The sequence below is a fragment of the Panthera uncia genome (genome assembly GCF_023721935.1).
Source record: "Panthera uncia isolate 11264 chromosome C1 unlocalized genomic scaffold, Puncia_PCG_1.0 HiC_scaffold_3, whole genome shotgun sequence".
In the NCBI taxonomy this organism is placed as follows: Eukaryota; Metazoa; Chordata; class Mammalia; order Carnivora; family Felidae; genus Panthera; species Panthera uncia.
In genome coordinates, this window is record NW_026057584.1 from 91,085,850 (window position 1) to 91,157,938 (window position 72,089).

The following is a 72,089-nucleotide window of genomic DNA, read 5'->3' on the forward strand; positions in this document are numbered from 1 at the left end:
AAGCTGGCCTCAACTTCACAAGTAAACACAGCTGGTTTCTTGGTCACCCATATCTTCCAAACAGGCCATGTGGTAACATGCCTTAATACCATCCAAGATGGGGGAGGGAAGCAATCCCAGGCAGTATTAACTCCCCTAAACTTCCAAGGTGTGTTGCTCAATTTCCAAAAAATCCAGAAGTCAGTGTAAGAGCTGGAGTTTTCATGACTCCTGCTCATGTGGTGGGAGAGGTGGAGAGAGAAAAAGCTAGAGAGAGAGCTCCCACCTCTGCACCTCTGTTACTGCAGTCAGGGATACCACATGCTATAATCCACTAACCCGTTATTAGGTGACAATGTGAAAACTGCTTTGCACTGGGAAACTGGGGTTCATGTTCTTTTTATGCCCTGCCCCCTGCAGGGGCCAGAAACGGCCTTTCTTAGGCTTTGGAGCTTTTGTGGACTTTTGTGGCAGAAGCAAAGGAGGATGAGGTGATCAGCTAAAGTAGTCATGACAGCGTGCCAGGGCATGGAACGGGTCTGGGGACTGGAAGGCCAGCTGAGAACCGATCAGGTCAAGGCCCTGTGGCAGCAACTGCTGAATGCCAACGGCAGGTCGTGGACAGACTGCTAGAGGTACACGATGTTACAGAGTGGCTGTTGAGAAAAATTCTTGACATAACAAGAAAATTATGATTTAAAGACATACTGTCAAGAAAGAAAAGGTACAACTTAGGGGAGGTCCAAGTTGTAGCCATTTAAAGCTTAAAAACCTGAATAGGCACATAAATTGGGGAGTATCACCTTTGCTTCTAGAGATTTTTTCACAAGGATTAACAATTGTTTAAGATGGCAATTCACACATCTGATTTATCAATACTTCATAATTGCTATAATAATTTTTGTGGCTATTGTGAAGCTTTCAAATAAATGCACCCTAATTTTGACCTGAGTGCATTTTTTGGGAGATAAGTAGAGGTTCAAAGTCCAGACACAGTAGATTCATTTAAGGCAAATCCTCTAATAAGTGTTTACTCTCTAAAGTGGAAAATAACTAGTGTAAGTTGAATTTCTTTTTGGGGAGAGGGTTCTCTCTTATAAGTTATCATTCTGGATGATGGATCCATTGCAGAATTGTCTAAGCTATATGTTTTGCTACAGAGTACTTGGAAAGAAGAGTCTGAAGACTTGGCAGTGTATGAAATTTGCCTTCTGAAACCTCAGGTAACAGAAGATGCAGTTGATTAGAGTTTTGTTTGACATTCCAGGAGATGGGAGTGTGAAGAAGTGACAGGAAACAAGTCTACATCAGGGATCCCTTTAAAAACCAAGACAAACAAGAATGTGTTCCTAGTATGTACCCATATTCAACCTTAATCTCCTATATCTTTGACAACAGCAGCCATAAGATGAAGAGAAATCAGCATTAGAATGATAATTTCATTCATAAGGCAAGCATTCACTCACTGTCATTCATGAAGCTTTCCACACTAAGAGACTGAAAGTAGACCCAGGCTTCTTTGAGCAAGAATATCAACAAGTGAGGATTCTCTCGCTGACTCTCCACTGTCCGCATCATTGATGGATGTTTTGTATACTCTCCAGATGTGGAGAGGCAGATGGTGATAATAATCATAATCATAGTCTTAATCAAAATTATAATAGCAACTACAATTTATTGAGCTCTTAATTTATGTCAGGTACCAAGGTATGCACTATATATAAACTCTCTAATTCCTACCAAAAGCTCCCAGAAAAAAACAGGTACTATTTCTTCTCTCCTGATAGAGGTAAGAAAAACAGACTTGGAGAGTTTACACATTTGGCAGAAATGGCAGAGTTAGGAACTGGCAGAACCTTGGCCAACATTAAGCCTGTTAGACTCTGGGAGTCTGAGCCCGTACAACAGATTCATGAACATATGTGTGGATACATGTTATCAACTGAGGAATTTGGATAGAAAGAGCTAGACAACACTAAAAAATAAAATAAAATAAAAGCAAAGCCTAAGGATAAACACTTCCTTTTGCTAATCTCTTTCTATGTTAGTGGCATTTTGCTACATCCACTGTGCCCTGTTGTAGCTTCTCTGATGGTTTGATCCATTGGATGGCAGTCAGCCACTTGGACATCACCACCACCCTCAGTGAATGAGTGCCCAACCTGTTATTTGGCAGGTAAGGGTAGCCAGGACAAGGAGAAGTGCAGCTGTGAGAGACGTGATCTTCCTTTGTGTGCAGAGGCCCACATGTATTTTAATCAGTAATTCCAAACTCTGTTTCCATATACATTTAAGAAAAGGCAACCCGCTAAAGAGATACTGAATTATCTGTCTCACAAAGAGTTCACAGGCTTCAGAAAAAGCAGAAATGCAGCTTGAACTCAGGCAAAATTCAACTCATACCATCATGATTCCCTTTCTTTTTTGCCTCCTCTTTTTGTGTGGCACCTTCTTTGTTCGCGTTTGCTTCAGAGTTACTTATTTTATCTACAGGGCAGGAAAATGCAGCAAGAGTACCCGGACACACAATCTTTGAACAGATCCAATACTATTCCAAATTCTTAGGGAAGAAAGCTGACTGGCCCTGTTCCGGTAAGGTGCCCACCCCAGAACAATTCACTACCTAGACTTGTTTTTCGAGAGCTTTGCCTGAATTAAGTTAAATTGCAGCATTTCCTCCTGACTGGAAGTGTCAGTGAACAGGAATAACCTTGTCTAAAAATGGAAGCATCGCTAAAATTTCTGGATACTCCTGCTACTAGGGTCTCCAGGGTCTCCAAGCCTGGGTATCTCCAAAGGATGCTACAATCCCCAACCCTCACTGGCAATTCTACAGAAAATGTTCACAACTCGCCACTCTTGCTCCTGTGGTTCTGGCAAGAACTCAGTTATGTGAGAGCAAAATGAAACAGTACATTTGGCATTTCCCCCATAATATCCCTATGGGACAAGTTGGCAGACTTGCATATTAAAAAAAAAAGCTCTTTATACCTGAGGAGATCAAAAGGGAAGGTCCAAAAAGAACAATTAAGGTAGAGTAGTAGTTGTATGCCTGGCAAGACTTAGAGCATGGGGTTTTTCTCAGTCTTATACCCTTCTTTCTCTCCCCCCTAACTTTTTTCTCTATCGCCCTGCAATGGGTTCCTGAATTCTTTGAGTTTATTTTCTCTACTCTGTCAACAGTTATTACAATTATAAGGAAAACTACTCCTTCCATTTTTTATTGTGATTCCAAGCAGCATTTAAAAATTGCTTAAGATTTAGGAAAGAAGATTTTAGACTGGTAGGCAAAGTATTCAGATTCAGTAATGTTAGGTTACTATTGAATTAATGAGCATGATTATCTTATTTTCTGTAAAAAGGAGACTGAACAAATGTACCACACAATTTTGTTCCTCTGGGACTTATTAAAATACATGGGCATTTAACTTCTGCAAGATAGTAATGCTGCATGACAATGTCATCCTGACAGGAACACTAAACATCTCTATGAGAATACTCGGCAGATTTCTTAATGCTTAATCACAATTATTGTTACCTAATTAAAATGTGCTTTGGAAAATGAACTGAAGGAAAAACTAGTAAAATAAGAGAATAAAAAAAATCAATGTGCTTTTTCGTACATTAGAAACCAGAGAGAAAATGCAGTAGGAGATCTTTGCTGATCCAGCAAAAGCTCTGGGTATGTGATATATGATGATGTTGCTAGGCATTTATATTTCAGGTCAATAAAAAAGTAATTGTTGAGGAAAGTGTAGTAACCTTGGTTTGTGTAATAATGTTAAAATGTAACTTTCATACACTTTTGATTTTCTGCCCATATGCAAGATTTTGTCTAAGCCTAAAAGTACGTCTTTAAGAAATACAGTCCACAGCAAGCTGTGCCATAGCATCAGGCTTTTGCCTAATTAAATAATACTTTGATATTTTCAATAAGCCAAGAAGATAACATGGTATTTTTGAGAATGCCTAAGAGAATGAAAGTCCCATGACCCTTTTAGAATCAGTGACTAATGAATGGCTATTTTCCTAGCGACAACACTTGGCATGAGGTTAAGTCATTTGGTTGTATTTTTGCATGTGCTCTATTTCATAAAAGTACATTGTACAGGCCCCTGGTGCTGTGAAATTTATTCCATCAGCACACAGGTTGACCAGACAGATGCTTTAGGCATACTAAGAAGATTTCTTTAAGTATCATTACATGACCTACCTCCAATTTGCATGCAGCCCAGTTGCCAAGGACCCAGCTGTAGCAGGGCGTCACTGGGCAGGTTTTCTGCTGGGTAAGCTCTGTGGGGCATGGCCGTCCTTCTCCTTGGGTTGGCATAATGATAAATCGAGTCCGGCTCATTCGACCTAAAAGGATAAGGAAGGTGTTAGCTTTTTGTTTACAGGCTGGCTTAGAAAGGGAATTAAAAGACAGAATGTTGCCTTCCATACATAAGTCTTCATTAAAATATACTGAACTTTGTCATGTCTGGCTCTCAGTTTTTCTGCTATTTTAATTTAGGTTCCCATGGGCATGCAGGGTCTATAAAGTCTGCATAATGATTAAGGTTCTGTAGTTCTGTCTGCCTTCTACTTCTTTAGTTTTTCTAACTCCAAACTATATTGTTTTCCAAATAGACTGATCCTATAAACATTGGTGGAATGTTAATTAATTCAACAAATATTTATTAAGCTCCAGTATGATCCAGGCATCCTGCTATGGGCCAGGGATACAGTGATGAAATTGATGTAGCTTCTGCCCTTTTAGACCTTGTACTTTAGGCCAAGATTAGAAATATTAAAAATAGAGTTGCATCTTTCTTGTTAGGTTCTAAATTAGCAGGTAGGGTAAAAATTTGCACACAACTCAAATTACCTTAGAAAATTCCTTAGGAAGGTGCCACCCCAAGATCTCCAGAGTATCTCTCAATTAATTCAACATGGATAATTTTCCTACAGTTTAGAGCCAAATTCTTTTTTAACTGAGTACAAGATTAAGTTGTTTGCTTGTGTCAAGGAGGCATGATGTTTGAAAAATATGTTCAAATACTGGTATTTCATTTCATAAAAAAAGAAAATTGGTTAATGGGAACAGCCAAGAAAGAGCAGGGCTCCCATGTCATTTTAAGGCCACTTATGGGCATCAGGTCATAAGTCTGTTGAAGGGGAAGAGTGGACAGAATGTAAATGTCTGTGTTTTTCTCTTGCTCTTTCCTGACTCACTCCTGTCCTTACTCTTCTTTGTTGATGAGGTACTATTGTGTGGATAGTTATCTGTGACTATGATGTCCTTCCACTGTTGTTATAAAGTTAACTGTGTAATTGTATTTGTGATAAACAACAACAACAACAACAACAAACCCCAGGGTTCTCTGAGAGAATGTTATGGGGATATATGCCAGTCTGGGAAGGAATCAGAGAACATTTCCATGAGCAGCTGACCTTTAAGTAGAAATCTGAAGGAGTCAGCCAGACAGGATATACAGAAAGTGTCTCATGCTGAAGAAAGGGCATGTGAAGAAGTCATGAGATGCAAAGTAGCAAAACCTGTCTGAAGAACTGACAGAAAGCCAAACTGGCTGGAACAGGGGGAACCAGAAGAAGAATAGGTTGAGCCAATGCTATTAAGGCTATTTAAATGGGATCTTTTAGTCAATGCCAAAGATTCTAGAATTATAGGTTAAGAAAAAGGGAAAACTAGGGGGTGCCTGGGTGGCTCAGTCCATAGAGCATCTGACTGTGACTTCAGCTCAGGTCCTGAGAGCCATCCAGCTTCGGGCTTCATGCTAAGCTGCTTAAGATTTTCTCTCTCTCCTCCTCCACCCCTCCCTTTCTAAAATAATAATAATAATTAATAATAATAATAATAATAATGATAATAATAATAAAATGGAAAGCGAGTGATGACTTCAACACAGAATTCACTTGAAAGCCCTGGGTAGGAATAATTCTCAGATGCCTTCAAGTTTGGGGACAAGTAAGAGTGACTCACCTTTCAGTGGACTAGACCTCTTACTGGCCACCAGAATATTATTGATTTTGTAGTAAACCAATTTGGTCTGAGAAGACCTTTTGAAGAAAACTAGGAAGTTCTAATCACTGTATTCTCTATGCCTTCAGGCTTCGGCTTCTGTCCTTAACATGGTATTTCATACACATTAAGTACTAACTGAATATTTGTACAATTCATATTTTCATAAATTATCTATGTGGTATTTGGTATCTGAAAATGTGTGATGATATGTCAACACAATTGTTGACCAGGTACCATATACAAGGCACTATTCTAAATACTTATATAGTGAAGAATCATAACAACCCTTAAGGAAAATTCTATTTCCCATATTGTGGATAAGGAAAATGAGGTAGAGTTTCAGTCAGATGTCTAAGGTCAAAAAACTAGTAAGCTGCAGAACAGGATTCAAACCCAGGAAGTTTTGCTCCAGAGGTTACTGTGCCCTGAGTTGAGAGAGCAAGGAGAACTACTTACCACTGCCTTTTATGCAAAAGATAAAAGGAACTTTGGATGACAGTAAACCTTGAGTCAACAATAACCTGTGCTTGGTGAATAACAAAATCTACCCATTCTTCTTGGGTGCTGAGTTCCTATGTAGAATGCATTTTTGAAATGATGTTCTACCCAGCATCACTCAAATCAAGTAATACCATTTGGACATCATTTGTATGAAATGTTGTCTCTACTTGGTGAATACATTTGGTATTTTACATTAATTCTTGCTTAAATACTCTTCAGTTTTATAATAATCTTTACGTGTATTCTCTTGACCTAAATGCCTACTACCCTAAATGTCATTATAATTCCATTCTGTTCTATAAATCGTTGTAAGAATAATAACAATGCAGTGTTGCCTTTATCACAGCTAAAAAAGGCTCTATTTCATTTTAACCAAATAATTTCAAGTTTGTTCTTGAATTGATGACATACAGATGGCCATTACTTTAGAACCGTTTCATTTATTTCTATTAAAGTGATATACCTTTTGCTGGGCATAGAGGTATGTGTGTGTGTGGGGGGGGGCGGGGGGACCTAAAGTATTCAACAGAAAAAAAAATGATGCTTTTACTTTCTGAAATAATCAAGTCTTAAAACCATTCATTGTAAGCACAGCCGTATGATTTCTCTGCCTTTTGTTATCCTAATGGAAAAATAATATTTTCAAACAGTGCCAGTTACTACCAAGAACATTTTAAAATCAAAGAGCATATAATAATCCTACATTTTGAAGTATACTGTCATGTTTAAATGGCGAGTATTAAAGTTCAATGAGAAAAAATATTGCTAATGAAAGCATGAGTGTGTAAAACGTTTCTGTGGGTACTTGATATCTTTCATTAAGTTTCTTTTTTAAGTCAGGGATTTGGGTTGTATAAATTAAATAATCAGAGAAATTGCCCCTCAAATTAGGCACTCTTTCACACATCCTGAAGTTTTAAGTATTAAATTTAGCTGCATGGAATACAGACAGTATCAACAAGGAGGCCTGCCGTCTCCAGTGGTGGTAGTCTAAACTTGCCTGGGATTCCAAACATCAGAATGGATGGAATATTCAATTAAGCAACATCTCTCAACACTGTTTGTTCCAAAAGGAACCCTAAAATGAAACTCTTGAAGAAATGGTTTTGGTGATAGTGAATTTTCATGTGGGGGGGGGGGAGTGAAAATGTGGCCAAATTAAAGACGTTTAAAGTTACGATGTGATAGAGTATATAAGAGAAAGAGAATTTTAAAATAGTGGATGTATGGTGAAAAGAAACCTGGACTTGGCATCAAAATTCTCCAGTTGGAAACAGTTCTCTCAAATTAACAGCTTGTAAATGATGTGAGCGCATGGAAGTATTTTAACTCCTCTGAGCATGAATTTCCTCCTCTGTAAAATATACAAAAAGTCCTTATTATCTGAGGATAACTCATGCTGAGGAAAATGCCACTTAAAAATGCATCTGTTTAAATAGGAATCAAATTATTTTTAATAAATAATAAAAGTCTAAATGGGACTTTTTCTGGAACTGAAAAGTATGCAAGTAGTTTTATTTGATCTACTGTCAACTACCGTGTAGATGATGATGGCGACCCTGCAATCATTATGAGGACAAATGATAAATCAGCTACTGATACTTCTTATATAATGTGGTGATTACCCTATAAAAGGTGCATTGTTTCATGACTGGCTTTTGCAGTTTGACCATCATAATCTTTGGCTTTCACCTCACTTTTCACCAATTTTCTCAAGAACTCCAGTTTATCTTTGGTGTACGGACTATTGCATTTTGTATCCCTTTGTTCTGGGTACATACTCTGTTTTCAGCTAGAGACTGACCAACGAATACTCTGATGCAGTGACACAACATGTATCAGTGGAGAAAGGTCATTGGTTGGAGGATGGCTTCATAAATAAATGGTCAGTTCGTTCATGAATATTTTGATATTATAAAGGGACTGGCTTCCTTCAGAAATCACAATTATGCTGATTCAGGTGAAAAATACTGAGATGATGAAGATTCCTTAGAGTCATCTCATGTTGGTTATATCAATCAAAAAATATCATATAAGCCACCTTAACAATGTATCAAAAATAGAGTAGGTGGTTGTTGAAACTTCTTTTTTTAACCATCTGTTTTAACAACCCCTATTTCATATCCATTCCTAGAATTGGCCCTGGCTGCTTCTACCTGTATTCTATGGGGATTATAATATGAAATGCATATAACTATGAAACTCCTACTAATGATTCAGCCTGGTCCCAACTCACTAAACCCCTTCCACTCTAGCTTGGATTCCTTCTGCCCTCAGAGTAAGAGTGAAGGTCGCTACTGTGCATATCTTGATGCTTCAGATCTGAAAATGGGGCAATTTTCTTGGACACTCTGTTGCACTCCTCTTGTTTGGGTTTATGTTCTTAAATAGTATTAGACATGGGACTTGGAATCTATTTGGAACCTGAATTCAATAGTAACTATAGACAGGATGCTTCATGAGCAGTACCAAGGAGATGTAGAAATAGAAATGGACTCTCTATTCATCTACTCTTCAAGCTATAAAAGAGAGAAAAGCACTGCCTTATAAAATATGTTTTCAATTTAATAAAGACCCAAATTACAGTAGGGTAAGTTTGCTAGGAATTCTCTCTAAGCCTTTTCCTCTCCTCCCTTGAGGAATTTTGGGAACTCATTAAGAGCAACAGTGAGATTGGGCCTACACTTAAATTGGCAATAATTACTTGCAACAAAGGAAAATGAATTACATGGTAAGAACTCCAGAAAAAAAAAGCAAACAGGGAGGCATAGGAGTTGTAACACACACATGTGCGCGCGCGCGCACACACACACACACGCACACACAGGCCTATATTGGAATCTGCATATAGATTTAAAGCATATGAGACCAGATTACACAGCAGTCTTCAGACTTTACTCTGAGGCTCCACTGACAAAGTGGATGTGGAAGATTAAAGCAGTAAAAAGCTCTCAAAACTATTCAAATATTTCTCAATTTCTATATTCATAAAAGGAAATGGAGTCAAATGCAATGGTTCTCTGACCATACTTTCAGATACAAGGAGTCAGCCACCATGTACCTTTACAGTGGCATGCTTTAAACAACAGTTCTTCTGTGTCCCTGATACATAGTCATTGGATTAACTGAAAATTATGGTTTTGATAGCAGCTCTGGACAGTTTGAATATGACCCAAACAGTGCAAAGTATGTATGTAGGGGTAAGTAGAAAAGGAAATATAAGAATAATAGAGCAATAAAGAACATACCTATTTAACCTTAAATAGTTCATTAGAGTATATGAGCAATTCATATGAACATGCCCATAAACCCTGATGCACTGTAGATGTGTAAATACAGTATTAGTGGTAGATAAAGTCACTTTGTGCATATGCCATGTTATTTGAATATTAAGAGTGGTTTGATTTCCACCATGGAATTATTTCTTTTGAATAGGATTTGACTTTTCAAGGCATATGCACAATTGTTGGCAAGGTTGGTCTTCCAGAGCTGACAAGTAACTACAAGGGGCTGACCATGGATAGGGCTCAATGTCGCCAATCTCAAGTTGATGGTCATCCTTTCTGATATGCACCCAACAATTAGGGTACTGAGTACAATGTTTCCATTTTTAAGTATTTCCTCCTATGGATTTATTCTTAAGGTTTTGGTGCCTGCTACCTGAGGTTAGTAGTGGCTAATTCTAGCAGATGACAAAATAAATGAAAAAGAAGAAAGGGGATACTAAAAAACCTCATTAACAGCTGGTCATGCCAATCTATTAATAGTAATCACGTATGTCTCTGGCTAAGATAATTTATTGTATAACACCTTCTGTCATTACAAAAGTATCCTTTATTATGGAGGGAGGGACTAAATTACATAAGTGAATACAATCTTCTTTGATACAGAGATGATATAGAATATTCTTGCTTCATTCTTCTCCCTTCCTTATTCTGCTTGCTTTGCTCCCATTGCCCTGAGAACACCTGTTCTCCCCACTACCCTCAAATAAATCACTTCAACAAGAATCCCGATCTCAGACTCTGATTCAGACACAATTATTAATACTCTCAGTTCATAAGTTGAAGCTCAGAGAAGTTATATATATACAAAACTTTTTTTTCTCCAAAATCACGCAGCTAGCAGGATTGGAAAAAAGGTCTATTTTATTCCAAAAGCATGTGCTTTCCCAGGATCTCATCTGGTCCAAATCAGGTGTCAGATGCTACAGTGTAATTGTTAGGACACTTAGACAAGTCTGAGATGTGTACTTAGGCCTACCCTCTACAATAAATGTGCTACCTGCGTTCATACATTTCATATTTTCCTTTAGTAAAAAGTAATTAAAATTATAGTATTAACACCTTCCACTCTGATAGCTCTTTATTTGCTTTTGAGTACTTGTCACTAAATTTCTGAAAGCAGTAGAAACTTACTACATTGTCTAAAATGTTCAGTTGATTTCATAGGGCTCTTTATACTGCCATCTACTACTTAATTCTCTTAACAAATATCACTTAGAGGCATATGGTTGGCTCATTTGGTAATGCATATGATTCCTGATGTCAGGGATGTGAGTTCAAGCCCCACAGGTGGTGTGAAGTTTACTTAAAAAGTTAAAACAAATATTGCTTAGATTTTTTTATCCAAATTTAAGTGTAAATATTGTTTTAAAAATACACTCTGGTGGACATGAATTTGGGGTCAAGGTTCTTTATTTTTTAAAAATTTTTTAATGTTTACTTACTTTTGAGAGAGACAGAGACAGGGAGCAGAGAGACAGGGAGACACAGAATCCAAAGCAGGCTCCAGGCTCTGAGCTGTGAGCATAGAGCCCGACGTGGGGCTCGAACTTACAAGCTGTGAGATCATGATCTGAGCTGAAGCTGGATGCTTAACCAACTGGGCCACCCAGGCACCCAAAGGATCAGTGTTATTTTCTAATATAACAACATGAGTAAAAATGTCGGTCCCCATCTGAAACTTAAAGACTGATCTTCGGCCTATGTTTGGCATTGTTATAAATGGAAGATAAACAGTTCTGCATTCAGAGCTATGGTGCAAGGGTTTCCCCTACAGAGGGATTGCTTGGCCTATCTGGAAATTGCTTCAGGCACCCATGTACCTGTCATCCTAGAGAACGCTCAACTCAGGTAAGATAAAGATTCCAGAAGATTTTCACAGTAAAGCAGACTAGTCCAAGCCATGACCATCTATCTGGGAGTGAGGTATGCTAAGCCAGAACCACAGGTTTAGAGATCAAGAGAAGACCATGGTATCATGGATTGCAGTAGGCTTTCCAAGAATAGAAGATTAGGCACCTTTGGTATTGCTTGGCAATAAAGAGCTCTAGACTTCTCTGTTAATGCGTTCTAGCCATCTATCTTTAGTTCTACTCTCAATAATCACATTTCAGTCCCATTAAAAGCTAACAAAAGTTGATGGACCACTGTAAGAACTTACATACAGCAGAAATACCCCAATAAGAAGTTCCCCATGTGACACAAGAAGAGAAGGGCAGAGAGAGTGATTTTAGCCATCCTGCAGCTACTCTGTCTGTTAGAGTCACACAGTTCCTGTCAGTAATATTAGCTCCCTGCAGCTATATTCCAATTAGACAAACCAGATAATATGCAACAATGTTGATTATGAAACCAGTAAATATTTACGAGGCTGAAAATTCAGATGGACTTCTTAAAGCCCTTACTGCCCCTTTGTGTTCTTTAAAATTTTTTTTAATGTTCATTTATTTTTGAGAGAGAGACAGAGCATGAGCAGGGGAGACACAGAATCCAAAACAGGCTTCAGGTTCTCAGCTGTCAGCACAGAGCCCAACATGTGGCTCAAACCCACAGACTGTGAGATCATGACCTGAGCCAAAGTCAGACGCTTAAGCAACTGAGCCACTCAGGTGCCCCTGCCCTTTGTGTTCTAATCTGAGATCCATTTCCTCTGCTTATTTTTAAATAAATGTATATATTAGGAGAATTTTTATAAAGTGATATAGCACCCAACACAGGGCCATATACACAACACGAACATTTACAAGTACGGTGTCAGAGGCAAAGGGGCAAAATGGGGCTTTGGAGACACCTGAACATGGGTTCAAATCTTTCCTCCATAACAAGCTGCATGACCTTGAGCAGATTATTTAACTGCTTATCACCTCACCTGTAAAGTTATACCTGTCCTTTATAGTACTGTTGTAAAGTTACAAAAACACTCCTGGCTCCAGTAATTGTGCCACTGAACAATACATGTTAAAAATGAAATGTTCTAACATTTCATCGATTTACAGATAAATAGTATAAGTTATGCAAAGACTAGTTCAAAGTCCTCTGACTTGCCATTAGAAGACCCAACTTGAAAACCTAGATCTTCTGGTTTCTTGTCTGGTCTTTGGTTTTCCCCATTCTATAATTTTATAATTTAGCTTATTATTCTCTTGTCATAGGAACTAATTACTTGATATAATTTTCAATTGTTATAGCAATTGAACTGTGCCTGCTCAAGGATACCACACTGATCACGTATTATACAGATACTAAAAATGAAGGTTACCAGCTTACCTTTGCTTAAAAGAAAAAAAAAAATGCTGGAAATCACAAAGTTGTGGTACTTTGGAGTTAACACAAAATTATTATTTTTTCATTATAGGGAAGAGTTGACAGAAAAATTATGTGCCATTTGGGAGATACAAAGTCAGGCTGGATTACATAAAATAGAAAATATAAACTCATATACATTGAATTAAAAATATGAAATAGGAAAAAATCAGTTTGAGATTAATAATACTCTTAGAATGTTATCGGTTAAATAATAAATAATTCATGAAATGCTAAATTTAGGGAGTTCTACATTCCACTGAACTGATGAAAATTCAACAAAGGACATGACTAATCCAAATATCAAGCTATTCTATTACAAGCTTTGATCTTTGAAATCTACCTAAAAAGATCCCTTAGTGGAAGCTTAGAATCAGTCTCTATCTAAGGTGAAATAAATTGGATTCGAACTGTTCTGACCTTGAAATCTTTAACACAATTAGAAAGTATATGCCAAGCATCAGGTGTACATGAAAGAGGTAATGCAGACACTTGGAAAAGAGAGAAAGAGCTCATTTGAAAATCTCTCCCCAGATCAATGTAGTTCTGCGGGTTTGACAGCGAAGTGTGGCTCACGGGGAAGCATCTAGGACATCTAGCATACCAGCATTTCCCTGGCAGCCAGCGAATTCAGAAACTGAGACAACTGTGTGAACTTCTGATAAAGCAGTCAGCCGAGAGCCACAGGTGCTGGAGTCAGACTCCCATGCAACTTGCTTGCCCACTTTAATGTGACTAAATAAACTATCTCCTCTCGTGACTTGTGCCCTATTGCCACCACCAGTTGGAAAAAAGGAAAGAGGCTAACAAAAGACAGCTACTGGTGTGCTGTCTCAGAAGAGACAAGGCACAGATGCTTTTCAATGATAGTTTCCAACTTCTTCAGCTCCAGAAGAGCTTATTGCTTATTGCTCTTAGGCTGTGCTGTGCGAGGATCAAGGCATGATCTAAATACACGATTCTCTCATTTTGGAAACACTTACTCTCTGCTTGTGGCAGGGGTGGGTGATGATCAGGGAACAGTGGTGCCCTAAGTGGAATCAGGGAGAAGTTTGGGGGCTGAGGGGTATAATGCAACCACAAAGGCAGTCTCAGCACCATCCTGAGGGTGGGTGCTTAAAAATTCAAGGGCCATGTATCCTAGTCTTCTTTGTACTGTTCAATTTATTTATTTATTTATTTTTAAGATTGAAATCAGGCACAAATTAGAAAAATGCTTATTTTTAGGTTTTTGTTTGTGGGTCCTGACATCGAGGCTGGAATATAACAGGTAGTCAAAAAATGATTGTGAAATTGAAGAGCAGCCTACTTAAAGAAAATACCAGTTATAAGAGCTATGGCACCTTGTCATTCAATTTTGACATAGATATTGGCTCTTCAGTGGCCTTTCTTCCCTCATCCCTCACTCCCTTGCAAAAAACTTGTTCTACTTATTCTCCATCACATGATCTGTTTTGATTTCATCATTGGTTTCATCCTGACCATCTGTTATTTTTGTGTTTATTTCCTTGTTTACTTGCTGTGTGTCTTGTTATCGCCATCCAATTTTTCACTGGATTCAGTGGGACTTTGAATGTCAGGGGTCTTTGCCTGGGATCTTATGTGTCCCATACACAGTGTAGCTTCAGCTTTTGGGAGAATGCCTGAAGCTCAGAAAGCATCCAATGAGTATATACGTAAATCATAGGAATACACTTCTACAGTCCTGCCTTCAAGAACAGACATCTAAATAGCATGGTCACCATATAATTTATTTTTCACATTGTCACTGTTGTCAATGAAAGAGGACACTGTTAAGTGCCAGGATAATAGGTATAAACTTTACAAATCCTTGTTGAATACATAAAGGAACAATGAAATACATTCATATTTAGATCACTGGAGGGTTTGACAAATATCAGGATTATGGAATAATTTTTTTAAAGGTATTATTACATCTGACAATTCAGGAGATCAAGACATCTAAAGGTCAAGAAAGGATTTCCAAGAAGTCATGCTAATGGAGTTTTAGAAACTACCTAGTGGTGATTTGTAACCAGTGCTATATTGAATGTCAATGGATACTATTTAGATGACTTCCAAGTGCTTTATGCAAGTTGATTTCTGCCAAGTAGTTAACATTCCTTCCCTAATCCCACTGGTACCTTAGTTCACACAATTACTTCCTTAGGAAACCTTTGATTGTTTCTCTTTGTTTATTATTCTCTGGCTTAGAAAAGGTGAATTTAAGTTCAAACTCTAATAGCCTAGAATTCTCCAATAGTGGGATTCAGATTTGGAAATGTTTTTTCATTTGTTTGTTTTTGTCTTCCTAATAGACAACCAGGGTCTGGGGAGTCCACAGCACTAACAGAACTGCTTGGAAAAATTAAAATAATACTTTAATGCTAAACTTACAAATAGGGGTCTTATTTGTCAAGGTAGTATATTAGCACGACACGGAGATCTGTCATGTTTCACTGACTTGGTACAGTGGCAGAATTAGGACTGCCAGGCAAAAATAATAATGAATGGATCTGATTCCTTTGCACTGAATACGTTCTAAGGTAATGTACCTAAGACATATGCATTTAGTTAGAGGGCCAGGAAACCAGCCACTGGCAGGGGTTGGCTGCCTTTGGGCTTGTGATCCAGTCTGCAGGCTCTTCCACTTCCAGCTTTCTTCTATGATCCAGAGCCACCTGGGCAATGACAGATATTAACTGAAATTCCTCCGATGTGCCACCTATTGTGCTCATAGGAACTGAGGGGATTCACACATGAAGAACCCAAACAGCGTTTGGCCCCTCAGACGTGCAGACATTGCAAGTGATTTGACGCATGCAAGTTAAGAGTAGTAGGAGGCAGTAGTGCAGTGATGGTAAGATGCTCCACACTCAGGGATGTGACTGAAATATACTGTATTAGAGCATAGAGAGACTATGCACCGGTGGAGGGTGATGGGACTAGAGAGGCAGGCACAGGTGAGATCCCACAGGTCTTTGTGGACCATGCTTGCAATATAGGACCTCATCCTTTCTCTACTTTTCCATGCTACCCTTTACCACCATAAGAGTCACACCTCCCAGAGACCCATGAGGACAAGACTGCAGTGTTTATAGCAGTAGAATAACCAGGCTGAGTCACTGCTGGACAGAGGAGCAACCAGTTGTTCTGACTAAATGCATCATTAATGCGAAAAACATCTCTCATTTGTATGTCTTCAGCGAACTCATCAACATACAATATTACCTATTTGCTTGTTTACTGTCTCTTGTCGCTCAGTTGCATTGTAAACTCCATGAGAAGAGGGCAAGTATCTACCTCCCCCCAGTGCTGCAATCCCCAGCACAGTGAACCAGAACTGGCACATGGGTATTTGTTTAATGAATAAATTACTCTTAAGTCAATAGGAAAACAATTGTTGAAATTTGCATTTTTTGAGAGAGAAAGTGCACGCGTGCACACACACCGACCCACCTACGCATGTGAGTGGGGGAGGGGCAGAGAAAGGGAGATCCAGAATCTGAAGCAGGCTCCGGACTCTGAGCTGTTAGCACAGAGCCCGATGCCGGGCTTGAACTCACAGACTACGAGATCATGACGTGAGCTGAAGTTGGACACTTAACTGACTGAACCACTCAGGCACCCCAGATGCAGATTCCACACCCATTGCAAAGTCTGATGTGGGGCTTGATCTCACAACCCTTGAGATCATGACCTGAGCCTAAATCAAGAGTCAGCTGCTTAAGGAACTGAGTCATGCAGGCATCCCTCAAATTTGCAATTAAAAAAATTTTTTTAAAGTATTTATTTATTTTTGAAAGAGAGACAGAGCATGAGCAGGGGAGGGGCAGAGACAGAGGGGAGACACAGAATCCAAAGCAGGCTCCAGGCTCCAAGCTGTCAGCACAGAACCTGACATGAGGCTAGAACCCATGAACTATGAGATCATGACCTGAGCTGAAGTCGGACACTCATCAGACTGAGCCACCCAGGCACCCCACAAATTTGCAATTTTAAAATACACTTATGCTGTGACCATAATGTGATTTTGAATGGGGCAAAAGGATGAGAAATGAAATTGGGAGACAGAGTGACTAAGTCTATACGATAATCCTTAAAAGATCCTAAGTAGTGTCTGATGACCCTCTCTACTCTTGGCAGCTAAGAAGATGGAGACAGAAATTAACATAAATAAACACCTATTATGTGTCAACTACTGTGTTAGGTGTTCGTATACTTCATATCATTTAATTCTCAAACCAAAAATACCTCCAGCGTGCATAAATTCCATTTTATAGATAAAGAAGCTGAGATTCAGAAAGATTAAGTAATCTGCCTAAATAGCTGCAATTTGAACCTAGATTTACCCAACTTTCAAGTGGATGCCCAGTTGGAAACTACACCATGCAGCTGATCAGAATATTTGAGGAAAAGCAGGTCAGTCACTGAAATCTTGGGTTTAAGATTTGCCATTTGCTTTCCTGAGGTTCTTTACAGGCTCTCAACTGTGCGGAAAATGGCATGTTATTATTGGGCATTTGGACTCCCGCGTTTTCATTGTGCGTGATGCTCTTTGCAGAAGTAGTTTTCAATTTCCTTAGTCACATTTTCCTAGTACAAATCCCAGCTACTGTTTTTTGCTCTACCCTCTCCAAAATCTGACAGCTCAGTTTACAGATGAGCCCCTTTTCCAGGCTGCACCCTGCCACAGTTACTCAGACAATCCCAACCGAGGCAGAGAATTATCGGCAACGCCAGCACACTCATTTCAGAGTAGCTCAGAAATTAGCCTATGTACTACTGCCAGTGGGCCAGTCACAGAACTTCTAGGAATCTGTTCCCAAGTATTTCTGTTTGACAGTCAGATGCAGGTCTTGGTGTACCCTCCTCCCATCTTGATTCCATGATTCCTGCAACTTGCAATTCTTCCCTTCATCTCCTCTGCTTAGTGCCTAATCATACAACAAGATTTTCCCCTAGGACCCTAGTCTAATTTTCTGACGTTTACCTTGTGAGAACTTAAAATTCTTTTTCAGGATCAGAGTCCTATCCTAAACCACAGGTTTGTGCTTTCCCATTATGCTCTTGTTGTGCTCTCTTCCATGGACAATGTCTTGGTCCCTACTTTGGCCCAGTGCTGGTGTGCCCTCTATATAGCCATTTGTCTAGCTCCTGAGTATCAGTTGCCCTTCAATCCTTGCCATTGTATATCATTTGCTCACTGGCATCCTGGGAACTTGTGGTCATGATTTCTATCTGTTCACCACAGATGTATACTCCTTTTTCTCTATAGCATAACACTGTTGCTAAGAATTACTGGCCATCTAGAGAATACATTTGCTGCTCAACCATCTTGCACTGAACTGGAAACATGGGACTAAATTTTGTATAATATAGATGATGGAAGGATGTATGCTACTTCCAAACTGGCTCATAAAAACCTGCACAGAGCCAACTGGATGGCACCATTCGGCTAATATTGGTTGTATTAAAGTGGTAGATTCTCCATCAACCTGTGTCCTTGATTGACTTTTTAAAGTGCAAGCAACACCTCCTTTCATGTGAGTGGCAAATTAGTCTCCAGTCAGGATATTAAGAGATTGTGATTTGGGGGTTTGCCCAACACAGGAGTCAGCTATACTTACATAGTACATAGTTCTTCCAAAAACCAGGGAGGCCAACATTTTTTTGGGTTGGTTGAGCTTATGACCTTCTGAATGAACACTGTCCCACTGGTCTAGCAGCTTCTCTGGTGTCTGCCACTGTTACCAAGTCAGTTTTGCAACCTCTGCCTAGAAGTAAAGGACTCATACAAGACCAAGTTCTATATCTCTTCCCCTCTGGGTCAGGCTCATGTTGCCTCCAACTGGTCAACATGCCTTATGATCATTTGTCAATTTATGGCGTACAGAAAGGCATTTATTTTTTTCCTTTTTTTTAAGTTTATTTATTTGTTTTGAGAGGGGGGGGGGGGAGAGATATGCAGACAGAGATGCAGAGAGACAATCCCAAGCGGGCTCCACACTGTCAGCATAGAGCTCGATGCAGGGCTCAATCTCACAAACCATGAGATCATGACCTGAGCCGAAATTAAGAGTCAGACGCTTAACTGACTGAGCCACCCAGGCACCCCCAGAAAGACATTTAAAAACAAAACTGTCTGGGTGTGCCTGGGTGGCTCAGTGGGTTGAGCATCAACTTTGGCTCAGGTCATGATCTTGCAGTTCATGGTTTAGAGCCTGGTATCAGGCTCTGTGCTGACAGCTCAGAGTCTAGAGCCTGCTTCAGATTCTGTGTCTCCCTCTCTCTCTGTCCCTCCCTTACTCGTGCTCTGTCTCTCTCTCAAAAATAAAAACATTAAAAAATTTTTTTAAAGGCCAAACTGTTTACTGGAAACAAACATAGGGAAACCAAGTACCTCCATGGCCACAAGTCTTTGAACATTCTGTCCAAGCTGTCCACCCTGAGAGCTGACAGTTGACTACACATTCCACCAGGCAGTGAATGCTCATTCTCTGGGGCTTCTCCAAGTTACGCTGTAGATGGAAATAAAGTATGATTTTATTGAAGAACCATATCACTGTCAAAATAAATCACTATCCTTTCATGGGAAAGACTATTCTATGCCCTTTATGCTACAATAATAATCTTTCTACATCTTTGCAGGGAAAAATATCCTCTCATAGAAATTGGTGGGAGTCACAGAAAATGGTTGTCCTTACATCACAAATGAGAAATATATTGGCCCAATTTATTTTTATGAGATCCACAACTCTAGAATAGACCTGCAATTAGTGTTCTGGGAGAGTAGGCAGTTAGATGCCACAGAAATCTGTCCTTGCTTAGCAAACACAGAATCAGGAGGATGCCTCAGTTTTAAATTCAGGTACCGTGCACTTCTGGATGGGTCAATAGCACATAGAGAGCTCAAAATTAACAGCTATCTAGGCTAAAAAAATAATAAGGATAAAAACAAAATCAACAACTATGCTCATTAAAAAGATCAATTAGGTTGAAAACATAACCAAACTCTTAATCATGGGAAAAGTTGGTGCTTTGGTTTATTTCTCTCTTGTCGTCTCTGAAACCAGCATCTAGGCAAAATCTATTGCTTTTTGTAATGGCCAAGCTAGAAGAGATCTTAGTGAGAGAATAAATCATCTAAGAAACACTGAAAGAATAATGAAAAATTCCACTACAGAAATCATACACCATGTGCTTATTTAGGAAAACTCTGACATTGAACACATATTAAATGTTAGCAATGTCCACACCAAATTAAAATTAATGATTTTAGCATGATTACGTGCTGCATGGGCAAAAGAGAAATTACCATATAGTATCGATGATCCATTTGAGATGCATGGATATTCCAGATAGGTTAATAGTTTGGGACTTCTTTAATATTCTTTAAATATTTGTTTAACTTACGGTATTTGGAAACTGGTTTTTCTATTAATGAATAGTTCATAACTTACTTTGTATCAAAAGAAAAAAAATATTACACATACCAAATGTAACATTTTCAACTTATTTGGAGTTGCTGCAGATTGGCCATTTATTTTTCCTGCAGACTTCTACAGAGGCAGATTCAATGAAATGTTAAAATAAATCGCTGACACATGGTGGACAGAACTTTGCCCCATATTGGCCAGTTTTACAGTTTCACCAAATGGGATGTTCATCAGATGGCCTGGTCTCAAAGTTGTTGTGTGTCTATGGCTATACTGTTAGTTAAGAGAGCCATGTTTTAATACTTGATAGGATAATACTTAAGTCAGGACAGGTGAGCAAAGTTTGGTTTTGATTCTAATTTCACTTGTGGACTCCACCTATCTTAGGAGAAATGGTACCAATTTCCATTAGCCAATTTGTGAGGGAAGCTTCTGTGGAAATATGAGTTCACTGACCCTGTATTTTCAATTTCCAAAGTTTGGAATTTTCAATTCTAAAAACTATGTTGGTGATTCTTCTAGTGTGACAGCATATGGTCATTCTTATTTCTATTAAACTGTCCCCATAGTGATTTTCACTTTGACGTTGGGGAGGAAATGCAACTTACTTGCAACAGCTTTGACTACAGCGTTTGTCCAAACTATACAGTTCATCACAGGAAAAAAAGGAACAGTAACATCATTACAAAAATTCAGAACTCACTAACTGGCACTTTGTAGGGAGGCATTTTAACTTAGATTGAGAATAAAAGTACAACTGTGCTATTTATCTAGCAAGGCTTTGCTAAGCAAATTAGGAGTATATTCTAATAGCAAGTGTCAGTGTTCGTCTTATGTGCAAGGCACAGTGTTTATCATACATGCAAATGAATCACCTGCCTAACACAGAATCATATCTAAATATTATAGTCACCTGATATGAATAGTTTGTTAGCATGTACATACATATAAGTTCTGGAAGTAATACAAATAATTGTTTAATCGACCCATTTCCTCAGTGCAAAATAACCTTTCCTGGTCATTTTGACTAAGTTCAAACTAGTGAGGTATAACTGTGCTACACCAGTTACAACTGAGCCCTAGTTTGGCAAGAAGGAATCGGAGTTTGTCATTTATACCAAGCGTCAAGATGGTAGACTAATATTACAAACAAACAAACAAAAAACAACAACAATAACAACAAAACAAACCAAAACCAACAAAAAATCCAAAGCCCCTAGCATGAGATACAAATACAAACCAATTACCTGCTCACACTGGTCCACACCAACTGGCTTGCCATCGCTGCGTACACAGCTCAGAAGGCGGGTCCTGATACCTTGTCCGCAGGTAGCATTTTCATTCAGCTGGCATGTGCTCCACTCTACAGGTATAGGATCACCACACTGAGTTTCAGAATTATGGTCATGTGAGCAAAATACAACAAACCTTTGATTATTTGCATTGGTGAGGCAGGATAGCATATATATAATCCTAAAATAATTTCCAGGTGGCTTCACAAAGCACCATGCAATTCTTTTACAGCAAAACAAGTAAACAACCAAATCAAAGTGAGTTACCTTCCTAAGTTTGCTTTCTAAAAGTAAAAAGACAGATGGTTTGTTGGAGACTGTGTCACTGTTGTGCTGAAGAGGAAAGGAAAGACACCAACAAGGATGGTGAAGGAAAACTAGTTTCGAATCATCTGTTTGCTGGGGGATAACTGATAGAAAAGGAACCCAGAGATGATGCTATTGCTTAATGTAACCCGAAACTATTTTCAAGGAACAAATCCAGTCATCTAAACCATTTGGTAAAGTTGGTACAGTGGAGCTTAAGTGTCTTAAGACACTTGCCTGAGAAAGGAAAGAGAGGTACCTCAGAACTACATGAATGTTACAGAAAATCTAATTTTTTTCAAATTATTGTCTCAGGAGACAATTTTATTTATTCATTCATTCATTTATTTAAATTTTTTTTAAAATTACTTTTGAGAGAGAGAGGCAGAGTGCAAGCAGCGGAGGGGCAGAGAGAGGGGGAGACACAGAATCCGAAGCAAGCTCCAGGCGCTGAGCTGTCAGCACAGAACCCAATGCAGGGCTCGAACCCACAAACTGTGAGATCATGACCTGAGCCGAAGTCAGATGCTCAACCGACTGAGCCACCCAGGTGTCCCCAGGAGAGAAGGTTTTAAAGATCTGGATAGTTGCATTGCAAACTAGACAACTGGGAGTCAGAATGAATTATGCCATAATTAATCTGATTCTTAAAAAAAAACAAAAACAAACACAAAAACCAACTCTTACTTTTGGTGTGATTAGAAAGAATGGTCTTTGATGATATACATCAAGAACCTCTTTAAGGACACTTCCCATATTTGATAAATGACCTACGTATGAGTTTAACGGGAACAGTAAACCAATGCATAGTAAAATCAGTATTTTAAAGACATGCTCTCTCTTCCAGTAAAGCAAATTTCACTTATTTCTGAAAAATTACTATAAAAATCAAGGATCTGAAGCACCTTTAACTAAAGAGGGCAAATACATTAAGTCATCTTTCACCAATAAAGACAATCAGACTGCCCCACCCCACCCCCCAGAATTCATTATGAAGTTTTCTATGTGAGAAATATCATAGTGCCACCGTGACCTCAGTGGGGAATTTGTTTCAGAAGAGACTATTACTTTGCCTCGGCAGGCCTGTGGTGGTTTGGCTGTCAGTACTGAATTCAGTGCCGAGACTTAACATGGTTCCACATTTTGTGGCATTTTGCATGTCTGCTCCTTTTGGGAATGGCAGGCAGCAAATCAATGTAACTAAACAGTCTGTGGTATGAGACACAGGAGAATCCTGAGCAGTGGCTGAAAAATGAGGCGGAGGGATTCCCAGTGCCTCTAAAGTATCCCTGTCCACTCAGGACTACAATTTATCCTACTGAGACCCATTGAGCAAGTACACCACAAGCTTGAATTTCTTGAAATAAAAAAGGCCATGAAAGAGCTAAATTCTATGACAGCATGACTACGTTCTTCCCTAAGTGGTAAATTATCCCCTGCTGTGTATTTTTGTTATTGTGGTTATCATGGCTTAATTCAGCTCTTTTCTGAAACTTTGCCAAGTGTTTTGAAGCATCTCGGAATTTGGAGATTCCAGGTGGCCTTGCTGAAGCTACATGCCAAGTGCGGGCATTTCTTTCTGTGAAGGGACACTGGAAACGTCAAAGCCTCGGCCTTGCATGCAATACACTCTCACATTCTACTGTCAGTCCTGAATCCCAAGAATGAAGACACACATGCACACGCGCACACACACACACACACACACACACACACACACACACATTCTCCCATTAGTCAATGTTCAGGGAAAATAGAATGGCTGTGGGTTTCAACCGTACCTGTTAGATTGTACTGGAACTGGAAGCAATTTTCATTGAGGAGGCAAGGCCGCACTTGTGAGTCTTCAGCACATGACCTTGAATTCAGTGAGGGTCTTAGCAGGTGGCGGGTTCTTCTCTGTGTTGAGTGGGGGTCACAGGACTGTGAAAATCAAAGAGCAGACAGAGTCAGAATGGACCCATAGGTAGGTGGCAAATCATGTATGGTTATCTGTGTACATGTAAGCACTTGTGTAACAACTACAGGGAAGAGACAACTGAGAGTGTTAAATATAATACTGAGAAAATAAAACTATTTTGTAATTCACTATAAATTGGTATTTTGTTTGGTTTTTTGCACCTGACAACTCCTTTTCTAGGTTATGGTGAAGGCTACATTTCTGTCTTCCACGTGGAATTAGGCACATAGAGACTATTTTCTTCAATTAAACACACTCTGTACTCTCAAATAGCCTGCCACATAGCAAGAGATAAAATGCATTCTTGAATGTTTCAATGGATGAGAAAAGGAAGACAATGTCCCCGTGCCCTCAGATAGCCCAACAGAAATAACCATGCAGAAAATCTTAATGAGAAAATAATTGTTAAGACCCTGGAACAGGTATATACAGAGAATTATAAAATCAAGATTGCCAATACACCAGAACTTCCCTCATATTTGGGAGGCTGTCTGATCCACAGGGGATGAGCCACTACACGTCATATTGCCCTTTAAACAAAATGAATGTAAAAATGTGACCTCCTGCGAATATCACTTTGCCCATGGGTCCTCTTACAGCCTCAAGTCATATAATGCCTTTGAGTCAGTAAACCCACCTGCCACATTTCATCCAACTTTTCTAGCCATGGTGAACCTTCAAGTTCCACCTACTGGAATCATCTTTCAACTGTCTAAAATCCTATCCATTCCCTTCAGAACACTAATCAAGGCTTCATCATTGATACTTTTCAATAAAGATAAATTATTTTCCTCCTCCCTGAGCAAATTTCCCCCCATGCTCAGGAATTACTCTACAGGATTTGTCTCTGAACATATATACATACACATATACTTCTATACTATACCTGCCCTTATAATAATGCCATGATTTCTTTATTCCCTTGGCTCCTTCCTTTCTTTATAAACTGCTTGAAGCCATGACACATTATGGTTTCTACTTCCCATATCAATCTCTAAAAATCTTGTTCAATAAATACCATTAAATATGGTCACAACGACACAATTCAAACCCCCAAATCTGAAGAGGCATATAGATGCCTAAACCACAAGAGAAGTAAAAGTCTCTGAATTAAGGTTACCAAATCATCATTTCTATATTGGTTGTTTTATTTATTTTTATTCCTTTTACTTTTTCAGATATTATAGCAAGAACTCAACCTATAAACTGAATCTTGGCTATTAATCAAAATGATAAGGTTGGATTACACTGAAATATGCAGAAAAATGATACAAAATTTTATTTTTACTTATTTTTAAATTTTTTTTAAGGTTTATTTTTGAGAGACAGAGCACGAGTGGGCGGGGGGGAGGGAGGGGAGTGAGAGAGGGAAACACAGAATCCGAAGCAGGCTCCAGGCTCTGAGCTGTCAACACAGAGCCCGATGCAGGGCTCTAATTCACAAGCTATGAGATCATGACCTGAGCCAAAGTCAGATACTTAGCTGACTGAGCCCCCCAGGCACCCCACTTTTCTTCTAATTTTAAATGTTTGGAGCCATTGAAACACACTTTTTTATCCATGAAACTTTCTAGTTGGATGATCTGTCAATACTTTTAAACTAATTTTACATTTTAATTATATCAAATTATCTCTAAATGATAAAGAAGGGCCATCAAAACCAGGTAATTATACTTAATTATCAGAAGTGAATCCCATGATAAATGTTTACCAATAATTTATTACTAGTTCACCAATTAATTTGATTGTTTGTTCTCATAAGAAGGAATAAGAAGTTAAATGATTTGCCAATGAAAGAAAAATGAAGGTATCTAGGTAGATACCCCTGATTAGTGTTTTACTGATTTTCTACCTTCTAAAAAAATCAATGTTGGAACCAAATGAATAAGTGTTAGAACTTATGTACCTGTTTAGTCTACACCATCAAATAAAGCAAACGAGATAATAACACACACATAAATTATGTCACCTTGAACAATTTACTTGTATATGATAGATCTTTGCTTATTTAAACTTGGGTGAGAAAAGTGGATCGGGGGATGGTGTAATTTGATGATATTTAAGAATTTTCTCCCTCAGAGCTCACAGTCTATCAATCTTTAGTTCGGTGGGATGTGGTTTTAAAATATTCAGTTAAGCCTAACCCCTAATTCATAATCATGTAGACTTCCATAATTACTTTCTAGAAATTAATATATTGAAAACCAACGCTGCGTCTAACTCTCCTACTGATTCTCTATCCATAGAAACAGACAAAGGGGAAAGTATGGGTGAGGGGAATCCACAAACACAATCCAACCTAACCTTAGGCAATATTTTTATGTTCCACTTAAAAAGAAAAACTGCCCTGGCACTGCTAAGAAGTGATAGGTACGTTAGTGTTCTCTCCTTATTTCTTTCTATTAGCTATTTGTAGGAAGGTTATGAAATAATGACTTAGTCACAAGGGAGCTGGAAGTAGGGCTCAGAAAAAAAGAATGGTAAAGGAGGCTTATGTCTGGATGATTTCTTTATTGGACCAAGACTCCTCAAATACAAACCTGAATCTCCTCTCCTCTAGAGTATTTAGGCAATGACATATTGTCGGTTTCCTAAACGAAGTTGAGAAAGTGATGTGTGGATAACTAACCCAAAGTCAACTTTGGGCCAGTTTTATTGTAAAGATCAAGGTTATATAGCTGAAGTTTACTTGCTAGGGAAAGAGATGACCAGTAAGAACCAGTTAGTCTCTAGTAAATAAGCCCCCTTTATGAGACTGGATTTTCTAACTTATTACCTTTGAAAACCAGCACTTATCTTAAAGTTCAATCCTTTCTTATGACATTGTGCTTTCTCACCTTTTGTTCTCTCTAGCAATAGGGCCTTTACCCTTGGGCCTGACCTGAATATTTGTATTCATCTGTCAAAATTAAATCAGATATCCCATGGGAGAGCCACCAATGACTCCCTTGCGCCCATAAAAATGGAATAATCTCATTTTTTAAACATTTCCACTGTATATGTACATGTATCAATGTGTGTGCATTCTTTCCCATGGACTATTTGAAGAGAGTCATATCTTAATTTTCTTGGACACTGAAAAGCTTTTTCTATGTCTGGAATAAAGAAGGTAAATAATAAATATTTGTTGTATAGGATAATTTGGTTCTTCCTGGGCAATAATACTAGATATTTGTAAGCTGCCATTAGAAGACAAACAGGACTATGATCATATTTCCTGAATGTAAGGATTCCACAAAGATCTGCATATCTGATAAAAAGAGAATGTAAACTTCTAATTATCATACATTTTCCAGAAAATCTAGATGACATTTCCTAAAATAATAGCATCTCTCATTAATAAAACATATCAGTATTTACTGATGTGGTTTTGATTCACCACATAAAGGATGACCGTTAATTCAGGTATTTTAAAGAAATCCAGATAAAAATGTATAATTTGATATTTTTCTAACATCTAATTATTTTTTAAGTTTATTAATTAATTTTTTTTTGAGAGAGAGAGACAGAGTGAGCAGGGAAGGAAAGAGATAGAGGGAGAGAGATGATCCCAAGCAGGCTCCTACTGTCAGAGCAGAGCAACACAGGGCTTGAACTCAGGAAGCGTGACGCCATGACCGGAGCCAAAATCAGGAGTCAGACGCTTAACTGATTGAGCTACGTAGGCATCTAACACTTAATTATTAACAAACACAATTTGAAAAAACTTCACTTAAGTCCAGGTACTTGTAAACTTAAGTAACTCAGTATATTTCTTATCTGGAGATGAGCAGGAGCAAAGTCTAGCCTTGTCAACTCCCACCAGATACAGAAAAATGAACGCTTTTATTCTGCTACAGGCTTTATCTGATTATTGTGAGATGGTTTCTCCCTCATTTTGTTGATTAGCCCTACTGACAGTAGCTCTGCTGTTTCTTTCCATCTCTCTCATGAGGCAGAACTGGATATATAATGCTTTTAACTTAAGTTTTCTTATTTGGAAAAATGGGGTAAAACAATTCGCAAAATACCCCTGCAATGCTTTGTAAGGAGATTTTTAATGAAATTAAATCCTGATCCTCTTTCCCCACGTCCTCACCAACATTTGTTTGTGTTTTTGATTTCAGCCCTTCTGCAGGTGTGAAGTGATACTACATTGTGACTTTGATTTGCATTTCCCTGATGATTAGTGATGTTGAGCATTTTTGTGTGTCTTTTAGCCATTTGTATGTGTTCTTTGGAAAAATGTTTATGTCTTCTGCCCATTTTTAAATTGTATTTGTTTTTTGGTGTTGAGTTGTATAAGTCCCTTATATATTTTGAATATTAACCCTTATCAGATATATTGTTTGCAAATATCTTCCCTCATTTAGTAGGTCGTCTTTTTGTTTTACTGATGGTTTCCTTCACTGTGCAAAAGCTTTTTACTTTGGTATGGTCCCAGTGGCTTAATTTTGTTTTTGTTTTTGTGATAAGCACAGAGTAATGTATAGAATTGTTGAATCACTATATTATACACTTGAAACTGATATAACACTGTATGTTAATTATACTGGAATTAAAAAAAATAAATTCTGATTCTCAAAGGTCGAGACGACCTCTACAGGAGAAAAATCTGGGCCTGAAGAATTGTTATTTATGCCTCTCATGCTTAAAAATATTCTCAAAGATTCTGAGAAGATGGTTACAGAAGTGAAAAAAATCTTTGGATATTCCAGTGCAAGAAGAGCAAAGACAGAGACATATGGGAAAATGAAATTATGTGATGAATTATATAATGTGATTAATATGAAATTAAGTGATGAGTTATCTCCATAAACAAACTATGAACATACGGGGACCAGTGACTGAAGTTATAGGACCTGCGTGACATCAGCATCCAATAGGGGAAAGCAAAAGGTACAATGAGGCATCTGCCATACACAAGAACACCAAGATGGAAAACTAAACCTGAGCATAGGAGGATTTTGTACATTCCAGAAGTAGGTGGCTAGAAAGGGGTTCATGGAGAGATTTTGGGCATTGATGTATTAACAAGCCAAAACTCCCTTCCAAAATAGTTCCCTGCACTGAAGAGAAGTGGATGAGAAGAGTTTCCTAAGGGAGCAAAATAGGGAAACTACCAATAAAGGAAAAGAAAGGACCAATAAACAAAGAGGGAAGGAAACAGGATCCAGTAAATCTCACATAGTAAGTTGCTGTAGTTCCGAACACTAAAAACAAAAGAGGGAAAGAATGAACGTGCCCTGGACCACGAAAATGAAATTAGAAAAAAGCAATCCTCAAATACACTCCCCCCCAAAGGTTCACAAAACTTGATTTCACACACAAAAAAATAAGCAAAGAAAATGATCAAATTCAAATCCCAAACAACAGTATTATGAAAAAAGGTAATAAAGGTCAAAATAGTGTCCCCATAGATAAGAAAGTATAGTAGAAAGACATGCATGAAAAACAGACATGCATGCAAACTACTACTTCAAAGGAAACAAATAAGAATTTCAAAACTGGCATAGATATGAAAGAACAACATAAATAAGAATTAGACACAGACCTTTAGTGACAGAACTCAGTAAATAGAAATAAAAGAAAAAGCATTTTCAGAAATGAAGATGAAACTAGGAGAAATACAAGAATAAAAATATACCATTTGGGGACACCTGATTAGCTTAATTGGTTAAACATCCAACTTTGGCTCAGGTCATGATCTCATAGTTCGAGCCCCACGTGGGGCTCTGTGCTGACAGTTTGGAACCTGGTGCCTGCTTTGGATTCTGTCTCTCTTGCTCTCTTTCTCTCTGCCCCTCCCCTGCTTGTGCTCTCTCTCTCTCAAAAATAAATAAACATTAAAAAAATTATCATTTTTTGTCCAAGAAAAAAAAGTGGAGAAAAATGAGATAAAAGAACATAGAGATAAAAGAACAAGAGATAAAATAATTTGAGAAAAACTAGCAATTAGAAAAGTGAGGCAATACAGATGCCACATGCATATAAGATTTTATGAAGAAGAAAACCTAAACAACAAAGCAGAACTGAAGAAGATTCAAAAAAACTTAAAAAAAAAAAAGACTCAACTACTTATTGAAAGGGTATCGCAGAATAACTAATACTGAGACATATCCTGGTAAAAGTATTAAGCTTTAAAGAAAAAGAAGGAAATATTCTATGAGTATCTGGACAAGACTACCAGATGTTTTATAAAGGAAATAAAATCCAACTGGTCATGAGACTTTTTGACAGGAAAACATACCAGCTATTTGAAAGATGCACAAAGAAAACAAAGAAACACACAAAAATGATTCAAGGATTTTAGATTCAGCAAAGCTGATTTTCAATTAAAAGACAATGCATAAACTGTTAACAACATGCAAGAACTCAAGGAATAGTGTTTCCAGGAGTCGTAACTTAGGAATTTAGGAGACACTGAAGTTTAGACAACCAAAAGGGCTGAGATGACATTAATCTAAAGACTTGTGGTGAGTCAACTTTACATGTAAAATTTATAAGATATAGATAAAATTCAAATGTAAAAACAAATGAGAAGAACCTTTGAACAAAAATGAACATTTTAAAGTACTTGTGTTGGTAGCTGGAATATTGTTATTCTGGGAATGTTTTCTGTTACATGGATCAAAGCAAATGTGTAATTACGATATACTTTTCTTTTACTGCCAATGTCCTTGAAAAAGTGGATTCTCAGAATAGAAAAAAAGGAGATACATATTTAATGGAGAATTTAAATGAACTCCTATAGTTCATCAGTATGAACCCCTGAAGTTTTTCATTTTCAAAATAAATGAAATAATCGCATGTATTTCTAACCTCTACCACTGAAGTGGCTTTGGGACACTTAATGAGTTTAATGAGATTAATGAATGTAAGCTTTCTGAATTATTAGAGCTGTGGATTTTGCAAGTGCAGTGAACTCTTATTAATGTATTTTGCACAGCTAAAAAATTGCATGCAAAAAGGAATGTTTACTATGACATCATAGCAAACCTGATCAGAAATGAAAATACTGTAAACTAAAGTTACTAGTCAGTCAGAAGGGGCAGAAGTTGGATTCCTGGGCCCTACAGTGATGGGTTCTGTTTCTCTCTGTACTTTACCCCACAATTGAGGGGTCGAACAAGACATACAATCCTATGTATAGCAGAATAAACTCTATAGCTTTTGTTTGTCCTTTGAGATATTAAAAGGGTAATAACAGTGGAGACCGAACCATAATCCGGATGTCTAAAACCCCCAATAGCAACAGGTAACATTTTAGAGTATAAACACATGCCTAGCACTGTGGTAGACATTCCATGGGGATTAGCTCAAAAAGCCTTTCAACCTGCTACCGATCTAGGTGTATTTTAATATCCTTATTTTTACAGATGATGAAATTAAAATCCACAGAATGTAACAACATAGTAGGTGCTCAAGCCAGGAGAGGGCTAATTTGCTCTTCAGTATCTTCAACTGTTCTGCTACTGTAAAGTAGCAGTACTTGTGGGGTAGGTTGAGGTGGGGACAGTGGGTACAACAATGTCTAAGAGAGTTGTTTAGTGACTGTGGTTATTGTGACTGCCATTTATTTTAACCTGGAAAGCATTTAGTATGTACAGTAGTCATTAGAAATGGAAAAAGAGAGAGAGGCAACAGACACAAGGAACTTTATAAACTAAGCCAAAAGCAAAGTAAGTCACAGTCTGAGGTGTGGGGGAGTCAATGTAGGGATGGGGCAGTGAACAAGACTTACTGCCAGCCTTTGAGGAGACCACAGTTCATAAAAGATGCTCATAGGCTAGGGACTGACTCATCGTATTTAGAGAGTTAATTGGAAAGAGGAGGGCCACATGTCTCAGTGTAATGAAACTGACAAGAGCAGGGGCAAAAGCTATCATACCATCAACATGAAATAACGTTCCTGGTAAAGCTTTACTGTCCTAATGCGAGGAGGAAGTTGGGATGACACATAAATATCTGGAGATTTTTGCTTAGCTAAGATGTTTGGGTAAAGATTTTATAATAGTCCGGGGCATCCCCACGTAGTCCTTCTGCTTGGTATTTTATGACACTAAGGAGTTGTGAAGGTACAAATTTATATTCCAATCAGAGGCCTTGTAACAAATGAATGATGTATGTCCTATCCAATCACTATTTATATATTATAAATGGTATACCGTGTTCATATTATTATTGGGGCTTGGGAATGAAGAAAGAAGAATGACCAAACAGAGCCCAAAATAAAGGCCTACATTCTTCAAAAATGTCCAAGTCATGAAAGAAAGAGACTGAAGAGACCAAAGGGATAGAATCAGTAAATGCATTATGGTCTGGATCCTGTAATCAAAGGACTATAAATGCTAGAAAAGGCATTACTGGGACCATTGAGAATTTGGGAATTCTCATTCTTTATAGGCACCTCATGCATTATGGTCTGGAGCATGAGGTATAGGCACCTCATTGCTCTAGGCTTTTGCTTACACGGAATGTTTTCTTTCCTGTTTTTTTTTCCTCCCTCCATCACTCCTCTACTCCACTTTGCCTAACTAATTATTACTCATCTGAGGTTTATAGATGTATATTTTCTGCCTAGAAAACTTCAGAGATTCTTCCAGCTGTGAAAAAGTGGGCCAATATATGCTGACATGACAACTTTTGTTTTTTCTCTTTTAACAGCTACTACTCTGTTGAAATTGATTAGAAATATTTTGCATTCCTCATTAGACTGTAGCTTGCTTGAGGGATCATTATATCCCAATGTCTAACAGCATTCATCACCTAGGAGGCACTTAATATTAGTCCAATAAAGAGTATTTACAATTTATTTTTGTACTTACATGCTAGAAACTCTGCTAAATTATTTACATGTATTATCCTTACTATAACTTCTAAGTTGTGCATAATTATTTTAATTTTCCTGATTTATTCAGGTTAAATAGCTTTCTCAAAGTGCCAGTCCTCAGAAGAGAAACAGGAAGGAAAGAGAATACAATGTATTTGGGTTTTTAAAAAATCTCAAATTTATTTCCTATAAATGTTTACTCAACACTTTTGTATACTTAGCATTTGCCTTTCAACATGGCATTTACCATCTAGAGAAAAAGATATGCAACCAAATTGAAATCCATTTTATCTGAGGGTCTTCTGAAACAGGAAAAATAATCTGGCGGGGGGGGGGGTTCATAATTTGGTCTCTATACAATCTGCAATTATAAAATAATTTGAACGTAAAAGAACCCATAGTATTTTCATTTGCAATTTCAGAATTACCATTTTTTTATTTCTCCCATATAAGTGTACTATCTTAAAACTTAAAAAAAAATCTACAGACACATATAAAGAACTAAGGAATACTAGTGAGATAAGGTAAATCTAATTTAACCATATATCCTTTAAGAAAACATAGTTCACATAAAATTATTCACAGATAGTTTTCTAGGTAATATGGATACGATAACCAAAATGGAAAGGAGGTTAAGATTTGGAGAGCAACATGTAATTTTTAAAAATTTGAAGTATGTATAAAAATCACCAAGATATCTCTCTGATCAGACATGCCATTTTATGGAGAGTTCCCCTGGCAATCAATGCTATAGTGTGTCATAGGGGTAAATATATTTTCACATTCTATCTTACCAACTTGAGGGATTGAAATGTTGCAGAGGGGGACTTGTAGGGTAACCTTCACATATGGTAAACACATGTTTAAAATTCAAAGTAAAAATCTGGCCTTTTCTACTTGGACATGAAACCGACATTTGGGATGAAATCAAAATCACAAGTAAAATGGAACATAGATCACAAACCTGAGTTAAAAACCATTAATACACAGTAGTTGGATACTAAAGTTTTAATAATAGCCATCATAATACTGAAATATCATTGACACTAAAGACAGCTCTTCATAGATCAAAGAGAGCAAATGAGTCGTTTCAAAAAATTAAATTTTATATTTCACTATTTCCAAAGTTAAAATAGTCACTCTTTTCAGACTTCTTAGAGAAAACTCCACTGGCAGAAAGCTCAGCAATTAGAAATATTACAAGTTAACTTGGGCTCTGACTCTGATGGTTTAAATTTTTCAATATTATTAATTTTTGATGTACTTGTAATCCCAATAAAATCATATTTGATATTCTAAGGAGTAATTATTATACTCACTTTTATAGATTAGTAAACATAGCTTCAAACAGTGTCAACAACCTGTCATAGCCACATAGTATAATACAAAGGACAGAAACCAGAATCTTGATATCACTTTTGTTATCTTCTTGGATGTCAAGAACTGCACCAAGTATTATCTTTATATACCTACTTTATAAATAATGTTTAACCAATATATGTCAATAACAAGAAGAATAATTTTATTATAATAGTGGCCGATTAGCTTTCATAGCCCGTTATACATTATGTGGGTGGTTGAAATCTTCCAAGTACACTGTTCAATGATCTGGATGTTCTTATGTCAAAACTATCCTATATAAAGAGTTAGAGATTTTGGGAACCTATTTTTGCATATTGTGATTACAAAAGGAGCATTGACAGAAGCCCTGCTGCCTTAACAAACAACAGCCATTGCCTCTAGAAATAAAAGGCAATTCTCCATGTCTATTTTTTCACTCATAAATTTACCCCATATAATTCACAATGAAGATAATAAAATAAGTTTGAGAGCACTCTGAAGAACAAAAAGCATTCTGTGAACAGAGAGGGCACTCTGTTGAGGGGAGGGGTTCATACTGGACTGTGCCAAGAGGCAGAAATTGATTCAGCAAAGCATCATCTAAATGAAAACTAAGAGCCATCAAGTTCCAACTCATCACCAATTACCCAAAGGTTGGAGCCACTCAATCAAGTGCCACCAGAAACAAATTGAAAATTGGCAGAGCACAAAATAGATGACAGTCAGACACTGGAATGTGAGTCAGTGAGCATGAGGAGGGCTGATGACTGCTGAAGCAGAGTCTTTGGGGATGGTAGGTACACAGGAGTGACATAACAGAACTCACCAGATTTCTTCACTCCCTATTGACAAACACTCAGATGTATAAAGTATAATTTGGAGTGTATTCCCTGAAGAAGTATGGTGTTCTCTTAGGCTAGAAGTCCAATGCAACCAGAAAGAGGCAAAAGAACGCAATATAGGTAAATGTGAGACAGAAAAGACTACTGTAACTTTAGAAACTCAAACAGAGTTCATAGGGACAAAATTCCAGAGCATTATATTCAATAGATATGACCAATTTTCATAAGACAAGAATCTCTTGCTAAAAGTTATGGAGAAATAGGTCAGGCTGAAAGAATACAGATGCTAGCTTTTGAATTAGGCTCAATTTTGACTCTGGACCCTGCAACCCAGATATTATAAGTCTTCTAAACCTTTCACTTTCCTCACTAATATAAGGGGGCTAATCATGCTATTCTATAAGCATTAAAAGATGTAATACATACAAAATACCTAGTATAGAGAAACACTGGATTTGTTTTTATTTATTTTTGTTTGTTTTGTTTTGAATTTGCTTTTACTTTGTAGAGTGATCCCAAGAATACATGGAAACCTATGGTCTATATTATTTCCAAAAAAGCTGAATGCCTATTTTGCTTCTGATGTGTCCTAAGTTCTAATGAAATTGATGGAGTTAGGAGTAGACAAAACGTGTCTGCTTGTTTCCTACATGATTTTGTGTGTGTGTGTGTGTGTGTGTGTGTGTGTGTGTGTGTAGGAGGAGGGAGAAGAAGTAGGAGGAGGGAGAAGGCGAGTAGAGAAGAAGTAGGGAGAAAACAGAGCACAAAGGAAGCCTGAAGGCTTTGGAAAATGGTCACTTCCTGTGGCCACAAGCCTGCAGAGAATTGCTGAGTCTTCCAGGAATGATGCCTTGGTAGGGAAAGGGCAAAAGGATATATGAGTGAAGACCCACCTATGAGCTGTTAGAGTCACTCCATAGGCTTCTGGTTGATGCTTCTTGTTATGCATTAAATCCTCTAGCTTCTATTAAAAAGTTAAGCTTTATAAAAGCATTCAAAATGAATATCTTTGAGGGAGATGTTTATTGCTATCATATGAGAGGGAAGAAAAAAAAAACAAGAGAAAAATCTCTAAGGTTTTCTTTAGTGGGTTGCAAATCATTGAATTATGAGTTACACAGATATTTACAAGCTTGGCCTAGATAGAGTATAGTAATCTATAAATGCTGCTCAAGTGATTTATGGCACAACTGTTCTAACACATTACCAATAGCAGGAAATGTATTTAATTTATTCTCAGGGATGCACATTTACATTATTCACAACAAGCCATTTATAGGGAAATGTGCAACCCTTAAACTAAAGTGAATGCATCTCTAGTGGGTTTGGGGCAGTTATAACTGTCTAATAAATGCTCATATCCTAACTTACTGTATAAGCCAATGTAAATGTTCACTAGCTATCCTGTAAACACTTTATTCTGTGAATTAGTGAATAGTTCTGGAACGTATGGCAAAACATGTAGACTAACAAAGTTTTTTGGGTCCTGAGTGATAAAGAACCTACTTTCCTTGCTGAAATTTTGCTAATGCATGAAAAAGAAACTCATCTTTTTTTCCTGATCCCATATTGTAGGTTTGTCAGATGTAGCAGAGGGATGTATTTCAAAGTTCTGAGGATCTTTTAGCATATTTGGCTACTGACCAGAGAATGTACCATCTGGTGGACTACCAGGTCATAGGTCTAATTTGCAATCTACCTGTGTCAAGACAAAAATAATATTCTGAGCCTTTCTGTTTTTTTTTTTTTTTATAAAAACATATGCATGCATATAGCTTGGAGATAGAGGTGAAGAAAAAGGGGGGAAAGAGGAGACAGGAACAGGATGAGAGGGAGTGAGGGATGTAGGAAGAGGGAGCCCCATCCTAAATCATCAAGGACTTTCATATGTTTTTATAATTTATTTCTCTCAGGAATCCCTAGGCGTAGTTGTCTAAATAACAATTATATATATATATATATATATATATATATATATATATATATAAGTCTTATGGATATACACATATATCCATATGTGTATATATATCCATATGTATATATATTATATATATATATATATATATATATATATATACATATGGATGTATAAAGTGAGGACTATACCTCTAAATACACACTGTTTATAATTCCAACCGTCAATCTCTTACCAGTCAACAGTATAGCCCCAATTTAAAATAATTAACCTGGAATTGCCACAGTCATGTACTCTTTGCAGGTCTTAATTCAGAAAACTCCACATACAGAATATTTTTCTTTTATAAATTTCTTTCATTGACTTTATGTCTTTTGTTCTTGATGATGCCTCAGTTTCTCTAACTATATGTTCTGTATCTTTTGGCCATTGGTCAAGTCATTCCTTATCATTAAGCAAATATTTAAGTGAACTAGAAGCCAACTCTTCCAAGGTCTAGATTCCCAGATAAATTCTATTGTAGTGATAAGTTATCTACAGATGTCACTGCCTTTTCAGAAAACAATTTCCCCCCTGCTTTTGCACTGGACTTTCTTAAATTAGTAAATGACTTTGACAGCTAGCTTGTACAGCTGATGCATTTTGAACACAAAGAAACTTGTTTCCAAACCCTGGAAGACCATGCCCTGAAGCCAGATGGACATTGGAGAGTTCCAAGGTCTAAGACTCTTTTAAAGTCAGGGAATCACCAATTTTATAGGTGTTTGAAAATATAGGTAGAATTCCATTATTCTAAATGCTATTATGACTGAGATCATATACAGCAATCTATTTCCATGTATCACGTAATTGTCCATGGCAACAGTAGTTTGTTGCATTAATTACAATGATGTTGCAAAAAGTTGCCCAACAGAAATTTTAGCCCATTTCTTTCAAACTAAGGGTCATTATCAAAGAGAATAAAGAGTGTATTATATTAACAGTCATTCCCATTACTACTTCTCTGGCAAAGTAAAAGTCTATGTAGGGAAGAACAGAGAAGAGGGCAAAGAGCTTTATTTATTCATGAAAATAAAAGCACTAAGTTATACTTTATTTAGGAAAGTGGGTGATGGGCATTGAGGAGGGCACTTGTTGGGATGGAGCACTGGGTGTTGTATGGAAACCAATTGGTCAATAAATTATATTTAAAAAAATAAAAATAAAAATCTACCTCAAAGTTTTTTTACTAACCTTTACTCGAAGAAATCAGAAAAACTTTTTGTAACTACTAGGACCGTTGCTAACTGTTGTGCCCTGGGAAAAACTATTTAACCTTGTATCCTCATTTACAATACAGACATGACCATATCTGCTAAAAATCCCTCATAGTTTGCTTGTGAGATCATATATGTGAAAGTGTGGAATTATAATATTTCTTTTACTTTAGATTTCCTTGGCACTCATCAACACATTCTGAAGAACTTAGTTTTACTGTCTTAATATTTTCTTTGGTGACTGTGTGTGTGTGCGCATATGCTACACATGTAGAATAATCAGAGGGACAATATCTATCATTGTATCTTAAATTTTACCTTATTTTTACAGCTCCCACTGTATCTAAATTTTTCAAACTTGTGCTGAGATTTACTCTTACATTACCCCCTAATATTGGCTACTTCCAATATACTAATCTTACAAAATTTCAAAATAACCATCACATTACTTCATACTCATGGATTTTGGACCCTGGGATACCAGGCATACTAGCTTCAAAATATTCTTTTTTGTGAAATACCATATAGTTTTATTTACATATTCATGAAAATAATGAGTAAACCTTAAATATTACTCTACTCTTCTATTGTGTCTACAGAAAGCCACATCCTCTAGCATCCACATCTCTGGAATTTATACAAAATCACCTTGATTTATTAACCTATTTCAAACATGTACAAATAAAGTATAATATATAGTAACAGAGGACTAAATGTACTAATCAATCCACTGTTACTGGACCATAGAAAATACTACACATTACTATCACTTTTGAAGAGGAAGAAAGGAGGAGGAGGAGAACTAGGAAACAGAGAAGGAAGAAGGAAAATAAACTATACATCTTAGAGACTCAGAGCACAACTCTCACATTAACTAAATTTGTATATACTTTGATGAATCTGATTGAAGTCAATTCATTTTATTTCAATGTGAGATAAATACAAGTTGAGATATAGTTAGAACTGTCTGATACTTGATCAGAGTATGTTTAACTACGATACAAGATTTTGGTTTCAGAAGATTTATCTGCTTGTATGAGTAACCAGAAGATGATGTTTGAACACACAACTAAATGAAGTATAATTAAGGGAATATCTATAATGGATGTTTTTAGGAGGTATGCAGTTACCAAAACACATACTAATTCTATATGCTGCCAATTCAAAAGTAATTTGTTAATGCACCATTTAAGACCTTTGTTCTTGGTTCTCATTTAACTGAATCCCCTCAATTTGTTAACAGCTACACTCTACTCCAAGTAAGACAGCTTCTGCTCTTAGAAGATGCTGTATCAACCAGTATGTACTCATGCTCTTTGCCTGTGTTCAGTAACTTTCTATGTGCTCATCATGATTGCAAGATATCTTACTTTTAAGTAAGATATCTTACTCTCTTGGGATTTCAAATAGCTCACTCTCATGATCCCCAAATAAGATTTAAATGCTAACATATATTTAACTATTTTGTATTGCTCTGTGTTTTTGCCACTCATCTAATACCTTTTTTTCTCTTCACTGAGATCTGAGTTTTTTAAAGATTAGAACAATGTGATATAGATCTGCAAAAGTACTAAGCAATGTATAAGCTCCCTAACGCTTATATTCAATATTTAATAATTAAAATATTAAATAGGTATCCAATATAAACTTCACCTAAAGGAGTTTTAATAAATGTCATTATTTTTAAAAGTTTTATATGACTGATAAGTCATTCATGATGGATCTATATCTAAAGATATATCTATTTTCACTGTCACATATAGTAATGTGTTTATGTGTATACATAGAAACACATACACACACACAAATATATTTTTAAAATTAGATTCCCCCTAAAGGACAATCAGCAAAAAATGCTGTAGGCTATATATAAAAGACAGTTCATTCTGTTTTTTGTTTTTTGTTTTTTTTTTTTGACAGAGAGAGAGAGAGAGAGAGCGAGCATGAGGGGGGAGGGACAGAGAGAAAAGGAGACACAGAATCTGAAGCAGGCACCAGGCTCTGAGCTGTCAGCACAGAGCCTGACATGGGGCTGGAACTCAAGGACCAAGAGATCATGACCTGAGCCGGCCTACTGAGCCACCCAGGTGTCCCTCATTTGGTTTTAAAGTGAAAGTCAAGTACTTCCAAGCCAACGTAGTAAATCATTAAATTGTTCTGGATTAATACTTGAAAAAGTTTTAAGCTAAACAAATTGATTTGAAATTATACAAATAAGACAACAAAAGTACTAGGAATCAGGAAACATTTTTATATACTACACCGCTCTGACCCATTTGAGAATGTATTTATCTCTTGGTTGTTAGGATGTGTCTGCTTTAGGACTGCTCGGCTGGCCCGATGCTGTACCTATGACATGTGAAACCCACCACGACAATCTTCTCATACTAATTTCTCTGAGAAGATAGGTACAGAAAGGAGAGAATGGATAGATTGACAAATAAAAGGAGCAGATGTAGCATTTTTATGTTTTCTTACAATATCATAATTTTGGAATGAAGTCTAGAAAATGGAGCAAAGAGGAGTACTTGAATTTTGGAGGCCATGATACAGTGATGAAATATAATAAGTAAAGGAGGCTCATGAAGTGGGGAAATACTTATTTCCTACAGAAAGAGTATTTTTAACACTGGTGAATTTAGTAATTTCATATGTTTAATATTTAAAAGTTAACGAATATCTGTACATTAGTCATCAACAATGGGAAAGTAAAAATAACAATTTCATTTATAGTAACATAAAAATGTGAAAATAGAATTCACATGCAAAACCTCTATATTGAGAACTATAAAACATTATTGAATGAAATTTAAAAATCTTAAAAATAGAAAGATATGCCATAATCATTGATTAAAAGACTATGAGCCCCATGTCAGTCCTTCCCAAATTGATCTACAGATTCCATGCAATATCAAAAGGACAGCAGAATTGTTAGGAGAAATTGTCACTTTATTTCTAAAATTTATATGGACAGGGGCACCTGGGCGGCTCAGTTGGTTAAGCATCCGACTTTGGCTCAGGTCACGAACTCACCGTCTGTAAGTTTGAGCCTGCATCGGGCTCTGTGCTGAAAGCTCAGAGCCTAAAGCCTGCTTCAGATTCTGTGTCTCCCTCTCTCTCTGCCCCCGCCCCTGTCATGCTCTGTCTCTCTGTCTCTCAAAAATAAATAAATGTGAAAAAAATTTAAAAAATTTATATGGACATGCAAAAGACACAGAATCACTATGACAATTGAAGAATTACAAAAATTGGAATATTTATATTACCAAGTTTTAATTACTACTTTAAATATATAGTAATTAAGACAGTGTGATACTGGTGTGTGGATAAATAAACCAATTGAATAGGTACTCTGGGTATGCTTTTCTCCATTTGTACATGATTTGCTGCTAGTGACTTACACCTGAGACTCTAAGAGGACTGTCCCTGGAAACTTACAGTAATTCTAAAACTCTAAGGAAAATCATGACTATTCCCCAACTCCCTAAAAGTCAGCCTATAACTGGTGAGTAACTAGTGGCAGGGGACGTAAGGCCACTTCCTTAGCCTCAAGAAGAGACAATTCTGTGGTATAATCATGTTCTAAAGCTATTTTGGAGATCAGGCTGAGTTGGGGACTTCATTTGAGATGGCCAATTGGCTTCTTTCCTTTTTCAATTCCACTTCACCATTACCTTTTTGGTTTCTCCTAGGAATATTTTCTTAATAAATCACTCACACTGAATTATTGGCACAGGATTCAACTTTGGAATAACTAAAACTAATACACTTCTAAAACATGTTACACAAATTTTTGTTTTGTTTTGTTTTTAAACAGGGACCATAGATCTAAATGTGAAAACTAAACCTATAAAGCTTTTAGGAGAAAATATAGAATGTTTTTATGGCCTTGGGTTAAAGATTTATCAAACAAGACAAAATAGATATCAAGTACAAAATAGAAAAAACTAGACATCATCAAAACTAACAACTTTTACCAAAACAACACAAAATAACCCACTTTAATGAAGGTAAAAAGATAAAGGTTGAAAAAAATATTCACAATGCATGTTTCTGACAAAGGACTTATATCCAGAATATATAAAGAGCTTCTTTAAATCAGTAATAAAAATAGGAAAGTGATATCAGCAAGACAGTGGAATAGGTGGTTCCTGATTTCAGTCCCCCTTCAGAGAAATATCAACCAGCAACTATCCATAGACGAGATGCCTTTGCAAAATCCTAAAACTAGGGGTCAGGGTGAAGCATGCCCTGGACCACAGAAACAAAAACACAGAAAAAAATCATTAGAAGATAAGAGGAATGGTTTCCCTTTGGCTGCACTGCCTCTCCCCCAGGCTGACACAGCATTGCATCCAGAAAGTTACCTTGGGCCTACTGTTTCTCCACTAGGGAAAAGAGAACCCAAGGTTACAGAATGCTTTCCCATTGCTACAGAATGCTTCTCAGAAGGCCAACTTAGGTTTTGCCTCATGGGAATCACTGCAGGGAATCAGCAAACTAGACCACTGTGGATTATCTAGAGATAAGAGAACAGAGGCAAGAACCAGAAAAAACAGCACATGGCTCATGAAAACATGTTTCTGCTGGCAATGATGCTCAAGCAGAGATGCTAGCCAGTGGCTTTGGCTATGTGCATTACTGAGCTGGCAGCCCCCTTTGGCCAAGGAACTGGGTGAGTAGTTCTATCTGGTTTGGGTCCCCCAGCTAATAGGTCATCCTGGTGATGGAGCCCATTTTACAGCTTCAGCTGGATAATAAAGCAAGTCAGCAGCCCTCCCCAACTGATGAGCATAGTTTCTAGCCCCACTTACCCAGAAAGCCTTGAAAGAGACCTTGATTAGGCATGAAGCTCATCCAATGGCTAGCCTGGGTAAAAGACCAAGCTTGCAGCCCCACACAATGGTTGAGGAGAGCTGCCAGTCCTGCCTGAGCAGGGAGGCTAACAATGACTATGGAAAGCCTCAGTGCCCAGCCTACATTGGTGTCCCACTGTGGAGCTCAACTTACAGCCTCATCTGGCAAAAGAATACATACTACATCCCAGTCTGATTGCTGAGCACAGCTTGTGGTCTCACTTAGGCAAGGAGCCCAGTTAGTAATGCTGCCCAGTTATGGAGGACAACAAATGGCACTGTCCTGTCATGGAACACACCCTACAACCCTGTCCAACCAGAAGTGATTGCAGAACCCAAGTAGTGGCCCCACCTAATGGTGGAGCTCAACCATCAGCCTTGCTTCATCAATGAGCCAGTGAGTGGTCCCATTTGAATGTGGAGCCCAGTCAGCACAACCCCAATCTCAAAGCATGGGCAACGACCCCACCCAACTAAAGGCCACAACAGTAAGTCTCACCTGCCACAGACATTACCAGTTAACTCATTCAGAACAACAAACTAAGCTGAAAGGAAAAGGTCTATTGCTGCTGAAGGCAAACTGTAAAGGCTGCAAGAGGAGGTAGCTTCCTCAATTGTAGTTACCAATGCAAGGATCATAAAGAATAACCTGATAAACATGACACCACCAAAGGCAACTAATATAGATCCAATAACCAATTCTAAAAGAAATGTAGATCAATGAACTGTCTACAGAAAATTCAGAATAATTCAGAATAATCCTCTTAAGTTCAACGAATGCACAGATAGACAATAAAACAAATATTCGCAAACAGTGCATGAACAAAATGAGAAGTTCAATAAAGGAATATAAACTCTCTCTCTCTCTCTTTCTCTCACACACACACACACACGTGCATACATACATGCGTGCATGCACACACACACACACACACACTAAACCACACACAAAAATCCTAGAGCTGAAGAATATAATGACTGAGCTGAAAAATTCAATAGTTTCAACAGCAGACTTGACAAAGCAGAAGGAACAATCAGTGAACTTGAGGACAAGTCGCTTGAAATTAACCAGAGGAATAAAATGAAATATGAATGAAAAAGTTAAGAAAGTCTATGGTACTTATGAGACAGCATCAAAAGATTCAATATATGTGTTATAGGAATCCCAGAAAGAGAGCAAGAGAAAGGGACAGAAAGCTTATTTTAAAAATAGTGGGTGAAAACTTCTCAAATGTGAGGAGAAAAAGAACATTTTGATTCCTAGCTCAAATATCACCAATGGTTGAACCCAAAAATAATTACATCAAGACACATAAAACAATTGTCAAAAAGTTAAAGACAAAAAGAATTTTGAAAGTTCAACACAAAACATGAAAACATATGAATGTATCAAAGTCACCAGCAGAGTAAATATATAGTCAAATTCAGATACTCTAGTATTGTAATGGTGGTGCAATAAATAAATTTCAACTTGAGTTAAAAAATTAAAATAAAAGGTATTAAATAATTACTATATTCACAATAGTTATTTGATACACAATATTAAAAAGATATCAATTATAACAGCAATAACCTAAAGTGTGATCAGGGAGAGAAGAAAAGTATAGAATTTTATTAAATTAGGTTGTATACTATCAAATTTAAGTTGTTATCAACTTAAAATAGGATATTATCATTATAAGGTAGTTTATGTAAGTGTCATAGTAATCCTAAAGGAAAATTTCTAGAAAATTTTCATGTGTCAGTTGGCCATCTGGATGTCTTCTTTGGAGAAATGTCTGTTCATGTCTTTTGCCCATTTCTTCACTAGATTATTTGTTTTTTGGGTGTTGAGTTTGATAAGTTCTTTATAGATTTTGGATACTCACCCTTTATCTGATATGTCATTTGCAAATATATTCTCCCATTCTGTTGGTTGCCTTTTAGTTTTGCTGATGTTTCCTTTGCTGTGCAGAAGCTTTTTTGTTTCGATGTTGTCCAAGTAGTTCATTTTTGCTTTTGTTTCCCTTGCCTCCGGAGACGTGTTGAGTAAGAAGTTGCTGCGGCCAATGTCAAAGAGGTTTTTGCCTACTTTCTCCTCGAGGATTTTGATGGCTTCCTGTCTTACATTTAAGTTTCATCCATGTTAAGTTTATTTTTGTGTATGGTGTAAGAAAGTGGTCCAGATTCATTCTTCTGTATGTCACTGTCCAGTTTTCTCAGCACCACTTGCTGAAAAGACTGTCTTTATTCCATTGGATATTCTTTCCTGCTTTGTCAAATATTAGTTAGTCATACGTTTGTGGGTCCATTTCGGGGTTCTCTATTCTGTTCCATTGATCTGAGTGTCTGTTATTGTGCCAGTACCATACTGTCTTGATGATTACAGCTTTGTAGTATAGCTTGAAGTCTGGGATTGTGATGCCTTCTGCTTTGGTTTTCGTTTTCAAGATTGCTTTGGCTATTCAGGGTCTTTTCTGGTCCCATACAAATTTTAGGATTATTTGTTCTAGCTCTATGAAGAATGCTAGTGTTATTTTAATAGGGATTGCACTGAATATGTAGATTCCTTTGGGTAGTATCGACATTTTAACAATATTTGTTCTTCCTATCCAGGAGCATGGAAACTTTTCCCATTTTTTTGTGGCTTCTTCAATTTCTTTCATAAACTTTCTATAGTTTTCAGTGTATAGATTTTTCACCTCTTTGGTTAGATTTATTCCTAGGTATTTTATGGTTTTTTGTGCAACTGTAAATGGGATTGATTCCTTGATTTCTCTGTCACATTACTGTTGGTGTATAGGAATGCAACTGATTTCTGTGCATTGATTTTATATCCTGCAACTTTGCTGAATTCATGAATCAATTCTAGCAGTTTTTTGGTGGAATCTTTTGGGTTTTCCATATAGAGTATCATGTTATCTGTGAAGAGTGAAAGTTTGACCTCCTCCTGGCTGATTCAGATGCCTTTTATTTCTTCGTGTTGTCTGATTTCAGAGGCTAAGACTTTCAATACTATGTTGAATAACAGCGGTGAGAATGGACATCCCTGTCTTGTTCTTGATCTTAGGGGGAAAGCACTCAGTTTTTCCCCATTGAGGATGATATTAGTGTTGGGTCGTTCATATATGGCTTTTATGATCTCAAGGTATGCTCTTTCTATTCCTACTTTCTTAACAGTTTTTATCAAGAATGGATGCTGTATTTTGTCAAATGCTTTCTCTGCATCTATTGAGGGGATCATATCGTTCTTGTTCTTTTACTGATGTGATGAATCATGTTAATTGTTTTGCAGATATTGAACCATCCCTGCATCCCAGGTATAAATCCCACTTGGTCATGGTGAATAATTTTTTTAATGTATTGTTGGATCTGGTTGGCTAATATCAACATCACTCATCATCAGGGAAATACAAATCAAAACCACAATGAGGTATCACCTTACATGTGTCAGAATGGCTAACATTAACAACTCAGGCAACAACAGATGTTGGTGAGGATGCAGAGAAAGAGGCTCTCTTTTGCATTGTTGGTGGGAATGCAAGCTGGTGCAGCCACTCTGGAAAACAGTATGGAGGTTCCTCAAAAAAACTAAAAATAGAACTACCTTATGACCCAGCAATTGCACTACTAGGCATTTATCCAAGGGATACAGATGTGCTGTTTCAAAGGGACACACGCACCCCCATGTTTATAGCAGCACTATCAACAATAGCTAAAGTATGGAAAGAGCCCAAATGTCCATCGATGGATGAATGGATAAAGAAGATGTGGTATATATATACAATGGAGTATTACTTGGCGATCAAAAAGAATGAAATCTTGCCATTTGCAACAACATGGATGGAACTGGAGGGTATTATGCTAAGTGAAATTAGAGAAAGACAAAAATCATATGACTTCACTCATAGGATTTTAAGAGACAAAATAGATAAACATAAGGGAAGTGAAACAAAAGTAATTTAAAAACAGGGAGGGGGACAAAGCATAAAAGACTCATAAATATGGAGAACAAACTGAGCATTACTGGCGGGGTTCTGGGAGGGGGGATGGGCTAAATGGGTAAGGGGCACTAAGGAATATACTCCTGAAATCAGTGTTGCACTATATGCTAACTAATTTGGATGTAAATTTTTTTAAAAAAATTAAAAAAATTAAATTAAAAACATAGACTTTAAAACAAAAAACAAAAAACAAAAAATGAGAAATGTTGCCTACAAGACAGTCACTTTGGCTTTAAGGACACACATAAGTTGATTACAAAAAGAAAGAAAAAAATGTTCCAAGCACATGGAAACTAAAAGAAAAGGTAGTAGCTATACTTACATTAGACAAAATAGGCTTTAAGTTAAAAAGAGCCACAAAGACTAAAAAGGTCATTATATAATTATCAAGAGATCAATTCATCATGAAGATATAATAATTGTAAATATGCAACCAGCATTGGAGCGCGCGCGCACACACACACACACACACACACACACACACATATATAAAGCAAGTAACTGCAGAACCAGAAGGAGAAATAAATAGCAACGCAATTGTGGAGGACTTTAATAGCCACTATCAATAATGGATGGATCATTCAGACAGAAAAATCAATAAGAGAACGGTGGATTTGAGCAACACTACAGACAACATAGACCTAACATACATATAAGGAGCATTCTCCCCATATACAGAACATTTCCTCTAGTAGCAGAATATACATTCTTCTCAAGTGCATACAAAAAAATTCTCCAGGACTGATTATGTGTTAGACTACAAAATAAGTTTCAACAAATTCATAATTGAAATTATATCAAATATCTTTTCTAACCATAATGATAAGAAGTTGGAAATCAATAGCAGGGTGAAGTTGGAAAATTCATAATATGTAGAAACAAAATAACACACTCCTGAATGACAAATGGGTCAAAGAAAAAATGAAAAGAGAAATCCAAAAATATCTGAGACAAATAAAAATGGAAATACAGGAGAGGAGAAATATGGCAGAGCAGGAGGATCCTGAGCTCACCTTGGCCCATGAACACTTAACTAAGGTAATAGCTACATCTGAACAAGTAACTCTGAAACTGACCTGAAGACTCGCAGAACAGACCTTGCACAGTTAATTATAAAGAGAAAGCTACACTGGAAAGGGTAGGTGGGGCAGAGATGTGGTTGGGAATCAAACCCCCAGTGAGACTAACCACAAATGGGAGGGGCAACACAAGCCCAGAGAAGTGAGAGGATCAGACTCCACACTAGGCACCCCAGGTACTGGGAACTAGTTATGGATTCTGAATTCCCATAATATCTGGCTTTGAAAAGTACGGAGGCTTAAGTTCCAGAGCTTTTAAAATCAGCAGGGCTCAACTCCAAGAAAGCAGGAAAAAGATAAAAAACTGAGTCCCTGCCTTTAACAGAGCCAGCAAAATAAATAACCCTGCTAGACACACAGCAGAGAAGTAGCAGTTTAGAAAGCACCTGGGATACACCTAAAGGAGATTTATTTCCTAATCTCAGAAATGCGCTGGAGGTGCAGAGATCTTCAGGAGCCTTCTCCAAAAACAAAAGTGCTGATGAGTGCCATTTCTCTTCCCCTACCCCAGCCAAGATAGACACTTGAAGGAACCAACACTAACACTCTCCATATATTTTGCTAGCACTGCAAGCCCTGCTCCACCATTTATCCGAGGACCTGCCCCATCCAACCTGCCAGCCTCCACAGGCATTCCTCCAAAGTCACACCAAGCAAGCAGCCCCAGCAGGAACTTATGTTACAACAAAGTGCCTCTTATCCCTGGGAGAAGGAAAGATAACCCCAACAACAGTGCACCTGCAATTCCAGCAGCCAAGCCTTTTAGCTGACTGTGCAGTTAGAAAGCCCTGACATTGGATATACCCGCAACTGTGGCAGAGATGCTGACTACAGACACCTAGTCTGACTTCTGGCCAGCCCACCACAAAACAACTCTATGGGCCTTGCAGAGAAGCTAACTGCAAATAGATAACCTGACTGCTTCCCTTGTACACCTACTAGCCCACCTAGGCCTCAGAGAGGCCCCTCAACAGCTCAGAGACCAAAACCAGCCCAGCATGCTCACAGCTGACCAAGTGTATCATTGCAGCTAACTGGGCTGAGGACACAGCAGTGGGGTACACACAGCTCACATAAGAGACACCCATGGAGCACCTGGTTCTGGTGAGTAGGGGGCATTGCACTACAGGGCACCAAACAACCTCTTATATATAAGGACAGTATTTTAATTTTTTATTGGAGAGAGTGAATGGAGGAGAGTGACAGAGGGAGAGAGAGACTATGAAGCAGGCTCCATGCTGTCAGCACAGAGCCTGATGTGAGGCTTGATGTCATGACCTGAGATGACCTAAACCAAAATCAAGAGTCAGATGTTTAACCAACTGAGCTATCCAGGTGCCCCACAAAGACACTACATTTCAGACAAGGAAACACAGCTGACCTCCCACATACATATAAACACAGAGAGACAAAAGGAGGAGAAAGAAGAATATTTGCTAAATAGGACAAAAAATCACAGCAAAAGAACTAAGTGAAACTGAGATAAACAATAGCCTGATGAATAATTCAAAGTAATGGTCATAAAGATACTGAACTTGAGGGAAGAGTAGATGAATTGAGTGAGAACTTCAACAACAAAATAGAAAATATAGAACAGATGCAATAAGAGATTAATTCAGTAACTGGGGGAAAAATAACAGACTAGAAGGAATAAACAGCAGATTAGGGAAGGCAGAAGGACAAATCAATCATCTGGAAGAGAGGGTAATAGTAATAGAAAGAAACCAAGAATAACAGCAAAAATTTAAAAAATGAAAACTGAGACTAGCTCAAGGGAATTCAGCGCCATCATCAAATGTAGTAACATCCACATTATTGGGATCCCAGAGGAGAGAGACAAAAGGGGCAGAAAATTTATTTGAAAAAATTATAGCTGAAAACCCCTAATCTGGGGAAGGAAACAGACATCAAATCTGAGAAGTACAGAGAGCTCCTAACAAGATGAACGAAGGAAAATCAACACCAAAACATATAATAATTAAACTGGCAAAAATTGGGGCACCTGTTGGCTCAATCGGTTCAGGGTCCCACTTTGGCTCAGGTCATGATCTCGTGGTTCGTGAGTTCGAGATCCACATCAGGCTCCGTACTGACAGCACAGAACCTGCTTGGGTTCCTCTGTCTCCCTCTCTTTCCATCCATCTCCTACTCACTCTCTCTCTCTCAAAAATAAATAAAAATGCAAAAATTAATGATGAAGCAAATTTTAAAGGTATAAAAGAAAAGAAAACATTGCATACATAGGAAATCTCATAAGGGTATCAGTTGATTTTTCAGCTGAAACTTTGTAGGCCAGAAGGGAGGGGTGTGATATGGCAAGGTAACATTCAGAATAGAAGAAAAGATAAAGAGCTTCTAAGACACAAAAATTAAAGGCATTATCACTACTAAGCCAACCTTATAAGATATGCTAAAGGGAATTATTTGAGTAAAAACAAAAGGCCATAACTAAAAGTAAAAAAATTATGAAAAAAATTCACAGGTAAAAGCAAACACATAATAAAGGTAGTAATCACTTATAAAACCAGTATGGAGTCTAATGTATAGCTTGACAACTATAGTTAACAATACTGTATTGTGTTCTTGAAATTTGCTAACAGAGTAGAAGAGTCAATATCTAGTCTTCTCAAATTATTCCAAAAAATAGAAGAGAACGGTAAACTTTGAAGTTCATTCTATGAGGCCAGGATTACCTTGATAACAAAACCAGATTGAAAAAAATCCATTAAAAAAGAGAGCTACAAGCCAATATCCCTGAGGAACATGGGTGCAAAAATTCTCAATAAAGTACCAATAAATTAAGTCCAACAATACATTAAAAAAATCATTCACCACAATCAAGTGGGATTTGTCTCTGGGTAGCAAGGATGGTTCAATATTCACAAATCAATGTGATACACCACATTAACGAAAGAAAGGATTAAAAACCATATGATCCTCTCAACAGATGCAGAAAAAGCATCCGACAAAGCAAAACATGCATTGATGATAAAAAAAAATCCACAAAAAAGTAGATTTAGAGTGAACATATCTCAACATAATAAAGGCCATCTATGAAAAATCCACAGCTCACATCATCCTCAATTGTGAAAAGCTGAGAACTTCTCCACTAACGTCACGAACAAAACAGGGATGTCCACTCTTACCACTGTTATTTAACATAGTACTGGAAGTCCTAGTCACAACAATCAGACAAAAACAAAAAAATAAAAGGAATCCAGATTAGCAAGGAAGAAATAATACTTTTACTATTTGCAGATGACATGATACTATGTATAGAAAACCCTAAAGACTCCACAACGAAACAAAACAAACTTCTAGAAATGATCATGAATTCAGTAAAGTTGCAAGATACAAAGTCAATGTACAGAAATCTATTGCATTCTATACACCAATAATGGACCAGCAGAATGAGAAATCAAGGAATCTATCCCATTTACAAGTGCACCAAAAACAATAGGCTACCTAGGAATAAACCTAACCAAAGAGGTGAAAGACCTATATTCTGAAAACTGTAAAACCCTAATGAAAGAAATTGAAGAGGACAGAAAGAAATGGAAAAACATTCCATGCTCATGGATTGGAAGAACAAATGTTAAAATGTCTGTACTACCCAAAGTGATCTACATATTCAATGCAATCCCTATCAAAATACCACCAGCATTTTTCACAGAGCTAGAACAAGCCAACCTAAAATTTGTATGGAGCCACAGAAAACCCTGAATAGACAAAGCAACCTTTAAAAAGCAAAGCAAAGCTGGAGGCATCACAATTCCAGACTTCAAATTATATTACAAAAACTGTAATGATAAAAACAGTATGATACTGGCACAAAAATAGAAACATAGATCAATAGAACACAACAGAAAACCCAGAAATGAACCCACTACTATATGGCCAATTAATCTTTGACAAAGCAGGAAAGAATAACCAATGAGGAAGAAGTCTTTTCAACAAATAGTGTTGGGAAAATTGGACAGCAGCATGCAAAAGAATGAAACTGGACCACTTTCTTATACTATACACAAAAATAAATTCAAAATGGATTAAAGACCTAAACATGAGACTTGAAACCATAAAAATCCTAGAGAAGTACACAGGCAGTAACTTCAACATTGGCTGTAGAAACTTCTTTCTAGATATTTCTCCTGAGGCAAGGGAAACAAAAGCACAAATGAACTACTGGGAGTACATCAAAATAAAAAGCTTCTGCACAGTAAAGGAAACAATCAAGAAAACTAAAAGGCAACCTTCAGAATCAGAGAAGATATTTGCAAATGACATATCTGATAAAGGGTTAGTATCAAAAATACATAAAGCATTTATAAAACTCAAACCCACAAAAGAATAATCCAATTTAAAAATAGGCAGAAGACACGAATAGACATTTTTCCAAAGATGACATATGGAATCCCAACAGACAGATGAAAAGGTGCTCAACATCACTGATCATCAGGAAATGCAAATCAAAACTACAATGACATATCACCTCACACCTATCAGAATGGCTCAAAACAACAACACAAGAAACAATAGGTGTTGGTGAGGTTGTGGACAAAGGGGAACCCTCTTGCACTGTTGGTGGGAATCCAAACTGGTGCAACTACTTTGGAAAATGTGTGGAGATTCCTCAAAGTTAAAAACAGAACTACCCAAATATCCAGCAGTTGTACTACTAGGTATTCACCCAAAGAATACAAAAATATTAATTCAAAGGGATCCATGTACCCTGATGTTTAGAGCAGAATTATCTCCAATAGCCAAATTATGAAAACATCCCACATATCCATTGACTGATAAATGGATAAAGAAGATTTTGTATGTGTATACAAACACACACACACACACACACACACACACACAGAGGAATATTATTCAGCCATAATAAAGAATGGAATCTTGACATTTACAAAAACATGGATGGAACTGGAAAGTATAATGCTAAGTGAAATTAGTAAGTCAGAGAAAGACAAATACCATATGATTTCACTCATTTGTGGGATTTAAGAAACAAAATAAACAAGCAAAGGGGGAAAAGGGAGAGAGGGAGGCAAACCAAGAAATATACTCTTAGCTATAGAGAACAAAATGATGGTTACCAGAGGGGAGGTGGGGGGGGGGATGGGTGAAATAGTTGATGGGGATTAAGCAGTGCACTTGTGATGAGCACAGCGTGATGTATGGAAGTGTTAAACCACTATATTGTACACCTGAAACTAATATTACACTGTGTGTTAACTAACTAGAATTTAAATAAAAACTGAAAAAATATAAATGTTCTAAACACAAAATCAAAAACAAAAAAAGGTATCTATGTAAGGTGATGGATGTGTTACCTGCCCCTACCATGGGAATCATTTCATAACATGTATATATATCAAATTCACAGTATATATCTTTAAACTTACACAGTGATATTTGTCAACTTTTTTCCAATAAATCTTGGGGGAGAAAAAAAATAAGAAAACTATACCCCCAAGATAAAAAAAATTGAATGCATTTAAAAAACAAATAGGTAAATGACTTGAACAGACATTCTACAAATAAAATCCCTAAATGGCTCATTAGAGCCATGACAAGTTACTCAACATTACTAGTTAGCAGAGAAATGACAGTTAAAATGACAATGAGATATTCCTACAAACTCAATGGAATGGGTGAAATTTAAAAAGGAGAAAACTTGTACAGCACCTGGGTGGCTCCATCAGTTAGGCATCTGACTCTTGATTTTGGTGCAGGTCATGATCATGGTTTGTGAGTGGGAGCCCCACATCAGGCTCTGTGCTGACAGCAGAAAGCCTGCTTAGGATTCTCTCTCCCCGGCTTTCCCTGCCCCTCCCCCACCCATGCTTGCATGCTTCTGTCTCAAAAATAAATTAAAAAAGTGTTCTTAAAAATTAAAAAAAAGGAAAAAAACTTGAAAACTTTTAATGTGGATGAGAATGTATTAGAAACGGTACACTTGCACATTCCTGGAAGTACTGTAAAATGGTTCTAAGACTTTGAAAATTGTCTGAACATTTCTAACATAACATATACCTATCTTATGACCTAGTTACTCCACTCCTAAATACGTGTTCAAGAGAAATGAGTTAATATATCCACCAAATGACTCACAGAATCTTCACAGTAGCAATATTCATAATATCCCTAAACTAGAAATGACCCAAATGTCCACTAACAAGAGAATGCATAAATAAATGATGCTATATTCTTATGATAAAATACTATTTAGTACTAAAAAAGAGCAGAGTACTGACCTGTTCAACACTCATACATCTCAAAAATATTGTATTAGGCAAAATAAGCTGGACACAAAAGAATATGTATTGTGTGTTTCCATCTATATAATGTACTAGACATAATATAAAGCTAATAAGATCAGATACAAAAGGTTACATATTGTAATATCCCATTCCATGAAGTTTAAGGCAAGAAAAACTAGTAAATGTGATCAATGATAAAAATAATAATAGTGTTTAATTTGGGGTATGGAATTGTGCACATGAAGTGAAAAGTGGCATCAAAGTGCCTATACGGTGCTAGAACTGGCCTACATTTTGATCTAAACAGATCAGATGGGTATTCAGATGTATAAAACGTAAAACTGTGTACGGTTGTACCCTTAAGATTTGTGCATTTTAATATATGAAATTTAAACCTCATCAGAAGACTATTAAAAATTCCTAGAATTAGAAAGGGAAAATGCACATATAATATCCTAACTCATACTACACTGAGTAACAGAGAAATGCAGCATGGATAAAGATGCAGCCAGTAATAAGGGAAAATGAGAGATAGAATAGGAACAATGCTATGGCCTTAGAATACGCTAAACATCTGAGCTTGAAATTTTGCCATAATTAAGTAAATAAACTCAAGGTATCATTCCAACTTGCTTGAGGTCATATTTATAATTTAAATATGTCAATTAAAGAGTATCATGTTCTTAAAAGCAAAAATAGTCTAATAAAGAAAATTTAATATTTTCTATACAGAAATCTACAAATAATAAATGATTATGTAAGATATAGGAGCTGATAAAAATGATAACTTAGCTCTGTAATTGAAAATTATATTGGCAAAATAGGAATTTGAGGGTAGAAATAAAATAAGCTAGATATTTTTGATACACAGTGTTCATAATTTAATGTTTTATTCATAAGTTTATAACAGATAAATATATATTCAAGGATTTTTATAAAAATCAAAAAAGCAGTAATAGTAAAATACTGAAATGCATACAAAAATGCAAGTCACAGTCAATAAAACCAATGGAAACAACAGAAATCAAGGATACCTTCTTTTTAAGCATAAAACACAACAGATGCTAGTTATAAAAATTAAAACTTAAGGGGTGTCTGTGTAGTTCAGCTGGTTAAGAATCTGATTCTTTTTTTTTTTTTTTTTATTTTTTAATATATGAAATTTACTGTCAAATTGGTTTCCATACAACACCCAGTGCTCATCCCAAAAGGTGTCCTCCTCAATACCCATCACCCACCCTGCCCTCCCTCCCACCCCCCATCAACCCTCAGTTTGTTCTCAGTTTTTAACAGTCTCTTATGCTTTGGCTCTCTCCCACTCTAACCTCTTTTTTTTTTTTTTTTTTTTCTTTCCTTCCCCTCCCCCATGGGTTTCTGTTTTGTTTCTCAGGATCCACATAAGAGTGAAACCATATGGTATCTGTCTTTCTCTGTATGGCTTATTTCACTTAGCATCACACTCTCCAGTTCCATCCGTGTTGCTACAAAAGGCCATATTTCATTTTTTCTCATTGCCACGTAGTATTCCATTGTGTATATAAACCACAATTTCTTTATACATTCATCAGTTGATGGACATTTAGGCTCTTTCCATAATTTGGCTATTGTTGAGAGTGCCGCTATAAACATTGGGGTACAGGTGCCCCTATGCATCAGTACTCCTGTATCCCTTGGATAAATTCCTAGCAGTGCTATTGCTGGGTCATAGGGTAGGTCTATTTTTAATTTTCTGAGGAACCGCCACACTGCTTTCCAGAGCGGCTGCACCAATTTGCATTCCCACCAACAGTGCAAGAGGGTTCCTGTTTCTCCACATCCTCTCCAGCATCTATAGTCTCCTGATTTCTTCATTTTGGCCACTCTGACTGGCGTGAGGTGGTATCTGAGTGTGGTTTTGATTTGTATTTCCCTGATAAGGAGCGACGTTGAGCACCTTTTCATGTGCCTGTTGGCCATCCGGATGTCTTCTTTAGAGAAGTGTCTATTCATGTTTTCTGCCCATTTCTTCACTGGGTTATTTGTTTTTCGGGTGTGGAGTTTGATGAGCTCTTTATAGATTTTGGATACTAGCCCTTTGTCCGATGTGTCATTTGCAAATATCTTTTCCCATTCCGTTGGCTGCCTTTTAGTTTTGTTGGTTGTTTCCTTTGCTGTGCAGAAGCTTTTTATCTTCATAAGGTCCCAGTAATTCACTTTTGCTTTTAATTCCCTTGCCTTTGGGGATGTGCCGAGTAAGAGATTGCTACGGCTGAGGTCAGAGAGGTCTTTTCCTGCTTTCTCCTCTAAGGTTTTGATGGTTTCCTGTCTCACATTCAGGTCCTTTATCCATTTTGAGTTTATTTTTGTGAATGGTGTGAGAAAGTGGTCTAGTTTCAGCCTTCTGCATGTTGCTGTCCAGTTCTCCCAGCACCATTTGTTAAAGAGACTGTCTTTTTTCCATTGGATGTTCTTTCCTGCTTTGTCAAAGATGAGTTGGCCATACGTTTGTGGGTCTAGTTCTGGGGTTTCTATTCTATTCCATTGGTCTATGTGTCTGTTTTTATGCCAATACCATGCTGTCTTGATGATTACAGCTTTGTAGTAGAGGCTAAAGTCTGGGATTGTGATGCCTCCTGCTTTGGTCTTCTTCTTCAAAATTACTTTGGCTATTCGGGGCCTTTTGTGGTTCCATATGAATTTTAGGATTGCTTGTTCTAGTTTCGAGAAGAATGCTGGTGCAATTTTGGTTGGGATTGCATTGAATGTGTAGATAGCTTTGGGTAGTATTGACATTTTGACAATATTTATTCTTCCAATCCATGAGCATGGAATGTCTTTCCATTTCTTTATATCTTCTTCAATTACCTGCATAAGCTTTCTATAGTTTTCAGCATACAGATCTTTTACATCTTTGGTTAGATTTATTCCTAGGTATTTTATGCTTCTTGGTGCAATTGTGAATGGGATCAGTTTCTTCATTTGTCTTTCTATTGCTCCATTGTTAGTGTATAAGAATGCAACTGATTTCTGCACATTGATTTTGTATCCTGCAACTTTGCTGAATTCATGTATCAGTTCTAGCAGACTTTTGGTGGAGTCTATCGGATTTTCCATGTATAATATCATGTCATCTGCAAAAAGCGAAAGCTTGACTTCATCTTTGCCAATTTTGATGCCTTTGATTTCCTTTTGTTGTCTGATTGCTGATGCTAGAACTTCCAGCACTATATTGAACAACAGCGGTGACAGTGGGCATCCCTGTCGTGTTCCTGATCTCAGGGAAAAAGCTCTCAGTTTTTCCCCGTTGAGGATGATGTTAGCTGTGGGCTTTTCATAAATGGCCTTTATGATCTTTAAGTATGTTCCTTCTATCCCGACTTTCTCAAGGGTTTTTATTAAGAAAGGGTGCTGTATTTTGTCAAAGGCCTTTTCTGCATCGATTGACAGGATCATATGGTTCTTCTCTTTTTTTTTGTTAATGTGATGTATCACGTTGATCGATTTGCGAATGTTGAACCAGCCCTGCATCCCAGGAATGAATCCCACTTGATCATGGTGAATAATTCTTTTTATATGCTGTTGAATTCGGTTTGCTAGTATCTTATTAAGAATTTTTGCATCCATATTCATCAGGGATATTGGCCTGTAGTTCTCTTTTTTTACTGGGTCTCTGTCTGGTTTAGGAATCAAAGTAATACTGGCTTCATAGAATGAGTCTGGAAGTTTTCCTTCCCTTTCTATTTCTTGGAATAGCTTGAGAAGGATAGGTATTATCTCTGCTTTAAATGACTGGTAGAACTCCCCTGGGAAGCCATCTGGTCCTGGACTCTTATTTGTTGGGAGATTTTTGATAACCGATTCAATTTCTTCGCTGGTTATGAGTCTGTTCAAGCTTTCTATTTCCTCCTGATTGAGTTTTGGAAGAGTGTGGGTGTTTAGAAATTTGTCCATTTCTTCCAGGTTGTCCAATTTGCTGGCATATAATTTTTCATAGTATTCCCTGATAATTGTTTGTATCTCTGAGGGATTGGTTGTAATCATTCCATTTTCATTCATGATTTTATCTATTTGGGTCATCTCCCTTTTCTTTTTGAGAAGCCTGGCTAGAGGTTTGTCAATTTTGTTTATTTTTTCAAAAAACCAACTCTTGGTTTCGTTGATCTGCTCTACAGTTTTTTTAGATTCTATATTGTTTATTTCTGCTCTGATCTTTATTATTTCTCTTCTTCTGCTGGGTTTAGGCTGCCTTTGCTGTTCTGCTTCTATTTCCTTTAGGTGTGCTGTTAGGTTTTGTATTTGGGATTTTTCTTGTTTCTTGAGATAGGCCTGGATTGCAATGTATTTTCCTCTCAGGACTGCCTTCGCTGCATCCCAAAGCGTTTGGATTGTTGTATTTTCATTTTCGTTTGTTTCCATATATATTTTAATTTCTTCTCTAATTGCCTGGTTGACCCACTCATTCGTTAGTAGGGTGTTCTTTAACCTCCATGCTTTTGGAGGTTTTCCAGACTTTTTCCTGTGGTTGATTTCAAGCTTCATAGCATTGTGGTCTGAAAGTATGCATGGTATAATTTCAATTCTTGTAAACTTATGAAGGGCTGTTTTGTGACCCAGTATATGATCTATCTTGGAGAATGTTCCATGTGCACTCGAGAAGAAAGTATATTCTGTTGCTTTGGGATGCAGAGTTCTAAATATATCTGTCAAGTCCATCTGATCCAATGTATCATTCAGGGCCCTTGTTTCTTTATTGACTGTGTGTCTAGATGATCTATCCATTTCTGTAAGTGGGGTGTTAAAGTCCCCTGCAATGACCACATTCTTATCAATAAGGTTGCTTATGTTTATGAGTAATTGCTTTATATATCTGGGGGCTCGGGTATTTGGCGCATAGACATTTATAATAGTTAGCTCTTCCTGGTGGATAGACCCTGTGATTATTATATAATGCCCTTCTTCATCTCTTGTTACAGCCTTTAATTTAAAGTCTAGTTTGTCTGATATAAGTATGGCTACTCCAGCTTTCTTTTGGCTTCCAGGAGCATGATAAATAGTTCTCCATCCCCTCACTCTCAATCTAAAGGTGTCCTCAGATCTAAAATGAGTCTCTTGTAGACAGCAAATACATGGGTCTTGTTTTTTTATCCATTCTGATACCCTGTGTCTTTTAGTTGGCGCATTTAATCCATTTACATTCAGTGTTATTATAGAAAGATATGGGTTTAGAGTCATTGTGATGTCTGTATGTTTTATGCTTGTAGTGATGTCTCTGGTACTTTGTCTCACAGGATCCCCCTTAGGATCTCTTGTAGGGCTGGTTTCGTGGTGACAAATTCCTTCAGTTTTTGTTTGTTTGGGAAGACCTTTATCTCTCCTTCTATTCTAAATGACAGACTTGCTGGATAAAGGATTCTCGGCTGCATATTTTTTCTGTTTAGCACACTGTAGATATCGTGCCAAGCCTTTCTGGCCTGCCAAGTTTCAAAGGAGAGATCAGTCACGAGTCTTATAGGTCTCCCTTTATATGTGAGGGCACGTTTATCCCTTGCTGCTTTCAGAATTTTCTCTTTATCCTTGTATTTTGCCAGTTTCACTATGATATGTCGTGCAGAAGATCGATTCAAGTTACGTCTGAAGGGAGTTCTCTGTGCCTCTTGGATTTCAATGCCTTTTTCCTTCCCCAGTTCAGGGAAGTTCTCAGCTATAATTTGTTCAAGTACCCCTTCAGCACCTTTCCCTCTCTCTTCCTCCTCTGGGATACCAATTATGCGTATATTATTTTTTTTTAGTGTATCACTTAGTTCTCTAATTTTCCCCTCATACTCCTGGATTTTTTTATCTCTCTTTCTTTCAGCTTCCTCTTTCTCCATAACTTTATCTTCTAGTTCACCTATTCTCTCCTCTGCCTCTTCAAGCCGAGCCATCGTGGTTTCCATTTTGTTTTGCATTTCGTTTAAAGCGTTTTTCAACTCCTCGTGACTGTTCCTTAGTCCCTTGATCTTTATGGCAAGAGATTCTCTGCTGTCCTGTATACTGTTTTCAAGCCCAGCGATTAATTTTATGACTATTATTCTAAATTCACTTTCTGTTATATTATTTAAATCCTTTTTGATCAGTTCATTAGCTGTTGTTATTTCCTGGAGATTCTTCTGAGGGGAATTCTTCCGTTTGGTCATTTTGGAGAGTCCCTTGCGTGGTGAGGACCTGCAGGGCACTTCCCCTGTGCTGTGGTGTATAACTGGAGTTAGTGGGCGGGGCCGCAGTCCGACCCGATGTCTGCCCCCAGCCCACTGCTGGGGCCACAGTCAGACTGGTGTGTGCCTTCTCTTCCCCTCTCCTAGGGGCGGGATTCACTGTGGGGTGGCGTGTCCCGTCTGGGCTACTTGCACACTGCCAGGCTTGTGTTGCTGGGGATCTGGCGTATTAGCTGGGGTGGGTAGGCAAGGTGCACGGGGGCTGGAGGGGCAGGCTTAGCTCGCTTCTCCTTAGGTGATCGACTTCAGGAGGAGCCCTGTGGCAGCGGGAGGGAGTCAGATCCGCTGCCGGAGGTTTGGCTCCGCAGAAGCACAGAGTTGGGTGTTTGCGTGGAGCGAGCAAGTTCCCTGGCAGGAACTGGTTCCCTTTGGGATTTTGGCTGGGGGATGGGCGGGGGAGATGGCGCTGGCGCCTTTGTTCCCCGCCAAGCTGAGCTCTGCCGTCTGGGGGCTCAGCAGCTCTCCCTCCCTTTGTCCTCCAGCCTTCCCGCTTTCCGAGCAGAGCTGTTAACTTATGACCTCCCAGACGCTAAGTCGCGCTTGCTGTCGGAACACAGTCTGTCCGGCCCCTCTGCTTTTGCCAGCCAGACTCGGGGGCTCCGCTTGGCCGGCGAGCCGCCCCTCCGCCCCGGCTCCCTCCTGCCAGTCCGTGGAGCGCGCACCGCCTCGCCGCCCTTCCTACCCTCTTCCTTGGCCCTTAGTCTGCTAATCCTCTGGCGGTTTTCTGGGTTCTTTAGGCAGGTGTAGGTGGAATCTAAGTGATCGGCCGGACGCGCTGTGAGCCCCGCGTCCTCCTACGCCGCCATCTTCCGGAACCCCCCCAAGAATCTGATTCTTGATTACATCTCAGGTCATGATCTCACAGTTTGTGAGATGGAGTCCTGTGTAGGGCTCTGTGCTAACAGTGCGGAGCCTGTTCGGGATTTTCTCTCTCCCTCTCTCTGGCCCTCTCCCACTCGCACTCTCTCTGTCTGTTTCTCTCAAAATAAATAAAGAATCATTTTTAAAAAATTAAAATTTAAATACTTCTATGAAAAGCCAAAATATTAATGTATGCTTATAATATAGATCTTTAAAAGAAAATAATATAGAAAAAATATCGAGCGAAGATAACATATATAAGAAGAAAATAAAGCAGAAAAATCTATGTCAGATGAAATAGAATAACAAGGTAAAGTTCTGATGAAACAAAGATCCATTTAAAATAATTGAACCAGGGTCACCTGGGTGGCTCAGTCAGTTGCATGAATGACTCTTGATTTCTGCTCAGGTCATGATCTCATGGTTCATGAGTTTGAGTCTGCATAGGGCTCTGTGCTGACAATGCAGAGTCTGCTCAGGATTCTTTCTCCCTCTTCCTCTGCCCCTTAACCATTCTCTCTCAAAATACATATAAACTTTAAAAAATTACTCAAGCAAACATTTATGAAACTTATTGTGCTAAATGACATGGTATCAAACTATAAAAATAAAACCTGATCATAAAGGAGAGTTTGACAGAAATAAAATCATAATAGCATTCTAGCAGACTACTGTCAGTCTATAACTTTTTAAGTTGGCTAATGACACGTATTTATACAAGATTAATAAAAACTATAGAGTTGAATTTGTCCATTTATATGCATGCATTCTAAGAAAGGCAATAACTCATTTTTTTCAACCATAGTGCAACATTAATATTGATCCTGTAACAGTCTCCTAAGCAACCCTCAATATATTTTTAAAGCAATAGAAATAAATAAAATGTTAAATAAATAGGAAAGGCTTTGAAATTTAAAACCTTAAATATACTTTGAAAAACAACTATTTAGGACACAAGGACATTTGTATTTTGATGGTCTTTTTAGCCAACAATGAAAATGAGAACACTTCACATCAAATTTAAGGTCAGAGCCATACCCTTAGTATTCTAGCTGCTCTCACCCTGCCTGAATTCTATTATAGATAAATCCTATAATATCCTTTATATTAATATTATTGAATGTTCTCATTATTCAAAAGACAGTAAATACATTAAAAAGTGATTTATTCTAGTTGGAAAAATACATACCTTGAAACCTAAAGAAAATAATATAGAAAAAAAGATTGATAAGTACAATACCAAAAATAACTAGTTATAAAATAAAAAGACTAAAATTGATCATGAAATGAAACTTTGAAATTAAAATCACTAAAGTTAATAAATTTCTGGCAAATGTAGCCAAAATAAAAGGAGATAAAAAGATACTAAAAAATATGAAAGGAAATATAATAACAAATGCAGAAAGTCTTTTCTCCAAGAGGAATTTTTAAATATAGCAGAAAAATTAAGTCAAAGGACAATAGAAATTTCTTCTGAATAAAATGATAATCCTGGATAATTGAGGAAATTACTAAGGATGTCCCATCTAAAGGCCATGTCCAAACAGTTTTATAGACAAATTCTATCAATCATCAAGCATCACATACTTTCTCAGATTGGTAAACTGTTTCAAAGCACAGTAAGGCTTTAAGGCATGCAAAATTTATTTTATAGCATTGAGATAACTCTGACATCAAAAACTCACAATATTTAATGCATAAAAAGGAAATTAAAGGTCAACCTCAATTATACAAACAGGATGAAAAAGGTCAAGAATGTTCAATTATATAATACAGATACAAATGTATGCTCAAAAAAGAAACTCAGTGGTATAGTAAAAAATATAATACACTGTGAATGATTAGATTACTTTTCCTGGGACAGGAAAGATAGTTCACATAAAGAACTTACAGAAGATCACGATTCAGCAATTTATACACACGTACAGAGTAACTGTAATGTATGTCAAGTGTTTAATCAAGAAATCTAAAATCCATTTCTGGTAAAATCTCACACATGTATAGAAACAAATATGTTACTGTTCACAGATGGATATACTAGGCAAGTCAGGCATGGTGACTGCCAAGCCCAAATTCCCATCATGGTTGGCCTCACCCTGCCCACAGTTCTAGCTCAGACAACAATCATCAACCTGGTTCATGTCAGGATCAGGTTCCATATGCACCACATTGCTGTGTCTAGGCTAAAATTGTTTTTCCTAGTGTTAGTCATGGTAAGGTTAGCCGGGGGTCTAGGTTTTGGTCTTGGTCTTCTGTTTCTTGAAACCAAAAGAAAAAAAATATTATAAATTATCTATCACAATACAATAGTCATAATAACTATACAATACTTAACATTGCTGTGAAACTCAGAAATATAAGGATGCCCAACAACCAGTAATGTCATTGATCATGGTTGTTGTTAGTGCTGCCCAACTAAATAAGGTCTCATAAGAAAAGAACAATTATACACACTCAGAATAAGGACACATTCATTATTTGAGATGATATAGTTATAGCTCTTAAAATACCAAAAAAACAGACCCAAAATATAAAAGAGCAAGTACAGAAGTCAAGTGAAATGAATAAAAACATGAAAAAACTGAAAGAAAATCCAGTCCTTTGGGCTCCATGCCAGCAATAACACTTAAAGTGGTACTATTTAAAGTGGTAACGCATAAGTATAAGCTCAACATAAAATGCCTACATAAAGAACGCCACAAAATTTCACAGAGAAACATAAAAGAAGAGCTGAATTTAAAAAAAAGTGAAGTACACAAATTGTTAAGATTTTTACAAAGCTAGAAGTTGGACATTAACATTTTCTTTACATAATTCTCTGTAGTTTTTTGTATACCTAAAATATTTCATGATTAAAATAGAGAGAGGGGCCCCTGGGGGGCTCAGTGGGTTGAGTGTCCAACTCTTGATTTTGGCTCAGGCCATGATCCCAGAGTTGTGGAATTGGGCCCTGCATTGGGCTCTGTGCTGAGCATGGAGCCTGCTTAAGATTCATTCTCTCTCTCTCTCTCTCTCTCTCTCTCTCTCTCTCTCTTTCTCTCTCTCCCCCCCCACCCCCTGCCCCTCTCCCTCATTCTTGCTCTCTAATATATATATAATTATAATTATACTATATAATTATAACTATTATGTAATTATAATATACTAATATATTCTATATATTTGTGAGAGAGAGAGAGAGAGAGAGAAAGAAAGAGAGCCCAATAAAGATGGTGGAGTAGGAGAATCCTCAGTTTACCTCCCCCCAGCGACATACCAAGGGTGCAACTATATACAAAGCAACTCTCGCTGAGTGTGACCTCAACACTAGCCAAACAGCTCTTACATAGCTAAAAATATAAAGAAAAAGTCATATCCAGTGAGCAGAAGGGGCAGATGAGGTCTGAGTGATACCCATAACCCTAGCATTGTGACCCGCAAGCATGAGTGATATCACAGGCATAGACGTCCTCCCTGAGGAGTGTGGGGTTCAAGCCCCACATCATGCACTCCACATCCTCTCACCCCCACCCTGGGAATCTGTGTTATAAAAACTAGCCACCCTAACATCTGACTTTGGAAATCAGGAGGGCTTCAGTCTAAGAGTGCCAAAGGGATATAGACACTCTGCTCTTAAAGGGCCCATGCATAAACTCACTCCTCTGAGATTCAGCATAGAGGCAGCATTTGAAAAGTGCCTGGGCCACTCAGAGAAGCAACAGAAGTGTTCATCAATACATAAGTGGATAAAAAAGATATGGTGTATATATACATATGTGTGTGTGTGTGTGTGTGTGTGTGTGTGTATAATATACCATACATGCATATGCATATATGTGGCATATATATATATATACACACACGACTCGATATTACTCAGCCATAAAAAAGAATTAAATATTGCCATTTGTGACAACATGGATAGACATAATGGGTATGATGCTAGGTAAAATAAGTCAGAGAATATAAATATCATATGCTTTCACTTATATATGGAATCTAAAACCAAAACAAATGAACAAACGAAACTGAAACAGACTCATAATTACAGAAAACAAACCAGTGGTTTCCAGAGGGGAGAGGGGTGGGAGAATGAGTGAAATAGGTGAAGGGGATTAAGAGGTACAGTATGTAAAATGTAAAGTACAGCATAGGGAATATAGTCAATAATACTGTAATAACTATACATTACATGTCATCAATGTATGGTGACAGATGGTAACTTGACCGATCACGGTGAGCTTTTCATAATGTATGTAAATGTCATACAATTATGTTGTACATGTGAAAAAATATAATATTGTATGTCAACTATATTTCAATAAAAAAGAGAAAATATACCATATTTTAATTTTTAACTGGATATACTGAGGTAAAAATCTTTTCAAATTCACATTAAATAGAAATTTAATAAACATCCAAATTTCTTTTCCTTCAAAGTTTAACAAAAATGTTAGAAGTTTTATTGGGAATAATAAGATATGGATATAGCCAAAGATATTGAAAACAAAAATAAATGACAGGAATGTATCTGCTTAAACACTGAAAATACATACTAATATATATTTAAGGTATATGAACTAAAACGGAAAACACAAGACTTAAACACCAATATATGGAAGAAAACAGAAATGTCAAAATGCCAGAAATACACACCCACACACACCCACACACGTTTACACAGTATGTGATAAATACATATGAGATAAATACCATGTGAAAAAAGAAAGGGAGATAATCACAGATAGGAGATTAAATGAATTCAAAAAGAAAATTACTTTAAATTGATTTTGTAAAAAATCTAGCAAAATATGCCATGCTCATGCATTATGTCAAAGACTAAAATTGACTCAAGAAGTAGAGGATTTCAAAAGAACATAACCGTGTAAGAAACTGGAAGGATTTTCAAAAACATTCTATTGGATAATAACCTGGCTCCAGATGTGTTTAAAATTTTAAAGAACAAATTCCCATATTTCAAAAAACTGGCTCACAGAAAAGAAATATCTGGAAATCTTTCACATGTATTTTTCCAAATAAGCATAATATTAAATACAACATTTTAATATGGGAAGAATGAGAGAGAGAAACATCCTGAACCAATTAAAATAATGATAAACTATAACCATATAGTTTTAAAATACATGCACATTTCCAAGTCAGTTCTATTTTGAAATCATAATATTCATAAAGGACAAACTCTAAAACTTGTATCAGTAATAGTAAAAAGCATTTGATGAAACAAGTCATTTCTGAAAACATATATACATATACACAGATATAGTTACAAATAGGTTAAAAAGGAATTTAGAGGAAATTCTTAAATATGAGAAAAAATGGCTCAAACATGTTATGATTAAAACCAGGGAAAGACTAAAAGGATTTCTTTTCGATTTTTGGCATTACTTACGAAGTTCTTGATAATAAAAGGTCTAGAAAAATAATATAAATATCAAAAAAGATAAAATATAATTATTTGCAGATTTTGTGGCTATATATAGGTTGTATGATTATATCATATGGAAAATCTAATAATGTAAACTAACGGATCGGATGGAAGATGGCAGTGTAGGAGGATGCTGGGCTCACCTCATCCTGCTGATCCCTTAGATTCCACCCACATCTGCCTAAATAACCCAGAAAACCACCAGAAGTCTAGCAGAATGGACTCTCTGAAGCCAAGCATAGACAAGAGGCCCACAGAAGAGGGTAGGAAGGGTGGAGAGGCGGTGCTCGGTACACAGATTGGCTCGGGGTGGAGGGGCAGCCCGCTGGGCAAGGCAGAGCCCCCAAGTCTGACTTGCAAAAGCAGAGGGGCTGGACTGCATGAGTTCTGACAGCCAGCGGGACTTAACATCTGGAATGTTAAAAGTGAACAGTGCTGCTCCTGGAGAGCGGGGAGGGTGAGAGGACACTGGGAGGGAGAGGTGTTGAGCCCCCAAAGACATAGCTCAGCTCCGTGGGGAACAAAGATGCTGGCCAGCGCCATCTCCCTCTCCCATCCCCCAGCTGAAATCCCAAAGGGAGCCAGTTCCTGTCACTGAACTTGCTTGCACCGCACAAACACCCAAGCGCTGTTCTGTGGATCCATCCCTCTGAAGGGTCTGCCTGCCTCCTCCCAGTGCCACAGGGACCCTCCTGCAGGGGACAACCAAGGGCAAAGTGAGCTAAGCCTGCCTCTCCCGCCCCTGTGCACCTTGCAGATCCACCCCAGCTAATACACCAGATCCCATCAAAGCAGCACCACAAGGCTGGCAGTGTGCAAGTGCCCAGACAGGGGCCACACCACTCCACAGTGAGTCCTGCCCCTGGGAGAGGGGAAGATAAGGTACACACCAGTCTGACTGTGGCCCCAGCGGTGGGATGGGGGCAGACATCAGGTCTGACTGTGGCCCCGCCCACCAACACAAGTTACTCCAGACAGCACAGGGGAAGTGCCCTGCAGTTCTGCGCCACTCCAGGGACTATCCAAAATGACGACACGGAAGAATTCTCCTCAAAAGAAACTCCCGAAATAGCGACAGCTAACGAATTGATCAAAAACAATTTAAGCAATATAATGCAACAAGAATTTAGAATAATAGTCATAAAATTAATTGCTAGGCTTGAAAAAAGTATAGAGGACAGCAGAGAATCTATTGCTATAGAGATCAAGGGACTAAGAAACAGTCAGGAGGAGCTAAAAAATGCTATAAATGAGGTGCAAAATAAAATGGAGGCGACCACAGCTCGGATTGAAGAGGCAGAGGAGAGAATAGGTGAATTAGAAGATAAAATTATGGAAAAAGAGGAAGCTGAGAAAAAGAGAGATAAAAAAAATCCACGAGTATGAGGGGAGAATTAGAGAACTAAGTGATGCAATGAAATGGAACAATATCCGTATCATAGGAATTCCAGAAGAAGAAGAGAGAGAAAGGGGCTGAAGGTGTACTTGAACAAATCATAGCTGAGAACTTCCCTGATCTGGGGAAGGAAAAAGGCATTGAAATCCAAGAGGCACAGAGAACTCCCTTCAGAAGTAACTCAAATCAATCTTCTGCACAATGTATCATAGTGAAACTGGCAAAATACAAGGATAAAGAGAAAATTCTGAAAGCAGCTAGGGATAAACAGGCTCTAACTTACAAAGGGAGCCCCATAAGACTAGGGGCAGACCTATCTACTGAAACTTGGCAGGCCAGAAAGGAATGGCAGGAAATCTTCAATCTGATGAACAGAAAAAATATGCAGCTGAGAATCCTTTATCCAGCAAGTCTATCATTCAGAATAGGAGAGATAAAGGTCTTCCCAAACAAAAACTGAAAGAATTCATCACCACTAAACCAGCCCTACAAGAGATCCTAAGGGGGATTCTGTGAGTGAAATGTTTCAAGGTACCAGAGACATCACTACAAACATGAAAACTATAGACATCACAATTACTCTAAACCCGTATCTTTCAATAATAACACTGAATGTAAATGGACTAAATGCTCCAACCAAAAGACATAGATAAATTGATAAAAAATTGATTTAAAAAAAGACCCATCTATTTGCTATCTACAAGAGACTCATTTTAGACCTGAGGACACCTTCAGATTGAAAGTGAGGGACTAGAGAACTATCTATCATGCTATTGTAAGTCAAAAGAAAGCTGGAGTAGCCATACTTTTATAAGACAAACTAGACTCTAAATTAAAGTCTGTAACAAGAGATGAAAAAGAGCACTATATAATAATTACAGGGTCTTTCCATCGGGAAGAGCTAACAATTATAAATGTCTATGTGCCGAATACAGGAGCCCCCAAATATATAAAACAATCACAAACATAAGCAACCTTATAGATAAGAATGTGGTAATTTCAGGGTACTTTAATACCCCACTTACAACAATGGATAGATCATCTAGACACAGGATCAATAAAGAAACAAGGGCCCTAAATGATACATTGGATCAGATGGACTTGGCAGATGTATTTAGAACTCTGCATCCTAAAGCAAAAGAATATACTTTCTTCTTGAATGCACTTGGAGAATGCTCCAAGATAGATCACATACCAGGTCACAAAACAGCCCTTCATAAGTATAAAAGAATTGAGATCATACCACACACATTTTCAGACCACAATGCTATGAAACATGAAATAAACCACAGGAAAAAGTCTGGAAAACCTCCAAAAGCATGGATGTAAAGAACACCCTACTAAAGAATGAATGGGTCAACCAGGCAATTAAAGAAATGAAAAAATAAATGGAAACAAATGAAAATGAAAATACAACAATCCAAATGCTTTGGGATGCAGTGAAGGCAGTCCTGATAGGCAAATACATTGTAATCCAGGCCTATCTCAAGAAACAAGAAAAATCCCAAATACAAAATCTAACAGCACACCTAAAGGAAACAGAAGCAGAACAGCAAAGACACCACAAACCCAGCAGAAGAAGAGAAATAACAAAGATCAGAGCAGAAATAAACAATATAGAATCTAAAAAATACTGTAGAGCAGATCAATGAAACCAAGAGTTGCTTTTTGAGAAAATAAACAAAATTGATAAACCTCTAGCCAGGCTTCTCAAAAAGAAAAGGGAGATGACTCAAATGGATAAAATCATGGATAAAAATTGAATTATTACAACCATTCCCTCAGAAATACAAGCAATAGTCAGGGAATACTATGATAAATTATATGCCAACAAACTGGACAACTAGGAAGAATGGAAAAATTCCTAGGCACCCACACACTTCCAAAACTCAAACAGGAAGAAATAGAAAATTTGAACAGACCCATAACCAGTGAAGAATTTGAATCAGTTATCAAGAATCTCCCAACAAATAAGAGTCTAAGACCAGATGGCTTCCCTGGGGAATTCTACAAGACATTTAAAGCAGAGATAATACCTATCCTTCTCAAGCTATTCCAAAAAATAGAAAGGGAAGGAAAACTTCCAGACTCATTCTATGTAGCCAGCATTACTTTGATTCCCAAACCAGACAGAGACCCAGCAAAAAACGAGAACTACAGGCCAATATTCCTGATGATTATGGATGCAAAAATTCTCAATAAGATACTAGCAAATTGAATTCAACAGCATATAAAAAGAATTATTCACCATGATCAAGTGGGATTCATTCCTGGGCTGCAGGGTTCAATATTTGCAAATCAACCAATGTAATATATCACATTAATAAAAGAAAAGATAAGAACCATATGATCCTGCCAATTGATGCAGAAAAAGCATTAGACAAAATTCAGCATCCTTTCTTAATAAAAACCCTTGAGAAAGTCGGGATAGAAGGACCATACTTAAACATCATCAAAGGCATTTATGAAAAGCCCACGGCTAATATCATCCTCAATGGGGAAAATCTGAGATCCTTCCCCCTGAGATCAGGAACACGACTGGGATGTCCACTCTCACTGCTGTTGTTTAACATAGTGTTGAAAGTCCTAGCATCAGCAATCAGACAACAAAAGGAAATCAAAGGCATCAAAATTGGCAAAGATGAAGTCAAGCTTTCCCTCCTTGCAGATGACATGATATTATACATGGAAAACCCAATAGACTCCACCAAAAGTCTCCTAGAACTAATACATGAATTCAGCAAAGTCACAGGATACAAAATTAATGTGCAGAAATCAGTCGCATTCTTATACACTAATAATGAAGTAACAGAAAGACAAAGAAACTGATCCCATTTACAATTGCACCAAGAAGCATAAAATACATAGGAATAAACCTAACCAAAGATGTAAAAGATCTGTATGCTGAAAACTATAGAAAGCTTATGAAGGAAATTGAAGAAGATACACTGGAAAATGGAGAAATGGAAAAACATTCCATGCTCATGGATTGGAAGAATAAATATTGTTAAAATGTCAACACTATCCAAAGCAATCTACACATTCAATGCAATCCCAACCAAAATTATGCCAGCATTCTTCTCGAAGCTAGAACAAGCAATCCTAAAATTTGCATGGAACCACAAAAGACCCTGAATAGCCAAAGTAATATTGAAGAAATAGACCAAAGCGGGAGACATCACAATCCCAGACTTTAGCCTCTACTACAAAGCTGTAATCATCAAGACAGCATGGTATTGGCACAAAAACAGACATATAGACCAATAGAATAGAATAGAGACTCACCAGAATTGGACCCACAAAAGTATGGCCAACTAATCTTTGACAAAGCAGGAAAGAATATCTAATGGAAACAAGACAGTCTCTTTAACAAATGGTGCTGGGAGAACTGGACAGCAACATGCAGAAGAATGAAACTAGACCACTTTCTCACACCATTCACAAAAATAAACTCAAAATGGATAAAGGACCTGAATGTGAGACAGGAAACCATCAAAACCCTAGAGAAGAAAGCAGGGAAAAAAACCTCTCTGACCTCAGCCACAGCAATTTCTTACTTGACACATCCCCAAAGGCAAGGGAATTAAAAGCAAAAATGAACTATTGGGACCTCATAAGATAAAAAGTTTATGTACTACAAAGGAAACAATCAACAAAACTAAAAGGCAATCGACGGAATGGGAAAGCATATTTGCAAATGACATATTGCACAAAGGGCTAGTATCCACAATGTAT

The 72,089-nt window shown here is 37.5% G+C and overlaps 1 long non-coding RNA gene across 1 annotated transcript; it reads right to left on the reverse strand.

The window, feature by feature from the left end:
- Positions 1–4,198: 4,198 nt before the first annotated feature.
- Positions 4,199–24,119, reverse strand: LOC125911655 (uncharacterized). Its single transcript, XR_007454402.1, has 4 exons — positions 23,911–24,119; positions 21,779–21,894; positions 19,496–19,613; positions 4,199–4,338 (listed from the first exon to the last, which is right to left on the reverse strand). It is a non-coding gene; the product is annotated as an uncharacterized LOC125911655 (long non-coding RNA).
- Between the last annotated feature and the right edge of the window lie 47,970 nt (positions 24,120–72,089).